The 72,089-nt window shown below is 37.9% G+C and overlaps 4 annotated features.

Moving 5' to 3' along the window:
• Positions 24,331-25,174: an enhancer, noted in NCBI's record as "OCT4-NANOG hESC enhancer chr5:165515192-165516035 (GRCh37/hg19 assembly coordinates)". NCBI's record gives its function as "activates a minimal SCP1, AML or CMV promoter by ChIP-STARR-seq in naive H9 embryonic stem cells {active_cell/tissue: H9 hESC(naive)}" and the evidence as "EXISTENCE:reporter gene assay evidence [ECO:0000049][PMID:30033119]".
• Positions 38,496-39,261: an enhancer, noted in NCBI's record as "OCT4-NANOG-H3K27ac-H3K4me1 hESC enhancer chr5:165501105-165501870 (GRCh37/hg19 assembly coordinates)". NCBI's record gives its function as "activates a minimal SCP1, AML or CMV promoter by ChIP-STARR-seq in naive H9 embryonic stem cells {active_cell/tissue: H9 hESC(naive)}" and the evidence as "EXISTENCE:reporter gene assay evidence [ECO:0000049][PMID:30033119]".
• Positions 39,262-40,027: an enhancer, noted in NCBI's record as "NANOG-H3K27ac hESC enhancer chr5:165500339-165501104 (GRCh37/hg19 assembly coordinates)". NCBI's record gives its function as "activates a minimal SCP1, AML or CMV promoter by ChIP-STARR-seq in primed H9 embryonic stem cells {active_cell/tissue: H9 hESC(primed)}" and the evidence as "EXISTENCE:reporter gene assay evidence [ECO:0000049][PMID:30033119]".
• Positions 40,028-40,793: an enhancer, noted in NCBI's record as "H3K27ac hESC enhancer chr5:165499573-165500338 (GRCh37/hg19 assembly coordinates)". NCBI's record gives its function as "activates a minimal SCP1, AML or CMV promoter by ChIP-STARR-seq in primed H9 embryonic stem cells {active_cell/tissue: H9 hESC(primed)}" and the evidence as "EXISTENCE:reporter gene assay evidence [ECO:0000049][PMID:30033119]".

The following is a 72,089-nucleotide window of genomic DNA, read 5'->3' as shown; positions in this document are numbered from 1 at the left end:
TCAAGATTCTCCTTCCACAGGCACACTGAAGACGCATCAGTTAAATTAAAATTTGACCCAAAAATATTTCAGCATAAAATGTCATTGCATGGCTTTCCTCTGTTCATAAAATGGAATAATTTAAAGAGTAGTTTCTGTTTTGGTTTACAGATGTGATTTATTTTTCCTTAATTAGAATAGAAAAATAAAAGTACCTTTAATGATAGCTTACTCAAGAAATATACGTGATGATAGGAAAGAAACCAACTATCTATTTTAATTAATGTGTCAGTACTAATGAGTAATCTAGAGGAAGTTTCAATTCTTTTCATTATAGCCATGTCAAGGTTGTAAACTTTTAAGGCTCAACCGTCTCTACAATAATTTGATAATAGTTCAAATATTTGTCACCAAAACATGTGGAATATTCTAATGTACTAGATTTCATATGAGTTTACAAGAACCCTGTTTATTTTTATATTTTTATTTGTAGAAATTTCATACAAATTTTATTTGTAGAAATTATAAATATTCATTCCTTCTGAATCAATCCTTCCTTCCGTCTTTCCTTCCTTCTGTCTTGATGAGGGTAGTGAGTGGGTAATAATTCCTTATTGACTCTCCATTATGCCTAAAATAAGTGTAGAAAATCTGAGATTCCAATTCAATCTGCAGAAAGATGCAGAAATCTGTTTATGTGCTGTTCCCCACTCATCGCTCTTGTTAACTATATTCTTTCCTTTCTCTGACTGTCCCCTTTCTTTCTTTATTATAGTGGTAAACATGGGCATCAAAGAGTGATCTTTTACTCATTCTTCTATTAATTTATTCATTAATGTATGCAATTTATTTATTAATTCATTTATTCATTACATCATGTTCCAGGCACAATCAAAGGTTAAACATAAAATCCTAAATAGAAATGTGCTTGTTTGTGTTTTAAGTACCCTACCTGAGTCTTCCAATTAGAGGTAGCATCTGCTTTTTGATTTCAGGTTTGTTTGTAGCCAGCCAGGATAATCTGTTTAAAATGTACAAAGGGATGAACTAGAAAGAACAATTAAATATGTTCATTGCTAATGAATTATTTTCATGCTGGGTGAGCTCATAAAAAAGTAATGAGAGTTACACAATGGAGTGATCTTAGGCACTATCCAATTCCCCAATTCAGGTTTACCCACTGGCTGAAAATGAATCCAGATGGATTCATCACTATAAAGTCTACCAGTTAGCATTTGCCACTTAGGAGAGATTTTTACTGTCAAGTATAATGAGTTATTACTAATGGCAGGTAGTTCCTGGCAACACCTAGTAGCATTTATCTAGAATAAGAAAGGTATAAATGAGTTCTTTGACAATCTGTACTGGCAGTAGGAAAAGATAAAGGAGAAGGCAGAAGGGATAGACCACCTGAAGGTATGGGGAGATGCAATGTACTAGTTTGAAGGTTCAAGAAGGCACATTTTATTTCATACATTTGCTTTGAATCACCCAGTACAGAAAGAGTTTTCTGTACAGGTAAAGATGGAGAAATGTGTTTCTTGGTTAAAAAAAATTAATAAACCTTTCCAGGAACTTTCCAGAATATCTAGTTAAAGACATTTTCTCACTGCCAATTTCACAGCTCCATTTCACAATTGAGCCTTTGATTTATATCCTTTTAAATTTTATACTGAAAATACAGAGATCTGCAACTTTTAAAAGCTTGAAGATGACCAATACACTACAGCAAATTGTGTCTTCTGTGGCCTCTTATGTTGACTTCTTCAATAGAGTACAATCTCCTTAAGACTGTTCTTTATTCATATTTGCTTCCCAAGGATCCAAGTGTCCTATGAGTTTATCAATTGTGAGTGGATTATTCAATTGTCAATCACTTTTCCATTCCTTATAGTAATTTAGTAACCAGTTACTGTATTAATAAAGTAATCATGTAATCACCCAACAGGTTCACCTTGCCCACCGCCTACACAGAGCTGATTTATCAAGACAGGGAAATTGCAATAAAGAAAGAGTAAATCATGGAGAGCCAGCTGTGCGGGAGACTGGAGTTTTATTGTTACCCAAATCAGTCTCCCTGAGTATCCCGGAAGCAGTGATTTTAAGGATAACTTGGTGGGTGGGAGGAATCCAGTGGGCCAGAAGTGCTGATTGGTCAGAGATGAAATCATAGGGAGTTGAAGCTGTCTTATTGTGCTGAGTCAGTTCCCCAGTGGGGGCCACAAGATCAGATAAGCCAGTTTATCCATCTGGTGCCAACTGATCTATCAAGTGCAGGGTCTGGAAAATATCTCAGGCACTGATCTTAGAAGAAGTTTAGGGAGGGTCAGAATCTTGTAGCCTCCAGTTGCATGACCCCTAAACAATAATTTCTAATCTTGTGGCTAATGTAGTCCTACAAAGGCAATCCAGTCCCCAGGCAAGAAGGAGTTCTGCTTTGGGAAGGGGCTATTATTGTCTTTGTTTTAAAGTATAAACCATAAACAAATTTTCTCCAACAGTTAGTTTAGCCTACACCCAGGAATGAACAAGGACAGCTTGGAGGTTAGAAGCAAGATGGAGTCAGTTAAGTCAGATCTCTTTCACTGTCTCAGTCATAATTTTGCAATGGTGGTTCCAATCTTATGGGCTAAGTTTAGTCTTTCAAAGAATTACTTAGGAGTCCCATTTATTGATTGTGTGTAGAGTTCTCATGTCATGATTTCCCAAAGTAGCTTTATGTTTCTGACATTAAAGAAATCCTAGAGAATATTTTAAGACCTAGTCACTGTCACGACTTATGGAATATGAATGGTTAAGTTTCTTTACACAAGGCTTTACTACCTACCTCCTGCTTATGTCTTTGTGTAGCATCTTTGATATGGGGCTGTGGAGGCATGATGTAATAATAATCAGGAAAATATGGTGTGATGGTTAAATTGATATGTCAAATTGACTGGGTCATGGAGTGTCCACACAGTAGTTAAACACTATTCTCGGTGCATCTATGAGAGTGTTGCTGGCTGAGATTAACAATTGAATGGATAGGCTGAGTTCAAGCACAATATAGGTGGGCCTCTCTCCCTAATGTGGGTGGGCCCCTCTCCAATTAATTGAAGGCCTGATGAGAACAAAAAAGCTGACCTGCCTATGATAAGGGGGAACCACCCCTATCAGACTGTCTTCTAGCTGGCACGTCAGTTCTTTTCCTGCCTTTGGACTCAAGCTGGATTATCAATCCTTCCTGGGTCTCAAACCTATCAGTCTTCAGACTCAAACTACATCATTGATGCTCCTAGTTCTCCAGCTTGCCCATTGCAGATGTGGAGACTTGCCAGCCTCCATAATCACATGAGCCAATTCCTTCTTTTACATACTCTATATGTATATAATATATAGGATGTCATTGTATATATTATATAATGTATGTTAGACATGGTAATATATACATTTACACATATGCAGGCATACCTTGTTTTACTGCATTTTGCTTTATTGTGCTTCATAGAAACTGCATTTATTACAAATTAAAGATTTGTGGCAATCCTTCACTGAACAAATGTATCCTTCCAAAAGTATGTGCTCACTGTGTCCCTGTGTCACATTTTGATAATTCTTACAATACTTCAACTTTTCCATTATTGCTATATCTGTTATGCTGGTCAGTTATCTTTGATGTTATTATTGTAATTGTTTCAGTACACTACAATTAATGCACACATAACACAGTGAACTCAGTTGATAAAAGTTGTGTTTATTTTGACTGCTCTACCAATCAGCCATTCCCTCATCTCTCACAATTTCCTTGAGCCTCCCTCTTCCCTGAGACATAAAAATATTATAATTAGGCCAGTTAGTAATCCTACAATGGTTTCTAAGTGTTCAAGTAAAAGGATCCATAGCACATCTCACAATTTAACCCAAAAGCTAGAAATGATTAATCTTATAGAGGATGCCATGTTGAAATCTGAGACAGGCTGAAAGCTACATCCCTTGTACCAGTTAACTAAGTTGTAAAAGCAAAGGAAAAGTTCTTGGAGGAAATTTAAATTCCTATTCCAGTGAACACACAAATGATAAGAAAGCAAAATGGCCTTATTGCTGAAATGGAGAAAGTTTGAGTGATCTGGATAGAAGATCAAACCAACTGCAACATTCCCTAAGTCAAAACCTAATCCAAAGGTAGGCCTTAACTCTCTTCCATTCTATGAAGGGTGAGAGAAGTGAGGAAATGGCAGAAAAAAGTTTAAAGCAAGCAAAGGATGGTTCATGCAGTTTAATGAAAGAAGCCATCTCCATAAACTAAAATTACAAAGTGAAGCAGCAAGGGCTGATGGAGAAGCTTCAGCAAGCTATCCAGAGGAACTAGCTAAGATAATTGATGAAGGTGGCTACAGGAATCCAGGAATCAACAGGCTTTCAGTGTAGACAAAACAGCCTTCTGTTGGAAGAAGATGCCATGTAGGACTTTCATAGGTAGAAGGGAGAAGTCAATGCCTGGCTTCAAAGCTTCACAAGAGAAAAGGAGAGCTGACTTTCTTGTTAGGGGCTCATACAACTTTGACTTTAAATTGAAGCAGTGCTCATTTACCATTCGGAAAGTCTCAGAGCCTTTAAAATGATGATAAATGTACTCTGTCTATGCTCTATAAATGCAAAAACAAAGCCGGGATGAGAGCACATCTCTTTACAGAATGGTTTACTGAACATTATAAGCATAATGTTGAGAACTACTGCGCAAAAAAAAAAAAAGATTTCTTTCAAAACATTATTGCTCAGTGACAATATATCTAGCCACCCAAGAGCTCTGATTGAGGTGTACAAAGAGATTAATGTTGTTTCCATGTCTATGAACACAACATGCATTCTGTAGCCTATGGATCAAGAAGGAATTTTGACCTTCAAGTCTTATTATTTAAGAAATACATTTTGTAAGGTTATAGCTGTCATAGAAAATGCTTTTTCTCATGGATCTGGGCAAAGAAAATTGAGATCCTTCTGAAAAGGATTTAGCATTCTAGATGTTATTAAAAACACTGTGATTCATGAGAAGAGAACAAAATATCAACATTAACAGGAATTAGAAATAAGTTGATTCCCACACTCATGGATGACTTTGAGGAATTCAAGACTTCATCAGACAAAGTTACTGCAGATTTGGTAGAAATAGCAAAAGAACTAGAATTAGAAGTGGAGTCTGAAGATGGGACTGAACTCCTGTAATGTCATGATGAAACTTTAATGAATAAAGCAATGTTTCTTATGGCTTTGCAAAGAAAGTGGTTTCCTGAGATGGAATCTACTCCTAGTAAAGATGCTGTAAACATTGTTGAAATGACAATAAAGAGTTTAAACCATTCTATAAACTTAGATGAAAAAGGAGTGTCAGGGTTCAAGAGGATTGACTCCAATTTTGAAAGAAGTTCTGCTGTGGGTAAAATGCTATCAAACAGCATGGCATGCTTCAGAGAAATCTTTTGTGAAAAGAAGAGAGAATTGATGTGGCAAACCTCATTGTTCTTTTAAAGAATTGACACAGTCATCCCAACTTTTAGCAACCCCCATCCTGATCAGTAAGTAGCCATCAACATTGAGTCAAGACACCCTCCATCATCAAAAAGATTACAACTTGCTGAAGGCTCACATGATATTGCATGTTAGTAATAACGTTTATTAAAAATTTAAATTATATGCATTTCTTTAAACATAGTGTTATTGCAAACTTAGTAGAGCATAATGTAACAACACTTTTTCTTTTCTTTTCTTTTTTTTTTTTTTTTGAGACGGAATCTCACTCTGTCACCCAGGCTGAAGTGCATTGGTGCGATCTCAGCTCACTGCAAGCTCCACCTCCCGGGTTCACCCCATTCTCCTGCCTCAGCCTCCTGAGTAGCTGGGACTACAGGCGCCCACCACCATGCCCGACTAACTTTTCTGTATTTTTAATAAAGATGGGGTTTTGCCGTGTTAGCCAGGATGGTCTCGATCTTCTGATCTCGTGATCCGCCCGCCTTGTCCTCCCAAAGTGCTGGGATTACAGGCGTGAGCCACCGCACTGCACCTGGCCTTAACATCACTTTCATATGTGCCGGGAAACCAAAAAATGTGTGAAACTCTGTTTATCGCTCCCTTTACTGCAATATTTGCTTTACTGGGATGATATGAAACCAAAAGTGCAATATCTTTGACGTATGGCTGATGTATATGATATATATATATACATATTTTATATAAATATATATAAAATCTCCTATTGATTGCTCTTTCTCTAGAGAACATTAATACACATGATAACTTCTAGGAATAAATGAATTTGATAAAAAATATATTTCCATTGAATTGTCTAAATACCTGTACACACATACATTAACTAATTTTTTAATAAATCACAAAGTCTGGCACATAGAGCCTAATAAATGTTGGTTAAATGAATGAATGACCCAGTAATTATGTTAATAATGTGTATTGTTGTAAATATGTTGTATTAATTATATTAATTATGCATATAAGGAAGTATACATAATGTTAACTAGACATATAAGAAAACCGTGTGTTCAAATTGTTGGAAAAGTGATCTTCCTGAAATTGAACAAATAAATGATTTCTGTCTTGAAACTTCATTTGTTTTTCTCCCTAACACATCTTTTTTGAAAAGTCTTTCATTAACTTGCAGTGTGGTTTTTGTGGTTTTAGCAAATCATGTACGCAGCGTCTCAGTCTCCTTATTCATAAAATTAACAAGTTGAAGATTTTTCAATGCCTTCCAAAGATTTCAGTTAGAATCTTTGTTGTATAATATTCAGTGAATATAATATTGAAGGGGGGAGAACAAGGAAAGATAAAATAAATTTATTAATGATTATTACTTCCAATTTTTACTTTTTAGATGTCTGTTGGAAGTCTTAGCTCATTCTGAGAGTTGATTTGGAATGGATACATTGAATATCCTACATGTCTTTTGAAAACTGAAAGGCAAAAAATAAAATATCTAGTGATTTCATTCAGTATCACTATTTTTCAATTGTATATTTCTAGCGTCAATTTCACATTTCACTTCTACATTTTAACTGTGTATATTTTCCCTTCTTTTTTTTTTCTTTTTTCTTTTTTCTTTTTTTTTTTTTTTTGAGATGGAGTCTCACTCACTCTGTCACCCAGGCTGGATGGAGTGCAGTGGCATGATCTCAGCTCACTGCAACCTCTGTCTTCCAGGTTCAAGTGATCCTCCTGCCTCAGCCTCCCAAGTAGCTGGGATTACAGGTGCCCGCCACCATGCCGGGCTAATTTTTGTAATTTAGTAGAGACAGCGTTTTACCATGTTGGCCAGGTTGGTCTCAAACTCCTGGGCTCAAGCGATCCACCTCCCTTAGTGGATCCCAAAGTGCTGGGATTACAGTCATGAGCCACCGTGCCTGGCCATAACTGTGAATATTTTCTTTCTTTTTATTTTTTAATACCTCTAGATCAATTTATTTTCTTAGTTTTATGTTGTAGTTAATGTTATAACAGCTCTTAATAAAACAAGCTACCAAGTTTAGAAAGATTATTCTATACTTTTTTTTCTAATTTCATGCTAGTATTTTGGATTAGCAAATTAAGAGGTACATTTTTTAATATTAAAACAAATTTTCCCTCTTTTCCATTTTCTTTGCATAAGAACCTTAAACGAGAGGCATTTAAAATTGTCTTCCAAACTTCCACTGAATGCAATTCAATTTTATAGTGTATATGTCTTTTATAACACGAGTTCATTAAAAAGTAATATGTAAAATTAACATATCTTTCTCTCTCAGTTCCCTTTCTTTTTTACTTTCTCATGAAACTATAATAAGGAGGGGAGAAAGAAAGAGAAATGGAGAGAGTATAGTGAAAAAAGAGAAAGGATTCAAAGATTTTTCCATGTCTATAAAGCTATCTCTTTCTCTGTACGCACATGACATACAAACACATATGCACACTTTATAGCTAACAAAAATAGAACAGATTCTGAAAAATACTAAAGAACACCTCTTTATACTAAGAATACTAATATTAATAGAAAGTTTGGCTTGTTCTAATTGAGTAAATTAACTGTAACACAATCACAAAAATAAAGAAATATACACAAAATATTTAAAGACAACAGTAGAATACCTTACGGGAAAACAGTAAATATTAGGTTGGTGCAAAAGCAATCGAGGTCTTTGCCATTACTTTTAATGCACCAACCTAACACTTCAATAGTAAAATGGGTACAAGAAAAATAAATGACACACAAAATATAAAAATGAATATAGTATAAGAAATAGATCTGAATACAAACATTGAGAGGATCATAAATTGGTGAGGCTGTGAAAGTTGGATCAACATTTTGCTGTATAATATGCCCATGTTTATCAAACTAAAAATGTAAATGACCTAGATGTTACAATTTTTATCTACAGGAAATTAGTCTAAAGGGTTAAAAATAAAGTGGAGTTATGCATGAAGATGTAATTTTGTTATATAAGTGTCAGAACATTATTGATGATAGCAAAATAGATATAATTTAAAATACCCAAATATTATGTTTTTTTAAAAAATAAAACGCCAAATATTGCACAGTCAACTAAAAACCTTACTTTATAAAAAAATATTTAACAACATAGGGGCTTGAATAACCTATGTATTTAAACATAAATATAGGCTTTGAATATAAAATTTAAAATCATAATCTTCAAAAAGGCAATCTAATATTTATATACACACAAATTTATGTGGGTAAATAAAAAAGCTAGAGATATTTCACGTCACATAATACTGACATTGATAAGATTATGAATATTTTTTCTTCCATCAGGTATCAGTTTTTTCTTCATTAAAATCTATGATTATTTATCAAGAGAGTGCCTTATTTAAGAAAAAAGGTATTATTATAGACATTTAAAAATGTTCTCTCTCAGTTTAATATCCTTCATTTTTCACTATGTACAGTGGAACAGGTTAGTCTTTTACATTCTAGAAAATTTCATACTCTTCATTATACAATGATTTGGACATCTGAGAGTCTTCAGGATTTTACTAACAACACAGCCTAATTGTTTACCAACTATCTCATTGGAACCAGATTGCATGGTAACTGGTTACTAATAATACTGTCTGACTTTTCCATAAGAAACTAACTTTGTAAAGGTGCTTATGAGAGAAAATACAATCTATGCCATTAAAAAAATCACTTAGCCAATTTAATTTTAGATAATGATTACCTATAAGATAAAAGGTGTAAAAGAGTAGTTATAGAACATACCGTGTTTTAACATTTTCGTCCCATGAGAGCTTAATACACTAAAAAAGAAAAAGAAAATCACAAATAAGCTTTTGGATTGCAATTTTATTTAAAGTCACTTAGATGGCATCTTTAGATGGTTCCATTTTACAAAACAATGATCCTATCCAAATGGTAGTGAAACAAGATTGTCTAACTTTTACTAGGATGTTGTCAAACAGGGATAAAAGTCTTGAGGCAAAAAAGAAAGCTGGAAAAGATCCTGGCATTAAAACAATCTGGTAAATACGTAGAGAAAAAAATTTTAGTTCATGCTTTCCTCTAATTAGTACACTGTCTCTAGCAGTTAGAGAATGAAGAAAATGTATTTGCTATATTGGTGATTCTCAAACTAATACTTACTGAAGAATATTGTCTAATAGTCATTTATAGGAGAAAAAGTAAAATTTTGAGGGGTGGAGGGAATTTGGTTACTTCTAGGCTGCCTTTTGCAAGGGTAAACATGAGGGGTAAAACTAAAGTATGTCTGTGTCATATTTCTCAAGCAAAACATAGGTAGCTTTGTAGCTATTTTTGTTTTCAGCTCAAATAATTTAGAAGTTAACTGGGCATCATGGCAAGATGGCTGAATAGGAACAGCTCCAGTCTATAGCTCCCAGCATGAGCGACGCAGAAGACAGGTGATTTCTGCATTTCCAACTGAGGTACTGGGTTTATCTCACTGGGGCTTGTCTGATAGTGGATGCAGCCCACCGAGTGTGAGCCAAAGCAGGGCAGCACATTGCCTCACCTGGGAACCACAAGGGGTTGGGGAATTCCCTTTCCTAGCCAAGAGAAGCCGTGACAGACAGTACCTGGAAAATCGGGACATTCCCACCCTAGGACTGCGCTTTTCCAATGGTCTTAGCAAACGGGACACCAGGAGATTATATCCTCTGCCTGGCTCAGAGGGACCCACGCCCACAGAGCCTTGCTCACTGCTAGCACAGCAGTCTGAGATCAAACCGCAAGGTGGCAGCAACGCTGGGAGAGGGGCATCCGTCATTGCCGAGGCTTGAGTAGATAAACAAAGAGGCTGGGAAGCTTGAACTGAGTGGAGCCCACTGCAGCTCAAGGAGGTCTGCCTGCCTCTGCAGAGGTGGAGTCCACCTCTGGGGGCAGGGCATAGCTGAGCAAAAGGCAGTAGAAACTTCTGCAGACTTAAACGTCCCTGTCTGACAGCTTTGAAGAGAGTAGTGGTTCTCCCGGCACAGAGTTTGAGATCTGAGTCTGTCTAGACTGCCTCCTCAAGTAGGTCCCTAACCCCCAAGTAGCCTAACTGGGAGACACATCCCAGTAGGGGTCGACTGACATCTCATACAGGTGGGTGCCCCCTGAGACGAAGCTTCCGGAGGAAGGATCAGGCAGCAATATTTGCTGTTCTGCAATATTTGCTGTTCTGCAGCCTCTGCTGGTGATACCCAGGCAAACAGGGTCTGGAGTGGACCTCCAGCAAACTCCAACAGACCTGCATCTGAGGGTCCCGACTGTTAGAAGGAAAACTAACGAGAAGAAAGGACATCCACACCAAAACCCCATTTGTACGTCACCATCATCAAAGACCAAAGGTAGATAAAACCACAAAGATGGGGAGAAACCAGAGCAGAACAGCTGAAAATTCTAAAAATCAGAGCACCTCTTCTCCTCCAAAGGAATGCAGCTCCTCACCAGCAACGGAACAAAGCTGGACGGAGAATGACTTTGACAAGTTGAGAGAAGAAGGCTTCAGACGATTGGTAATAACAAACTTCTCCAAACTAAAAGAGGATACTTGAACCCATCGTAAAAAAGCTAAAAACCTTGGAAAAAGGCTAGATGAATGGCTGACTAGAATAAACAGCATAGAGAAGCCCTTAAATGACCTGATGGAGCTGAAAACCATGACACGAGAACTACGTGACCCATGCACAAGCTTCAGTAGCCAATTCGATCAAGTGGAAGAAAGGGTATCAGTGATTGAAGATCAAATGAATGAAATGAAGCGAGAAGAGAAGTTGAGAGCAAAAAGAATAAAAAGAAATGAACAAAGCCTGCAAGAAATATGGTACTATGTGAAAAGACCAAATCTACGTCTGATTGGTGTACCTGAAAGTGATGGGGAGAATGGAACCAAGTTGGAAAACATTCTGCAGGATATTATCCAGGAGAACTTCCCCAACCTAGCAAGGAAGGCCAACATTCAAATTCAGGAAATACAGAGAACGTCACAACGATACTTCTCGAGAAGAGCAAATCCAAGACACATAATTGTCAGATTCACCAAAGTTGAAATGAAGGAAAAAATGATAAGGGCAGCCAGAGAGAAAGGTCCAGTTACCCACAAAGGGAAGCCCATCAGAATAACAGTGGATCTCTCGGGAGAAAGTCTACAAGCCAGAAGAGAGTGGGGGCCAATATTCAACATCCTTAAAGAAAAGAATTTTCAACCCAGAATTTCATATCCAGCCAAACTAAGCTTCATAAGTGAAGGAGACATAAAATCCTTTACAGATAAGCAAATGCTGAGAGATTTTGTCACCACCAGGCCTGCCCTAAAAGAGCTCCTGAAGGAAGCGCTAAACATGGAAAGGAACAACAGGTACCAGCCACTGCAAAAACATGCCAAATTGTAAAGACCATCAACACTATGAAGAAACTGCATCAACTAGTGAGCAAAATAAACAGCTAACGTCATAATGGCAGGATCAAATTCACACATAACAATATTAACCTTAAATGTAAATGGGCTAAATGCTCCAATTAAAAGACACAGACTGGCAAATTGGATAAAGAGTCAAGACCCATCAGTGTTCTGTATTCAGGAAACCCATCTCACGTGCAGAGACACACATAGGCTCAAAATAAAGGGAGGGAGGAAGATCTACCAAGAGAATGGAAAACAAAAAAAAGCAGGGGTTGCAATCCTAGTCTCGGATAAAAGAGACTTTAAAACAACAAAGATCAAAAGAGACAAAGAAGACCATTACATAATGGTAAAGTGATCAATTCAACAAGAAAAGCTAACTATCCTAAATATATATGCACCCAATACAGGAGCACCCAGATTCATAAAGCAAGTCCTTAGTGATCTACAAATTGACTTAGACTCCCACACAATAATAATGGGAGACTTATAACACCCCACTGTCAACATTAGACAGATCAACGAGACAGAAAGTTAACAAGGATATTCAGGAATTGAACTCAGCTCTGCAGCAAGCAGACCTAATAGACATCTACAGAACTCTCCACCCCCAATCAACAGAATATACATTCTTCTCAGCACCACATCACACTTATTCCAAAATTGACCACGTAGTTGGAACTAAAGCACTCCTCTGCAAATGTAAAAGAACAGAAATTATAACAAACTGTCTCTCAGACCACAGTGCAATCAAACTAGAACTCAGGATTAAGAAACTCACTCAAAGCCGCTCAACTACATGGAAACTGAACAACCTGCTCCTGAATGACTACTGGGTACATAAAGAAATGAAGGCAGAAATAAAGATGTTCTTTGAAACCAATGAGAACAAAGACACAACATATCAGAATCTCTGGGACACATTTAAAGCAGTGTGTAGAGGGAAATTTATAGCACTAAATGCCCACAGGAGAAAGCAGGAAAGATCAAAATTGACACCCTAGCATCACAATTAAAAGAACTAGAGAAGCAAGAGCAAACATATTCAAAAGCTAGCAGAAGGCAAGAAATAACTAAGATCAGAGCAGAACTGAAGGAGATAGACAAAAAAACCCTTCAAAAAATCAATGAATCCAGGAGCTGGTTTTTTGAAAAGATCAACAAAATTGATAGACTGCTAGCAAGACTAATAAAGAAGAAAAGAGAGAAGAATCAAATAGACGCCTTAAAAAATGATAAAGGGGATATCACCACTGATCCCACAGAAATACAGACTACCATCAGAGAATACTATAAACATCTCTATGCAAATAAACTAGAAAATCTAGAAGAAATGGATAAATTCCTGGACACATACACCCTCCCAAGACTAAACCAGGAAGAAGTTGATTCCCTAAATAGACCAATAACAGGCTCTGAAATTGAGGCAATAATTAATAGCCTACCAACCAAAAAAAGTCCAGGACCAGAAAGATTCACAGCCGAATCCTACCAGAGGTACAAGGAGGAGCTGGTACCATTCCTTCTGAAACTATTCCAATCAGTAGAAAAAGAGGGAATCCTCCCTAACTCATTTTATGAGGCCAGCATCATCCTGATATCAAAGCCTGGCAGAGACACAACAACAAAAAAGAGAATTTTAGACCAATATCCCTGATGAACATCAATGCAAAAATCCTCAATAAGCTGGAAACCATCATTCTGAGCAAACTATCGCAAGGACAGAAAACCAAACACCGCATGTTCTCACTCATAGGTGGGAACTGAACAATGAGAACATTTGGACACAGGGTTGGGAACATCACACACCGCGGCCTGTCATGGGGTGGGGGGAGCGGGGAGGGATAGCATGAGGAGATACACCTAATGTAAATGATGAGTTAATGGGTGCAGCACACCAACATGGCACATGTATACATATGTAACAAACCTGCACGTTGTGCACATGTACCCTAGAACTTAAAGTATAATAAAAAATTAAAAATTAAAATTAAAAAATTTAAAAAATAAAACTCCAGTATAATCATTTAAACAAAAAAAAGACACACACAAAAAATTGGGCTTCGTGAAGTGATAGTCACAGAGCAACACACACACATGCACACACACACGCACACACACATATGCACACATACACACCACACAAAATCAGCCTAAAGACTGGCAGAGTTTGGAAACATAGAGATATATTTCCCTGTCATAGAATCCAGATGTGCTCTTTAAATAAAAGATCAAGAGACAAGAAAGCTAGCAAACATAGCTCCAATAAGAAAACTTTATAGAAAAATCCAAGTCTTCCAGAAAATCTTATGTCACACATTTTCATTATTCCTATAGAAGTACAAAATGGTTTTATTTATTTTGAAGCAACATTGACACTCTTGCAATTTTGAAGAATACATTTGAAGGGCTGAAAAAAATGTTAATTTCCCCCCCAAAATATAACTAATATAAAGTTCTTTCCCCATCAACTCAAGTGAGATTATCTCCTCTGAACTGAGTACATACGTGGACTCAGTTAACATTCCAGGGTGTGTAAGAGAAATGTAAGATATCCCCTCTCTGTTTCTTAGATATTTTGCTTAAGAGGTGGAACTGACACCAAATGATAAGATAATGGTACAGGCAAAATAAAATCAATGGCCAAATTATGCGGTACAGAGCAAAAGCACTTTGCTTCTACAAATTGCTTTGAAAACATCATAAAGATAGCAGAGGGGAAAAGGAGGCAGGGATAAGGATGGAGGTGTGCAAGGAACTTTGCTTACATGCAGACATGGAGATTGCTTTCTATAAGGATCCCATAAAAACTATCATTTCCTTCATTGTAACACCTTTGTTTCCTTTGAGACAGAGACGTTTTTGAGCATTTAAGGACAGAGAGGAGAAGAAATGCAGGACATTTAAAAAATTATTTGAGTGAGAATTTATTTTAAAGATGATTCTCAGGAAATTCCTGGCTTGTCCAGGTGCCTTGGGGTCTGTTCCAGAGCCACTTTTCGCTTTTCAAATGCTGTTTAGGAGCAAGTACCCACATGCCACCAGGCACTCCTCCTGTTGACAGTTTTGACCTTTATTAATTCAGGTCTGCTCAATCTCCACTACGGATCTGTCAATGCTGACACCTTGTCACACTCTGATTTTGCAGAGAGAATGCTGAAAGAGTTCACAGGCCATCACACTGGTTGATTTGATACCAGAGAGAAAATAATAATAATAAAAAAATCCAGGACAAACTTCATGCCCTTTCTATATTTAAACACAGACTAAATTGAAGTTGCACTGAGGATTACTCGTGTGTCCCCAAGAGTTCTCAAGATGAATACCAGACTTACTATGGGAATAGTTATACTATTCATATGCTTATATAAATTGGTTTTCATGAGTAAATTTCCTGGTTTGCCCTTTTCGACTGAAATATGTCCCTTGATGCGGGAAAACGCAATAAAGCAATGCAGTGTGTTTTTTAATCTTTGGAAAGTTGAAAAGGTTACATGCTGTGTGTGAGTTTTCTATTCTCAGAATATGCATACACATTCCATGAAACAAAACAACAACAACAAAAAAATAAGTATAATTTAATAGATCCCTGTGTCTTTTTTTATCCCTACACTGTTGCTTTCTGGCAAAGAACGCGTAAAAGTAACTTTGCAGGCCGGGCGCGGTGGCTCACGCCTGTAATCCCAGCACTTTGGGAGGCCGAGGCGGGCGGATCACGAGGTCAGGAGATCGAGACCATCCCGGCTAAAACGGTGAAACCCCGTCTCTACTAAAAATACAAAAAATTAGCCGGGCGTAGTGGCGGGCGCCTGTAGTCCCAGCTACTTGGGAGGCTGAGGCAGGAGAATGGCGTGAACCCGGGAGGCGGAGCTTGCAGTGAGCCGACATCCCGCCACTGCACTCCAGCCTGGGCGACAGAGCGAGACTCCGTCTCAAAAAAAAAAAAAAAAAAAAAAAAAGTAACTTTGCAGAGAAGCAGCAGTTTGTTTTTGTAAATTTCAATTGGCAATCACGACCTTAAGTCTTTTCTATGCAGAAAAACTAAAAATAAGAGGTGCGCACCTTTGAGATTAAGTTATTACATTACAGCATTCGGGCTCAGTGCCGTTTACCCAATGAAGTAAACTGCAACTTGCTGACATTTACTTAAAATTTAGGTATTTTGCTTCACCATTTCTCTACCCCATTAGCCACAATATTATTGTAAAATAAACATCTCTTAGTAATTATACTATCATTAGGGTAAGTATTCTTACTTATTTTATAGTAATGTTAATGTTTAATTTGAATCATCTACTGATTTTTGTCACTTTCCTTAAAAGTAGCCAACATAGGTGAACAGGCCAAAGAATATATAGATTTCCTCTGCATAGGGCAAACTGATTTCAGAAGGGTTACATCATTAAATTTGGGAATTAGAAAGAGCCTTGAAAAAATTCCCTCATTCAACAGATGTAAATGTCAGAGACATTATCTAAGTCATGCAGGTTGCACAGCAGGCAAGAAGCAGGACCAAATTCCAGAGGTCTGGAGACTTCGTGTTTACTTTCTAAGCAACTGCTTGCAATATTAATCCCGAATTAATTACAGATGCAGAAAAATAAATAAATAAAAAAGAAAAGAAGAAAAGAAACCAAAACCTCATGCACTTTGAGTTCACTAATAAAATGTTTAAAAATATTTCCAACAGTCATTGAATTAATCTTGCTTTACAATAAAATTTAGAAATAACTTATTTTCATTTTAACGACTTATTTATAACTTATTTGTTAGAAATAAGTTTAGTTGGCCAGGCATGGTGGCTCACGCCTGTAATCCCAGCACTTTGGGAGGCCAAGGCGGGCGGATCATGAAGTCAGGAGTTCAAGACCAGCCTGACCAACATGGTGAAACCCCGTCTCTACTAAAAATACAAAAATTAGCTGGACCTGGTGGTGTGTGCCTGTAATCCCAGCTACTCAGGAGGCTGAGGCAGGAGAATCACTTGAACCCGGGAGGCGGAGGTTGCAGTGAGCCATGATTGCGCCATTGCACTCCAGCCTAGGCGACAGAGCTAGACTCCATCTCAAAAAAACAAAACACAAACAAATAAAAACAACAACAAAAAAGAAATAAGTTTAGTTATTTACAACTTATTTAAATTTGAAATAAGTTTACTTATTTAAAAAACTAAATAAAGGGGCCAGGTACAGTGGCTCATGCCTATAATCCCAACACTTTGGGAGGCTGAGTTGCTAAGGTGGGCAGATCACATAAGCTCAGCAGTTCGAGACCAGCCTGTCCAACATGGTGGAACCCCGTCTCTACTAAAAATACAAAAGAATTAGCCAGGTGTGGTGGCACATGTCCATAATCCCAGCTACCAGCTACTCGGGTGGCTGAGGCAGAATCGCTTGAACCCAGGAGGTATAGGTTGCAGTGAGCCGAAATTGCCCATTGCATTCCAGCCTAGGTGACAAGAGTGAAACTCCATCTCCAAAAAAAAAGAAGAGGCAGAAACTAAATACATATTTTTGAAATGAAAATAAAAGGCTTCACATTTTAAAGCTGAGGGATGGAGATAGGAAATGGTCACTACTACATTTTTAACAACCTTTTTCCCCCTTCACCTCTACATATAGGAAAAAGAAAACTGGGCAAAGGGGAAGGTCAGTGGATGATCACAGACATATGCTGATGAAGGGTGTACCATGTGCCAGGCCTACACTAGGAAGAACTTTACATCTTATCTTTCACTCATTCTTGGTTCCTTGACCCAGGCTGAAATTACTTACATAACATGTATGAGCAAAAGAGGCCTAATATATACATTCTACTTCACAGGCAAAAACATGACTGTAAATGCAGTCTGCCCTAAAAAATAAATAATTGTATACGTATTAGGAGTGCCCTTAAAAACTAGGGATTCCAATTTTTTTTTTTCATTGTATTTCACACACAGGGCTCTGAAAACAAAAGTACTGATGTGCGTTTTGGTAGTAATTTATATGAGAAAATAGGTGATCTGAGAATGCACATGCTAGGTTGCATAAAATCATATTGTGTATTCCCAAATGTCTTTGATGTAAATAAAAATTACATATATGGCATATGTATTCTTTCGCTTGAAGAATCCCACAACCTTCCTATGGGATTCTTTCAGTGGAACACATTGTCCCAAATTTTTCACCATAAATATATATGTATATTTCAGGGGCAGGGTTATTACAAGAAAACAGGGAAAAATTGCCAGGAAAGGTGTCCATTTTCAAGTATTCTCAATCTATTAGCAGTCCAATATTTACAAGCATATATTTGAGCTGTTAATCTCAAATCATTATCATTTTTTCGCTAAAGCAATCTTCTAAATATGTAAGTTTGGCAGATGATTTCTTATGTAAATATTAAAGACAATTATTTATTTGAGATTATTTGATTTAACATAATTATTTATTCACGTGCAGACGGGTGACTTTGGAGGTTCGTTCCCACCCAAAGCTCATGTTGAATTGTAATTCCCAGTGTTGGAGGTGGGGCCTGATGGGAGGTGTTTGGATCATGAGGGTGAATCCCTCGTGAACAGCTTGGGCCATCCCCTTGGTGATAAGTGAGCTCCCACTCTAAGTTCACACAAGATCTGGCTGTTTAAAAGTGTTTGGCGCCTCCCCTGACTCTTTCTTGCCCCTGCTTTGGTCATGTGATGTTCCTGTTCCCTCTTCACCTTTTGTGAGGATTGTCAGCTTCCTGAGGCCTCCCTAGAGGCCAAGCAGATGCCAACACCATGCTCCCTGTACAGCCTGCAGAACCATGAGCCAATTAAACCTATTTTCTTTATAAATTACACAGCCTTAGGTATCTCTTTATGCAATGCAAGAATGGCCTAATACAGAAAATTGGCACTAAGAAGTAGGGTATTGCTATAAAGGTACCTGAAAATGTGGAAGCAGCTTTGGAATTGGGTAACAGACAGAGGTTGAAAGAATTTAGAGGGCTTAGAAGACAGGAAGATGAGCAAAAGTTCGGAACTTCTCGGAGACTGGTTAAATAGTTGTGACCAAAATGCTTTTACGAACAATGAAGTCCAGGCTGATGAGGTCTCAGATGGAAATGAGGATGTTATTGGAAACTGGGGCTAAGATCACATGTGTTGTGCCTTAGCGAAGAGTTTGGCTGCATTCTGTTCATACCCCGGGGATCTGTGGATGTTTAAACTTCAGAGTGATGATTTAGGTTATCTAAAAGAAATTTCTAAGAAGCAAAGGGTTCAAGAAGTGACTTGGCTGCTTCCAACAACCTACACTCATATGTGCAAGCAAATGACCTAAAATTTGGAACACATATTTAAAACGGAAGTAGAGCACAAAAGTTTGGAAAATTTGCAGCCTGGCCATGTGGCAGAGGAATAAACCAACACAATGAGAAAAAGACCTTGCAGGTATTTTAGAGAACTTCATGGCAGCTCCTCCCATCATAGACCTAGAGGTCTAGAGAAACACATAATTTCACAGCCAGGACCAGGGCCCTGCTGAGCTGCGCAGCCTCAAGATACTGCTTCCAACATCCTAGCTGCTCAAGCTCCAGCTGGGGCTCAAAGGGACCCAGGGACAGCTCAAGCTGCCACTTTAAAGAAGTCAAGTCATAAGCCTTGGCAGCTTCCACATAGCATTAAACCTGTGGGCACACAGAGTGTAACAGTGGAGGCCTGCCAGGCTCTGCAAAGATTTCAGAGGATGTATCAGAGAGCCTGGGTGCTCAGGCAGAAGCATGATGCAGGGGCACACTCCTCACAGAAAACCTCTACTAGGACAGAGTCAGAGGGGAAACGTGGGGTTGAAGCCCAACACAGAGTCCCCACTCTGGCACTGCCTTTAGGAGCTATTGGAAGAGGGCCACCATCCTCCAGACCCCAGAATGGCAGATCCACCAGCAGCTTGTACCCTCAGTATGAAAAAGTGGCAGATACTCAACGTCAACCCATGAGAGCAGCTGCTGAAACCTGCGAAGCCACAGAAAGAGAGCTGCCCAAGGCTTGGGAGGCTACCCCTTGCAGCAGTGTGCCCTGAATGCAGGATATGGAGTCAAAGGAGATTTTTTTTTTTTTTTCAAGACAGAGCCTTGCTCTGTCATCCATGCTGGAGTACAGTGGCACGATCTTGGCTCACTGCAACCTCCACTTCCTGATTTCAAGCAATTCTCCTGCCTCAGCCTCCCTAGCAGCTGGGATTACAGGCATGTCCTACCACACCTGGCTAATTTTTGTATTTTTGGTAGAGACGGGGTTTCACCATGTTGGTCAGGCTGGTCTCAAACTCCTGACCTTGTGCTCCACCTGCCTTGGCCTCCCAAAGTGCTGGCATTACAGGCATGAGCCATTGCACCCAGCCCTCAAAGGAGATTATTTTGTAGCTTTAAGATTTAATGACTTCCCTGCTGGGTTTTGAACTTGCATGTGACTAGTAGCCCCCTTCTTTTGGCCAATTTCTCTCTTTTAGAATGACAGTGTTTACTAAATGCCTATACCCTCATTATAACATTGTATTTTGGAAGTAAATAACATTGTAGCATTGTATTTTGGAAGTATTTTGTTTTTAATTATACAGGCTCATAGGTGGAAGGGTCGTACCTTGTCTCAGATGAGACTTCGGCCTTTTGAGTTAATGATGAAACAAGTCAGGACTTTGAGGGACTGTTGGGAAGGCACGATTGTATTTTGCAATGTGAGAATGGCATGAGATTTGGGAAGAGCCAGGATGGAATAACATAGTTGGGATATTTATCCCTGCCCAAATCTCATGTTGGATTTTAATTCCCAATGCTGAAGGTGGGACCTAATGGGATGTGTTTGGGTCATGGGGCCACATGCTTCATGGCTTAGTGCTGTGTTTGTGATAGTGAGTGAGTTCTTGTGAAATCTGATTGTTTGAAAGCGTCTGGGTTCGGGTACGGTGGCTCGCGCCTGTAATCTCAGCACTTTGGGGGGCCAGGGTGGGTGGATCACTTGAGGTCAGAAGTTCGAGACCAGCCTGGCCAACATGGTGAAGCCCTGTCTCTAGTAAAAATATAAAAATAGCTGGGCCTGGTGGTGGGTGTCCGTAATCCCAGCTGCTTGGGAGGCTGAGGCAGGAGAATCACCTGAACCTGGGAGGTCGAGGTGCAGTGAGCCGAGATCATGCCACTGAACTCCAGCCTGGGCAACAGAGTGAGACTTTGTCTCAAATAATTAATTTAAAAAAAAAAGTGTTTGGCACCTCCCCAACCCTGTATTGCTCCTGCTTTCACCATTTGAAGTGCCTGCTCCCACTTTGCCTTCCACCATAAGTAAATATTCCCTGAGGCCTGCTCAGAAGCTGAGCAGATGCTGGTACCATGCTTGCATAGCCTGCAGAACCATGAGCCAACTAAACCTCTTTCCTTTATAAATTACCCAATCTCAGGCATTTCTTTATAGCAACACAGGAGAAGACAATGCACAGATGAACATACTTCCTGATTTTACTGGATTAGTCAAATCCAGTAAAATCCTCACGCACATGAGTTTGCAAAATAAGATGCAGTAAGTTGTATTGACCAATCCCTTCTAGTACCTTAACCATCAGAAAGCTGAGATAAGTGTTGTATTTGAAGGGATGTTTACTGTTTTAAGGTATGTTAAAACTGTGTGTTGTATCTATTGTTTTCATCAAAGATTTTATAGTTTTAGTTGATCATTAATGCAGTTATGATGTACAATAACATGATACACTGACATCATCACACCTGGGAACTTCACTTCAGTGCATCTATTCTCTGAAAAGTCTATTCAAGTTAAGGACTGTGGCATATGTCTGCTATATGAATCACTTAATGTAGGGCATCCAACATGTGTTCCAAAATAGTCCCACTCGATGTTCCACGACAAGGAGCACAATATGATTTACCTAAATGTGTGAAATATTCCTGTGGGAGACTCATAATGCATAGTCACATAGTTAAGACTCTTAGATGTTCTAGAATAAGAAACGTTTACCTACGTCTAAATATTTTTCTTAAACTTATTGGAACCTAAAATCTTCTCCTTTTTCTAAGAACTAGAAGATCATGGAACGTATTTTGGGAAACTCTACCTTGGCACAATATAGCATTAGCTAGATAACAAACCCTCATAGACTTTGTGGCCAAACATCCATACCATTTGAGATTATCACACTTAAAAATACTTTCTCCCTCTTTATGCCTGTAAGGTGCTGAATTTTAGAGTTAAGAAACATATCAGAACTAAAAATAAAATAAGATTCCTAAAAAATTTAGTGAGGAGGCCTTCAAACAGGTATTAAGTACATTCATAACTCTTCACATTGTGTGATTCTTAAACCTGTGCGGTGTTTCAGAGACTTCTGACCACTGTTGACAAATAACAAAAGAAGGAAGCTAAAAACAAACCTGATCCTTAGGCCTATTATAGTTTCTCATAGTTATTTTTTATCTTTTAATTATTGTGTGCAATAGGGTAAAAAGAGAGAGTTTTCTTTAAGTAATTCATGAAACTGTCCATATATCATCAAAGTCATCATTCCTGCCCTCAGTTCCACATTGTGCCCTTTAGCATGCAGCTGAACATGACATTAATAATAATGTCTAATTAACGGATACCTATCCATTTCACGAAAGAAAGGTGTGTGGCACGTTTCCAGAATCATAGGAGTGCCCTTTTAGAACACTGGAAACTAATCTCAATTTTTCAATGCCAAAGTCAAAGATGTTGGCAGCGGTACCATGCTGTGCTCAGTTGAAATTTCACATATGAAATTTCTCACCAAATCAGAAACAAGGAAGAATCATTTGGAGAATCCATACAAATTAAAGAAACTCCCCTAATCTCTGAATTCTTGGAAGTCATTAAAAATATTTTATTTTACATTAAATAAAAGTTACTGTCAAAATTTCACCCAGTTTTCTTCACACATCTTCAGGGTAGGATAATCAGTTATTAATATGGTTCACTGGGGAAGATAAGAAAAATAATGAAGTCACATGAAGGCAACTGACATGGCTGAGGAGATGAAATTTACAAAACGAGGTGTGCAGCCATTTTGTCACAAAACTTTATGAGACAACCTATGCTTCAGATTAAAACAGAGGCTTTCTCTTCTTTTTCTTTAAAGGAACTAGTTCTGTTCCTCTTACAACAGCAAAAAAAGAACAAAAAAATTATATTTTTATTAATTCTAAATAAAACTTGAATTTCAACAACAAAAAATTTAACATTCAATTTTCCCTTCTTCTTCTTCTTCTTCTTTTTTTTTTTTTTTTTTTTTTTAAGACAGAGTCTTGCTCTGTTGCCGAGGCTGGAGTGCAGTGGCACGATCTCAGCTCACTGAAACCTCTCCACCTCCCAAGTTCAAGTGGTTCTCCTGCCACAGCCTCCTGAGTAGCTGGGATTACAGGCACACACCACCACACCTGGTTAATTTTTGTATTTTTGATAGAGATGGGGTTTCACCATATTGGCCAGCCTGGTCTTGAACTCCTGACCTCAGGTGATCCACCCACTTCAGCCTCCCAAAGTGATGGGATTACAGGTGTGAGCCAACGCATCTAGCCTAATTGTGTATTTTAAAGTGTTTCTGTTTCATGCTTTAATGGTGATGAATTTTAAGGACAGTTTCTCATGACATAGACAAACTGTTTTGTTTCAGTAGTTAGGAATAGCAAGTCCCATAGAATATCTAAAAAACGTGGTACAATCCCTTTATTTTAATAGGTGGCAAAAGTAGGTCCAGAGATGTAATGTGACTGACACAAACTGGTGTAACTTTTTTAAAAAAAATGCAGTATTGAGACAAATAACTTGTTTTGAACTGAAAAAGTGTGGACATGTAATTTTGAGATAAAGTACATATATAAATGTCATAGACTTTTTCATAGACAGAAGCACTAGTAATCATCATTACTTAAATTGCATATAAGTAACCTGGGCCCCAGTGATGACTGGCTCCAAGTTGCCCAGATGGTTAATTCCAGAGATTTACAGGGACCACCAAGTTTTCTAACTTCCCATATATAACTGTTCTATTATATGTAAATTTTTATTGATTCTGGACAACTAACAGCCACTATGTAAACTACAAATTATAATTTATTTTTGAAACTTACATTATACACAACACTTCTTATACATAAAGAAGAAAGCATAGTGTAATGTAAATAACACAGATTTCATAGGGAGAATTAGCAGAGGTGGTAGTAGTAGTAGTGGTAGTAATAGTAGCAGCTATGTATTCAGCCTCAGTTTGCACTTCTATGAATTAGGATGATAACACTGTAGCAGAGAGTTCCCTAAGGATTTAATAAGAAAACAGACATAATATATTTTTGGTACAATCTAAATACAAAGGCTACAGAGAAGTCAGTAATCTCTATTTGACTATTCAGTGGGAATTGTAAGGTGATACAGTATTCGAGTCAACAATGTTCAGGTCAAAGGATGTTTACTAAACACCTTACAAAGCATACTATTCTGCTGTTTTAAAACAAATAAACCTCTGACACTGCTCCTTTTTGTTAGTTTCCTATTTGTACAATTTTCAAATATGGAGGAAAAAAGCTCCCAATTAAACTTGAGTTTTGTGATTTACTGGACTTTATGCAACCAAGAGTGAGAAACTACTAAGCTGGTATGGCCAGTGCTACAAGTGTCCTGTTAGCTACTGTCCCTAGGATTTTTAAAAATATTTATGGATATAAACTCGAGTGGGAGTGGGGATGGGGATGGGGATGGGTGGGGGTTGGTGGGGGGGAGAGAGAAAGTGACAGTTGAAAGCAGCTAAGTGGTTTCTAACTCTCAAGTGTCAGATACTTAAATCCTGTATTTCTTTAGACAAAATGCTCCTTTGTTCTTGGAAAGTCATCTCACTGAGCCTTTTAGTTATGCAAATGTAAAGCAAATACTCTTTGGAAATGGAGATGTGGTTCTAAAGAGTGAAAACTATTTCATGAGAAGAAATGGAAAAGTTGTCTACTCGGGTTGCTGTAGGAGAAAACGCCTTCTAATCTAATCTAATCTAATCTAATGAGATTGCCTGGCCTCCTTGAGTGAGTCCCAGTGACTGTGGTTAAAAGAGTGGACACTCAAAGGGGATGAAAACTCTTTTCACAAGGCAGTATGCAATATTCTGGCCTCACGTGAGCATGGCGTTAGGGCCCAGGAAATGAAGTGTGGCCCAGAGTCACTGTCTCTTTCCAAAACCCAGCCTCATTCTTGTACAACTTGTACAACAATAATAATCATTATTATTTTGTTGTATTTTGAATTATTTTTGTAATTTCAAGAATCATATTTCAAGTTTCTAAGTTATTACGATTTTTTTTCAAATCTTTCTGCTCTTCCTTTTTAACCTGTTTTTGGTTTCTCATTTTTGTGATCCCATCTTTTATTTATTTAAATAGTCATAGGTGAGCATTTTATATTTTGTACCTTATCACTGTGAGATCTGAAGTACTTGGGGAACTAAATCTTTCATTTAGTGTTTCTGCTGACTGTCACTCCTGGCACTCATTTCTTGGTATATTTGGGAATATTGAATGGAAGTTCATATTTGTTCTTATCTGTGCAAAATCTGAAAGCTTAAATTGATGGAATTTTTTTTTCAGATGTTCTCTTTCATTGAGTTGTTTTGTTCATGAGACAAGGCTCACGACTGACTTGGTCTACTCTAGTCCCATTCTGGCTTCATCCTGAAAATCTATGACTGGTAGGCCCAAGGCTTAGTATGCACCCAGTCGGGGACACTATGGGTACTCACTGCTCACAGTCTTTGTTTTAGCTTGCTTTGGGGGGTTTCTGTTCTGTTTTGAAAATTTCTGTTCTTCTGTCCTTTGTCTGTCAGAGATTTCCCTCATGTTCTTGATTCCAGCAATACAATAATGCTATTATTTTATGATGTCCTTCAGATTTTTTTTTTTTTTTTTGGAGGACCTCTCAGCATACCTGCTCTGCCATATTACTAGAAGAGGGAATCTGTATTTTTTTCATTGATAAAATGATCGTCTAGACTCCCTTCCAGTGAGATGTGAACATATTTACAAACAGCCAATGATAAATGAATATAATTGATATGTGCACCTTCCGGGTCACTTCCTTGAAGACAAGTTGCTTGCCTTGAACTTCTCACCCACCTAGCTCCCAGCGCCCTTCCTCCTGCCTGAAAAACAGTAACAAAGGAAGCCCCAGCTGTCCATATGGTAAAGGAAGCCATATATCAAGGAGGACAGAACCTACTGTTCCACCTGTGTTCCCAAATGACCTCGTGGAACAGAAACCCTTTCTTAGCCTGAATGTCATGTGAAACAAACAAATAAACAAAAACAAACTCCTGTGTTGTCTGAATCTCAGCATTCTGTGACCTTCTAGACAAAACAACATATATCCTAACATGTGCATTTCATTTTCAGGGGTAACACGATTAGATACCCTAAAAACAACAGGCAAGAAAAATGTCGAATTTTACAAACAAATTATCTAATCTTGTAACTGAAGATTGCAGTTGAAATTAAAATAAAGAAACTAGTACCTAGGGGAAGAAAAAAGAACACAGAGAGAAGGGGGGTATAAAGAGTTTAAAAGTGACAGAAAACTGAAAAAAGTCTATCTTATCTTATGCCAGAGGGGGAAAAAGTTGTAATTACCCAGTAAGATAAAAGCTGTTGAATTTGTAGCAATGGAAATATTAAGACAAATTAAATCCCAAGCTTATCTCTGCTCAGTGCTATCAATATTTTATACTAAACATCTGTTCCTTGTATCTCATCTCAGAAATGCTTCTACACTTTATCAGCGCAAGCACAGCTTTTCAAAGCAAATTAAGCTAAACCATTTTCACTTAATCACCAATTGATCACAACACGAAGAATGCCACATATTGATCTCTAAGAGCCCCATTTTTCCCAATTCAGAAAAGCATATTGGAGGAAACACTTGATTTGCAATCAGAGTAAACTGGTTAGGCTTACACTTCTGACATATTTTAAGTAGGAAGTATTTCAGCGATTAAAAGGATAAAACAACATGTATTTTCAACGAGAGGCAAAAAATAGGCAGTTCCCTGCCTTTAGTGTAGAGTCTTAGAGCTACAGGAGACGTTAGAGATCCTCTAAGCTTTATGAATTTTCACTGAGGAATGCCAAAGAGAAGATGGCATTTTTATTTTGGGGGCCACTAGGATGTTAATATCTGGGTTCATTTGAGAATTAGCAGCACAGAAGCAATCTTTCTTCCAAAATTTTGATCAAGGGCCATTACTCCAAGGTAGGGGAGCCTCACGTGAATTTATTGCCAATCTCTGATCTAGTTCAGGAGCTGCCTATTCAAATGCCTGCAGGACCTAGGCAGTTAATGTAAGTGAGTAGGAGGCATACTGTTTCCATGTTCTATGGGTCGGTGCACGACAACTCCAGATGATTGTTGTTGTCTGGTACACATATGGACCCTTTGTTCCCACACGTTACTTTTCAAGATGTAGGGGCCGTTGGAAAACTCTCCTTTGCCCTCTGAAGGTTTGCTGAAAGTAGCTGACAAAAGGCAGATTAATAGGAGAAAAGACACACAAATTTATTTGATCATAGTTTTACCTAACACAGAAGCCTTCAGAATGAAGACTCAAAGATACAGAGGGAGATGCCCCTTTTGATGCTTAGATTCAACAAAGGATGGACACTCATTTGGATACCCATGTAGAAATATAATTGGACGAAAAGGGCATGATCCAATGCTAATGAACTGGGTGGGGAAACACATCAAGGCCTGTCTGGTTAGATTCTTCTGTCTGCTTAGATTCTTCTCTCTAGTTAGATTCTTCTCTCTAGTTAGATTCTTCTAGGCCCCTCTGTGCAGCATTCCTTCTTTCTGGGTGTGAGGCAAGACCCTCTCTGGAATGGGGTAGGGGGGGTCTCATGACCTGCAGTCAAACAATGTAGGTCAGATAATTTCCTTATGGCCAGTTTTATAGAGAAAGGCACATGGAAAGGCCCACATCCCAGGAAACCCCTCAGATCTGGGCAAACTGGAACAATGAATCACCCTATTCTAGATCCACTGATCAGGGTTTGTTGTTGTTGTTGTTTTGTTTTTATTTTTTACCACATTGTGGACCACACCTTTCTTTTTTCCTATCATAAGAACACATAATGGGTTTGTGACCCTCAAGTTTATGTGGGGATGGGGAGGCCAAGGTCCCTGTGGTAGCTTCTGACCACATCAGCTGTGGCACTGCTCCCCAAGCCAGAGATAGGACTAAAGGGGTACAAACAACCAGATGGATTGAATGATTATCTCTGGCATGAAAATCTAGCTTGTGTGACCTCTTATCCAATATCATCCTTAAAAGTCACATGTGATGTGATTGCATATGGTCATTCTGGTTTTATATTTTCTGGATTGTTTAACCTATCTAAAAAAGATAACCTGAAACAAAATCAAACTTTATGGTAATTTTTGTTTTGCACACAAGTTGTTTGTTCACTAAAATTCCTACATTTAGCAAGTTAGTGTGACAGATCTCATTTCAGAAGTCATACAAATTTTAGCCATTTCCAGAGCATGGAGGAGGACCTCAAGGGGAGAGGGAGAGAGAGAGAGAGAGCGAGCAAGAGCACAAGCAAGCCTTTGGAACTGTGAGGTTACAGATCTACTACTCATTTTACTCCAAGACCCAGGGAATCTATCTGTGCTCAGAGTTCCAACCAACTTCAAAGGGAGACTGGTGATCACAGAAGCTCGATGAAATAATGGAACAAGAATAAAATTGGCCCTGTGTGAACTAGATTGCAAAGGCAGGAACCTAGCTTCATTTACCTGAGAAGCTAATGTTTAAATTAAAATCTTTATATGCCCTCTGTAGTTTTCTAGGCATGTAGATTTCCTACCAATGACTAGCCCAGAGAAACTGACAAAGAAATTATGGTGGGATAAAACAAAAGGGACTAGTTTTTCCTTTACACTTTTCAAATGAAAAATGACTTCCCTTACATATGTACTTATCTTTTTTTTTTTTTCCAGAGCCAGCATAGAAGTGACAATTAGAGGATGATTCTTTTTTTTCTTTGGCCCTGAAGGGATCTAGCAAGAGACTTTAGTATTTTTCTCTTTGTAAAATAAAGCCTGGCTTTGAAGCCAGAATCTCTGAAATGAGGCATTGCAAATGTCCTTTGATGAATCAGTCTGTGTGAAGGAGAAAGGAAGAAGGGAGCAGCAGATTGATTGCAGCTAATGTACCTCTCCTGCCATGCCCTTTTAATCTTCCTCAAATGGCCGCGGATAATCAAGAGGTCAATCATGAATCCATCACGGGTCCTTGTCTCAGGGCAGTTTCCAAATTGTTGAAGCTCTCACTCAAATAAGCCATTTAAAGCAGTTAGCCAGACTGGGGTGAGAGTGGGGCATGGGGGTGCTGGAGAAAACATCAACTTCAGGGGTCCAACTGAAGGGAGAGAACATTTCCCCTGAGAAACACTTCTGCAGGATGTGCAGGAACAACTTTACCATCAACTTCCTTCATTTATAACCGAATAAATGAAAACCTTACATTTTGAAAAAGGGGGCAGGCATGCAAAATATTCGGGGTAAAGTGAAAAAAAAATGCACAGAAGAAGACAAGAAGAGAATAAAAAACTCAACTGCAGTTAAAAAACCAGGGAGTTACAAGGTGTAACCTCTGTCGGCTGACACTCCAGTGGCAGTTCTGCGAGTTCTGCTAAATATCCCCTTAGGGATTTCATGCCTCTGGGCGCCCTCTGCCTAAAAGAGAGAGAAAAAAATGAGTTTAGGGGCTGAGAAAGAATTGCTTACATTAGGAAGCCATAATATCTGTGACGTTTACTCAGCGAATGGCTGCCCGCTTGCTGCCCTTAGTAGAAGCACTTGGCAGCTTCGATCTTGCTAGTCCAGAAAGAAATAGCCCTTTCCCTTCCTCCAAGAACATCCTCGACATCAGTTGGCAGCCCCTTTTAAATTTTGGATGAGGTGTCAAATGAAATTTGACAGCTAACTGATAGGTTCAAATTCTCACAGGGCAATCTATCCCTGAGGACACAGAAAAACTAATTCACTGCCAGGCTAGCAAATTTTCAGCGATCCCTATCATTCCACATGCAGTTTGATGTGCAACCAACTGCCTTTTTTTGGTGGAACACTACTTCTTATTAGATAGGCCCCTCTGTGACAAAAGGCAATGATTTTAGAAGACACATGTCGCCACCCCCTACCCCACCCAAAGTTCTCAGAGGTTCCAAAATTTATTTATTTACTGGCAAAATGGAGAATTGCCTCTATTGGTGAAATAATTGACCCCAAAGGTGTTTGTGAAAAAAATGTTAATTTTAATGTCGTTTGTGTCATCCTATAGTCTGTCAAATAATCTTAAACATTCAAAACCATTTAGAAGAAATTTGTTAGTCATTTTCTTTTTTTTAATTAGCATCCTATCTTATTTCTAACCCTGATTACTCTAGCTTTCTCTCATAGATGTGTTCATATTCTCCTAGCTATAAGATTGACCCTGTCCCAATTCTGAAATCAACGGAAACTTAAAGCTAGAAATATTTAAGCAGCCTTAATCTCAACCCCTTCTTAAATGTGGCGGAAGGGCACTGTTACTTGCGGGTTTTTGTTCAATTTACGCTAGCTCACCCTTATTAGACCTGTAGAAATTGGCAAATCACTGAATCATTTGATGTCCTTTTTCTCATTTGTGAAATGAGGATCATAGTAGTACCTAATACAAAAGTATTGAAAGGATTGAATAAAATAGTATCTGACACATAGAAAGGACTCAATAATTGATAGTTTAAGGGAAATAACTATCCGTCTAACAGTAGCCTAGGAAACTGTGCTGCATGATGGCATAATACAACCGGCATTCTCTAACTAAAGCTCTTCAAATATGACCTGGGAAGCAATTAGGTGTTATCAAATAGGTCACTATGTTTCACCACTGTCCTCCAATACCAACTCAGGCCCTTGCCCTTTCTCTGAAATGCTACCAGGAAATGTAGACCTGAGTTCATTGTCTGAGCTGCTCCTATGTTCGAAAGACTGAATTTGTGCTCTGGTCCCTATTTCCAAGTCTCATTTCCTCCAGTCTGTCTGTAAAAGATTGCAGCACTGTTTAAGCAGTGTCAGTCTTATGGAAGAGGGAAGATGGAATGAGCCATGTATTTGCCATCTCAGTTTATAATGAAAGGAGAACAAAACCAGGAGAATTGGAGCTCAGTTTTCTTATTAAATAAAATACTGTTCACTTCTCTGTGCCATAAGTGTCTCAGCTGTGAATAAAGTAGAGTATATTTTCTCAAAGGCCCCTTCTATCTGCATCATCTATAAAATGGGTCAAATTAGCCGTGAACCCTAGTAAAATTTCAAAACAAAGTAACTTGGATGAAAGGTAAGAGTCTTGCCGGGCGTGGAAGCTCACACCTGTAATCCCAGCAGTTTGGGAGGAGAAAGCAAGTGGATCACCTGAGGTCAGGAGTTCGAGACCAGCTTGACCAACATGGTGAAACCTCGTCTCTACAAAAAAATACAAAATTAGCTGGGCGTGGTGGCTCATGCCTGTAATCCCAGCTACTGGGGAGGCTGAGGCAGGAGAATTGCTTGAACCTGGGAGGCTGAGGTTGCAGTGAATTGAGATCACGCCATTGCACTCCAGCTTGGGCAACAAGAGCAAAACTCCATCTCAAAAAAAGAGAGAGAGAGAGAGAGAGAAAACAAGGGGAACTTAAGGGGTCATAACCACAGAAAACATAAACTAGTATATAAAGAAGTAAAAAATAGCCATACTGAGAAAAATAAATGCTAGCCAATTTACTGAATGGACAATATAAATACCTTAGTGTTTGTAATACAAAAAAATGAAACAAAAGATACATGTCACAATGCAGAGTCCCAGCACTAAGAGAGGGTTTATTTAAAGATTACACAAATATTTATTGTTCTCTTGCTATTTGTCAGTTGATTTCTTAGACCCTTTAAGATACATCAGTGAACAAACCAGATGAAGAGATCTGACACTGAGGAATTTATATTCTAGGACAAAAAATAGTAGATAAATAATAAACAGGTAAAGTACTTGGTACTTTAAAGGTAATAAACATTATTTAAAAAATAGGTAATAAACTATAGAAATAAATGGAGATAAGTTGGTCAGATGAAGCAAACAGGGTGGTGAAGACAGGTGGTCATGAGGAAGGTTACATTTGCAGAAATATCTGAAATACGTGAGGGAATTTACCATGTAGCTATTGGAGTGAGGCTCCTCCAGGGAGTGGGGAACATTCATGGGGCAAGCTCTGAGGAAGGAGAATCCCCATTGTTGGTGGGCTGGGGTGCATGAAAGGTGAGGTCAGAAAGTGAAGGCGCCAGCTAGGCACGGTGGCTCACGCCTGTGATCCCAGCACTTTGGGAGGCCAAGGCAGGCGGATCATGAGGTCAGGAGATCGGCACCATCCTGGCTAACATGGTGAAACCCCGTCTCTACTAAGCATACAAAAAACTAGCCGGGCATAGTGGCGAGCGCCTGTAGTCCCAGCTACTTGGGAGGCTGAGGCAGGAGAATAGCATAAACCTGGGGGGCAGAGCTTGCAGTGAGTCAAGATCGTGCCACTCACTCCAGCCTGGACGACAGAGCGAGACTCTGTCTCAGAAAAAGAAAAAAAAAGAAAAAAAAAAAAAAAGGAAAGAAAGTGAAGGAGCATTAAGGCTATTCTAGGAATGGAGGCATTTAAACAAAGTGGGAAACCATGGCAGGGTGTTAAGCAGAGAAATGACACATAATCAGACTGAAATTTCAATGCATTTTCTCAGAAAAGAGTTTGGGTGAGGGCAGCAGACAAAGACAGATGCAAGGGGACCAGCTAGGAGGCTTTTGCAATAATTTAGATTAAAGATGGTGGGGGTAGTGGCTAGGCTTGGAGTAGTATCCCTGGAGGTGATTAAAAATGATTGAATTCTAGATATATTTTGGAGGCAGAGGCAGGAAGGTTTCCTGAAGAATTGGATATGAGTATTTGAGTAAAAGAGGAGTCAGAGAATAGGGAAAGCAGGAGAGGAGGAGTTCAGGGAGATCTGAAGTTCAGTTTGGGGAGTGTGGACACTGCATTGTACCTGACACACTCAAATGCGGATGTCCAGTGGGCAGCTGGTTATATGAGTCTGAGGTTCAAGAGCAATGTCTGTGTTGGAGAAATACATTTGGAAATTGTCATCTACTGATGGTATTTAAAGTCTTTAAACTGGATGGGATCATGAAGGATGAATGCTAAATATAGAAAAGAAGATGGTCATGACTCACTTCAATTTCAAGGGAATGAAGAGATAATGAGAGACTAGCAAAGGAGAGAGAGAATGATTCGTAAAGGTAGAAAAACCCAAAGGAGTGTGGTTTTAGTCATCACACTGGATGAGATCACAAAGAATGGAGAGAAATTCAGAAAGGAAGACTTATGTTAACCTTGACAAGTGCAATGTTGGTGGAGTGGTGTGGCGAAAGTCTTACTGGAGTGAGTTTAAGAAAGAATGTGAGGAGAGGATTGGAGAATGTGGGTAGGAGCAACATTACAAAGAGTTTTGTTGCAAATGAGAAGCAAAGAACCAGAGGTATAACAAAACTGTGATATCAAGAAAATATTCCATTGTTTTAATGTATGAGAAATAATACCACTTGTGGGTTGATGAGAATGATCTAGTAGTAGGAACATCAAGAGAATTGTGCAAGGATGTCCTTAAGAATCCAAAAAGTAGTAGGATATAACATGCAAGACAGGGGCTGGCTTTAGATAATGCTATAGGAATAGACAACAAGCCAGAATAACAGGGCGCAAATGCTAGTAGGTGAGTATATGAGGTGCAGGGAGTACGTAGAGATTTCCTTCCAGTGGATTGAATTTTCTCAGTGAGGTAAGAAGTAGTATCATCAGCTGGGGACAAGTCTAAAGAAGGAATGTTGGAGGATTCAAGAGAGGAGAAGCTATGAAATCATTAACTAGGAAAATGGAAAAATATTTAGACTAGAAAATTAAAGTATGACTGCTTGGTACCATTAGAGCCTCAGTTGAGGTTTTTGTTCATGAAACTACAATGAGACCAGGCAGACTGGTTGTGTGTTCTTCTCTATTGCATTCAAGCTTCACAGGTACCGGTGTAGAACAGGCAGACAGCTTTTGTAGGGTTGTGGTTTTACCAATTGAGTATAATAAAGAAAAGTGAAAGTCAAAATATTAGTAAGGAGGTATTTATAATAACTGACCACAGAATTAATATATGTAGGGAAAACAGTAAGGATAATAAATGAAGAGCTACAGTAAAAACTTGATAAGATCAATTGACTGGGGATGTGAATGTCATTAAAGGAGGCTGAGTCCTAGAGGGAGTCAGAAATATTGAAGGCAGAAATGGTGCATATAATTGATATTGAAGGGTTGCAGTTATTGGTATTGATTATGTATGATTAGAACATTCTCTCAAGGTCTGACCTTGGGAGTGAGTTCCTGAGGTGAGGTGGAGATAAAAAAATCTTCAGAGAAGATGAATTTAAAAAATGAGGATCTAAGTTGTTAGAAGGAACATCTGCCACCAAGAATAAAAACTGGAGTAGTGTTGGAGAGAATGACAGTAAATCCTGTGGTAAAATCATCTTAAAATGAGAAGAAATGACCTGGGGTCCAGTGGTTGACAGTAACTATAAGGAATACTGATGATGTAATCTGATAGCTTGAATTTCAAAGCTGGAATTTTTAGGGAAATGTAAAGAAGGATAATCTGAATTGAGTATTGAGAACAAGAAGGGCACCTGTCTCATGTGTAGTACAGGAAAATGCAGGCAGGGAGAGTGCAACCCACTAGGGTAAGTAGCATCCTCAGGGGAGGGCCGGGTAATAAAAAGAGGTAATGGGACCATCAAAAACAGAACAAAAAACCTTGTTGGTAGAATTTGAATATTCTAACTCAGATTTAGAACGTATTAGAACAATTGTGCCTTCTGTGTTATTTTCCTTTATATGAATTCATAGTTCATTGATGGATTGATTTCACTCAATGAATTTAAATAACAGAGCAATATTGTCAGATACTAGAGTTATTGTAATCCTTAACTCTCAATGACACACCAAGAGAAAAATTAATAAACCTCAGGTAAAATAGGTGCACCATTTAAAATGGGTCTTCTGTTTTGATTCTCTCTTCTTTGAGCAGATGAGAAAATGCAATGAATGGTGTTCTTGTTGTGTGGAAGAAGTAACTGTATACTGTTATTTTCAACTTCGATCAATCATTTCCAGCTCATTTCCTATTTTCCTTTTAAAAAACCTACCACACCAAGAATTTCAATAGCAGCATGTAAAATAATTTGGGCAGCTGACAGGCAATTCAATTCCCTGGCGGATTTTTAGACAATCGGACACCCAGGAAAAACTTGTAAATTTGTTTTATTCATGGTCAATTTGCTATGGCACATTTTTCTCTACCAGCTCAACTCAACTTCTTACTCAAAAGAGAAGTGGAGCATCGCTAGGTAGGAGCACAACTGGGTTAGGTGGTTAACCAGGCACAGATCATCATTTCTGCAAACAAGCCCTCTCTCTTTGCCTCCTGCATTCTTAAACGAGTCACATTCGGGTCTCTGTTCATCCATTACCAAGTTCCTGCCGGACTCTTCTGGCAGGAGACACAAACATAATTCCTCTCTTGGTAACTCTTAGAGCGAGTGTACTCTGAGGCAACTACCAGAAGAGTAAGAGAACAGTGGATCCATGGGCTAGGAGCTAGAGAGCTGAGGTGGAACCAAGTAGAAGTCCTTTGATCAAGTAACAATGTATGGGCTACGATAAATACAGCACAAGGAATGACTAGATTTACCGTAAGAGATACCTAAACTCTATCAAACAAGAGGAAGCTAAACATGACCTTTTCTATTGTTTAGGGGTGTCTTATAAGAGCCCAAAAGCCAGCAACAATAGGTACCAGAAGAAGGGGCTATGGTTAAAGTAGACTGTCGTTCTACCAATGGTAGAAGAAAGGACAGATGTGGACTCTGAGTAAGGGAGCTAATTTTACTGTCTTAAAAGAGATTCTGCCCAAGGAAAGCGCTGGGAGGGCAAAGCGACCTCAACGCGGGCACTAAAAGTCAGTGGCATAGGGAAAGTTGTAAGAAGCCAAATAGAGGATAATGACTGAGCCAACAGCACACGATTAGAGATCTCCAGTGGGGTGTTTCCAGGGACAGTGGTACCACATCTCCCCAGGGAAAAGAATAAAAGAGAATTTTCCTTTGAACATCTGCCTCGCTCAGAGGCATCAATGCCAGATTACAACTCTGCCACCTGCCAAATGGATCTGGGTAAGTGAACGTCCTGCCCTATCTATGTTAGGAGGAATGTTATTTAGCTGGTTATTACTGTATAGAAATAAAAGCCTGTTGTCATATTTTCCAATTTAAAAAAAAAAAAGAAAACAATCTAAGTCTTTATTTTATAAATGTTTATTACTCATTAAAAGTATAATTTTTCATTGGCTGCATAGTAAATTAAACATCCCAACAGACCAGATAGAGCCCATGGTACAATATTTTGAACCCTCTGATGTTGGCTGTAGTACAACCAGTAAGGTCTAGTATAGCTATATCTCAGCTATGATCTTTATTAAGAAATTTGCTGTGGTTTAAGCTTTTTTTTTTTTCCTTCTTTCCTAAACCTTTTCCTCTTTGTAATGGTAGAAATGTTGTTTAGTAATGTCTAAAAATCTCCAGAAATAGGCTGTTTAGTAATCTCTAGATACTTTTTCTTTAAATTATTATTTTGAAATTAAATTTTAAAAAATTAAAATTTTGTTTTTGAGAAATAATTGTATATATTTATGGGGTACGATGTCATGGTTTGATACATGTTTATATTGTGGAATGATTAATTAATTTATAAATCCATCACCTCACATACTTATCATTTTTAAATATATATCTTTTTAGGCCTTTATTTAGTCATTTGCTCAGTCAGGTCTTCCCAGACTATTTAACGTCCAGATATTCTATGATCTGGATGTCAGCAAGTGACTGATTATCAATTCTATCTATTAATCTATCTGTATGTCTGTGTATCTATATATCAAGGACATTATTATTTTTTAAGCACCTTATTTCTATCCTTGCATTCTGTCTTTTTTTTTTTTTTTTTTTTTTTTTTTGAGATGAAGTCTGGCTCTGTTGCCCAGGCTGGAGTGCAGTGGTGTGATCTCAGCTCACTGCAAACTCTGCCTCCCAGGTTCATGTGATTCTCCTGCCTCACCCTCCTGAGGAGCTAGGATTACAGGCGTGCACCACCATACCCGGCTAATTTTTCTATTTTCATAGAGACGGGGTTTCACCACATTGGCCAGGCTGGTCTCGAACTCCTGACCTTAAGCGATTCACCCACCTCGGCTTCCCAAAGTATTGGGATTACAGGCGTGAGCCACCAAAATATTGGGATTACAGGCGTGAGCCACCAAGCCCGGCCTTGCTTTCTGTCTTGATTTCACTTCTGTTTCTTTTCAAAGATGCAAACAGTAAGTATACAATTAAAAAATACAGAGGTGAGTAGAAATAAATATTTTAAAAATCTCATTATCACTGTGGTTATGATCTCACTGGTAATGGTTTGATTTCACTGGCAATTTGTTTGAAGAGTTTCTCTATCTCTCTCTGCCTCTGTCTTTCTCTCCCATCCTTCCTTCTTCCCTCCTCCCCCTTTCAGAGTACGAATAAATAAATAAATAATAAATAAATAAGCCCTCCATGGAGGAGGAAAATAACATTTCTATTGCCTTTTCTCAGCCTCCTTCCCCTTTTACATGCTTAGATAAAAACACAAATACTCTGATGTTGATTCCATCATAAGAATTTGACCTGAAGCATGTACAATAAATATAAATTTGAAACTTTCCCTCCTCCTTTAAATGTGGAAACTAGGATGGAAGACTCTTTTGTGTAGAAAAACATCTTATTTGAATATGCATGGGTAAATCCTAAGATTTAGCTGGAATAGGAGAGGTTGAAACACAGAAAGGGCAATTTGCTTTGCATAATAATGTAATGTGAATTTTCCACTTTCCCCAGGAGGCTTGAGAAGGAGGATGTTGGGAGATGGGAGTGGCTTGAGATTCAAAGAAGCTAGAGAGTAAAGGCGATCTTTACTGGGTGGGTGCTGAGTCATCCTAATGGTGTGAGATGTTCCCTCACACTATTAGTGTGACATGAGTGTGTAACTTCAAAAGCACAGACTTCCAACTTACAAATGTAAGTTACTGTCTACTGTATGCTGTAATTCCCTGCCTTTATCTGCAAGTCTCCCATGAGGCTTACATAGCCCAGCATTGTGTGTGATTGCTGCTCTGGAGAACAGTAAACAGGAGGCTTCCTTCCTGTTCTGAGAGAAGAAAACCAAAATGAGCAACAACAGCCTGCAGGGAAAGTAAAACAACTGGGGAAGTTCAGGAGCAGCAGTTGGAAGCTACAGTGATAAGTTATCATCAAGAGAATGTGGCTGGGTGTGGTGGCTCACACCTGTAATTCCAGCACACTGGGAGGCTAAGGTGGGAGGATTGCTTGAACCCGGGACAGCCTGGGGAATATAGCCAGACGCCCGCCTCTATAATAGAAAGAAAAAGAAAAGCAAAGAAGAGAAGAGGAGAGGGGAGGGGAGGGGAGGGGAAGGGAAAGAAAGGAAAAGAAAAGAGGAAAAGAAAAGAAAAGAAAAGAACATATGACCCAAAAGGTCTTAACGTTTCTTTCAGCTTAACTAAGTTTTACATAGGTTTCTTTCTGACTCCAGGGCTCTGACCTCCCTTTTCTTAGATAATTTACTTCAGAAAACAACTTTCAGTTGAAAATTCTTTCTCTCCCCTTTTGAGATGTAAATCTTCTTTCAGACTCTTACCAGGTGTACAACCCAGGATTGTCTTTCTGAAGACCTGGGATCTCTCCCTTTGAAATGTAAACATCAAGAAAGGCAGAACCATCTCCTATTCTCTGTGGGAGAGTAGGAGCCTAACTTCAATACATTTCAATTAGCAAACACAGAAGGCCTAATCACATCGACTAGCCTCCTGCCTAATCTCCTCCAATACTTTTCCATTAGCTCACCCCAGCATTTAAAAACTCTTCCACTTTTTGTTTCAAATGGCATTGAGTTCAATCTCCCCTATTGCAATAGTCTTGAATAATCTTCCCTGCTGTTTTAAAGAAATGCCTGGTGCAATTTCTCTTGGCTATCCCACATCTCAGGAATCACTGGAAAACTGGGGAGGAGATCTTTGGACTGGGCACAGCCATGCAGTATGGTAGATCTGGGTTGGGAGTACCTGCCTAGAATCTTTTTTTTTTTTTTTTTTTTTTTTTTAAGGAACTACCCCTCCCTACTCTCCATAGCTTTGTGGGAACTGCCAATCAATGTGCCTCCCCTCTCTATTCCCCCGCCAAGTGGTGGACAAACGATCGGGGCTGAGCTGGACCTGTGAAACTCTCAAGGGTAAGTGCATCTTTAATCGAATGGCTCAGGACAGAAAATGTTGAAGTGAATTCATCCCAGTGTCAGCAGCTTAAAGACACTATTCATTAGCGTCTGCATGCCAGAGTCCAGGAGCTCTTTTCACTCCAACTCTGCTATGAACTGTAGTTCTTGAGTTGTTTCATCGGTTTTGCTGAGCTACTAAGCCACCCTACAGCCTTCCCTTATCACCTCTATTTTTTTTTTTACATGATCCATTACTCGCTTTTTCCTACTTGCAATAAAAGAATGATAACTGGTATGTGTAAAATGGGAACTAAGCTCATTTTCATATGTATATATAATAAACGACAGAAAACCCTGGCAGTACATCGGTCCCATCCCACCCATACTATCCTATTTAATCCTCTTTCTCCTTCCTCCCCTCTTTCCTGTTTTTCTGTTTTCTTTCAATCCATTGTCTATGCATGTGTCTATGTTGGTTGATGCATACAGATTTTAATTACATATATATTTTATATATAGATATATAATTAAACACATGCACACATATATGTGTGTGTGTGTATGTTTTTTTTTTTTTTAATTTTTTTCTTTTGATACAGAGTCTTGCTCTGTCACCCAGGCTGGAGTGCTGTTGTGCGATCTTGGCTCACTGCAACCTCCGCCTCCCGGGTTCAAGCAATTCTTCTGCCTCAGCTTCCCAAGTAGCTTGGATTACAGGCATGCACCACCACGCCCAGCTAATTTTGCATTTTTAGTAGAGACGGGGTTTCGCCATGTTGGCCAGGCTTGTCTTGAACTTCTAACCTCAGGTAATCCACCTGCCTCGGCTTCCCAAAGTGCTGGAAATTACAGGCGTGAGCCACCACGCGTGGCCCAGATTCTAATTATATTTTTAATGTAGCTTTCTTAGTTTAGTTCTTACTTTGTTACCCTTTCTTTTTCTTCTTTTATTCATTTCTCTGTTTCTTGAGACCAATTCTGGCCACATCTTTGGCCCATCAGTTTGGTTCTTACTTTGTTATCCTTTCTTTTTCTTCTTTTATTGATTTCTCTGTGTCTTGAGACCAATTCTGGCCACATCTTTGGCCCACCAGTGACTTGTAAACATGTCTGCAACCAGTTGCATGAGTTTTGCTTCTCACAGCTCCAGGGAATGCAGGCTGCTACATGGAGCCCTGAGGTGCTGCCTGTGAAACCCACTTGCTTGCTGAGAGCTGTTCAGGGGCTGTGAAGCCACTGATCTCTTCCAGTTCTATCACTGAGGCTATGATGAGCATTCTCATTCTTTTTTTCTCCTCTGTGCTGTTTTCCAACCCTTATACAAATCTCTGATTTGCATTCAAGGAAGGCTTCATAATTTCATAGTCTTGGATCAATATACAAATACAAGAGTCAAAACATTTACATATAGATGGTAACAGGGAGGAAAGTAAGGCCTGGATGTGTTTTCAAATCTGTCTACTCTGCATTAGAAAATGCAAGAAATAAACAAAAAAGAAAGCACATGACTTAAAGTTAATCAGACCTCTGTTAGGATCTTGGCTCTGATGTTCAAAAGCACGTCAACATTTGTTTCTATTGTTGTTTCTGTTGTTTTAATACCATTGAATTTTCTCAGTTTCCAAATCTGTAACACGAAGCTTATAATTTCTGCTTCGGGGTTTGTGTGAAACTATGTAAATGAACCTCTTTAGTGCCTAATAAAAAATGCACACTAAATAAATAGCAGTGATGATAATGTCATTGATTAATTACTGTTATTTTTGTTATTGTGATGAAAGTGATCCCTAACCATAATACATTACATTGGTGGGAGAAAATCCATTATCAGTAAATATCATTGCACTAGGTATGAGCATTAGTAACAAAAGTAAAAGCTTTTGCAAAGGAAAGGGGTAAATTTCTCTTAATAAAGCCGGGTCCACAATGGACAACAAAAGAGTTATCACAGGAACCCTGTTGGGAAAACACAAAAACTTGGAGGGCACAGAAACCTTTTGTTTCTCTAAATGTAGAGCGATTTCCTGCCAGATGGGGTTTAGTAAGTGCTTACAACTCCAATATAAATAGACAAAAAGACTTAAAATCGGTAAACACAATCTAGATATAAATAGTACAACCTCATCTTTTATGTCACTTAAGTAATTAAAACGCTTCTCATTGAATAATGAAGTTATTTAAGGAGAAACATCAGAAAAGCATCCAGCCGGCAGATCTAACTGCTTTTGCCTCGAGTGACATGTTCCCAGCAGTGGGTTATATTATGCCTTCATAAAACGTGTTCTGTCATTTTTTTCAGTGCTGTTATTTTTGGCGGATAGTAAGAAAAAAGTATCTATCTATGGTGTATGAAAGCTCTGGATATAAATAAGGAAGGGAGTGATTCCTGACGCAGGTGAAGCCCTCCAACAACTTGAAGCAAAACCTGTCCAACCTAGAGGAGTGAAAGCAGCACTCATTTGTAGAAATCTACAAGTGCAGGGATTTTAACCCTGGAACATGGGTTTCACCTTATCACATACGTTTTTAACAGAAATTGCAACTAGATTAAGGGCATGATCATAGAGTGGGATTTTTGCCCTAGGTTAGCATTTTTACACAATATTTTAATAGGTGCCTTCTAAAGGAGCTTCCATGATGAACTAAGTTTGAAAAACACTAGGTTAGCAAATTTAAGTAGATTTCACCTCATTTTCCATCCAGCCTCCCCACTGCCCAATGGTAGAGCTATTGCTGTCTACTGTCTGTCTGTTTTCTCTTTCTGTCTTAATAGTTGGACCTAGACTCAAGTTATACTACATCTCTCAGTCTCCGTTGCAGTTAGGGGTGGCTGTAGGACTGATTTCTTCCCAGTGGAATGTAACTTAATGTGAGATATGTTAATTAATATTAACATTAATTAACGCATGCCCCGCTCCGTCTTCCTGCATCACAATTCTTTAGTCAATCATTGTTTATAGTTGAAGTTTTTGCCTTGTTCTTTCAGAATAAACTCCTAACTACTCTCACCTCCTCCGACCTGCCAAATAATACCCACATGCTTGCAAAATAGTTGGTCTGTCACAAGTGTTTTCTTGGCCCCTGAAACTTCCCCTGAGGATGCCTTCATAAGCTCTCAGACTTCCTGCTGACTGCATGAAAATACCTTAGGTTTATCCAGGAAGCCATCTTTTGAAAATGACAGAACTGCTGTCATTTTGGGTTCTAGAATTATTCCATAGAGAAACAACTTTATTTATTAACTTAAAACGGCCATCTAGAATCACTTTGCCAGAGTCCCAACCCTCTCTCCTCCACTCTGCACACGATTTTTCAAAATCTGAAAAATTCAATGGTGAATAATGAGGTTTTAGATTTCAAAAGTGGATCTTTGAAGTCTCTATTAAGGAAAACACAGGTGTGACAAAACAACAATTTTAATCTGCAAGCTTGTGGGTATCATTTGGCAGGTTGGAGGAGGTGAGGGTAGATGGGGGTCCATTCTGAAAGAACAAGGGAAAAACTTGAACTGTAAACAATGACTGACTACAGAGTTGTGATACAGAGCCTGGCACATAGCTCACGCATGTAATCCTAACACTTTGGGAGGCCAAAACTGGTAGATTGCTTGAGCTCAGGAGTTTGAGACCAGCCTGGGCAACATGGTGAAACTCTGTCTCTACAAAAAATACAAAAATTACCCAGGCATGGTGGCTCACACCTGTACTTCCAGCTACTTGTAGGGCTGAGGTAGGAGGATCCCTTGAGCCAAGGAGTTGGAGGTTGCAGTGAGCCGAGATCACGCCACTGCATCCAGCCTGGGTGACAGAGTGAGACCCTGTCTTAAAAAAAAAAAAAAAAAAAAAAAAAAAGAGTTGTGATGCAGGAAGACAGAGCAGGGCATGAGGAGAGAGAGGTCATTACAGCCACCTAGCCTGGGAGAGACCACAGTGAGTTGGCTTTGAGAGATGGGCTGGTCTCTGTTTGAATGGGACTCCCTCCACAGTCACCAATAGGGAACTATAGAGAAACCTATCAATGATCAGAGTGAGTCCTTTGCCATTCAAAACACCACTCCCATTTTGCCTGTGCCCAGGGGCATGCCTGTTGCCCTTCCCTTTGCTCATCCTCTGGGAGCACTCCCCTCCATAGCCATCTCCACTGTTCCCTAGGATCTTCTTGGGGAGTAATTTTGCCAATTCTTTCTTAGCCCTTTTGTCTGCATTATGATTGTAAAATATTCAGAAATCTTGCAAGCCACTTGTTAAACATAAGTAGCCTGTAATCAGTCATGGTGGAATATTTACACCATGAACACTGGCAAAGCTGGCATTACCCGTGCCTGTGAGCTCCATGATATAGGTAGTAGAGACATGGCCTGGGGAGCCCATGGAAAAGAGGGAAAAACCCTCATCACTGCATTTAGATAGTATAAAACTGAACATAAACAGTTGATATCTCCCACACTATTAATGTCACCTACACATCACCAATGATTATTCATTGAGTACTATAATATATTAAGTTCTGGGATTGTGAATATATTCTAACAAAAAATAAATGTTACCTATAGATGCTTTTCACCACTTAAATCCCTTGGGAGGAAATATTTTGAGACTTATAATTTCAAATAAAATGAAAACACAATAATAAACTAAAATAATCTATTTCTAATAATTATGATACTTGGCTAAAAATATGAAGAATATACTTACATAGACGGGAGGCAAAAAATAATCTGATCTCCATAGTGCATAATTGCCCTACCATGAAATCAGGATTTTCTTTCCCTCTGTCTTTGAAACTATTCAAGCAAAAGACCATTAATTGCCTGATGATCCTGCAAAACATGTTTACCTCAGGAAAACTGTTGGGCAATATGGAAACCACAGGAGTGGATTAGGCTGCCCACGCAAACGCTCTATGTCATCTTCAATTTAAGGTTTGATGAATCAGAGCTGAAAAATGTGATCCCCCTACCTGTTTCTATGAAAAAGTTAAGTAGCAAAAAGTCTCTAAACATTATTTCTCTAGTTTCTTATTAATAACATGACACTACTGTAAATTTTAGAAGCTGTGCTCCCCACGACCTCTCAAAGGTCGTTTGTAACTACATCTCCTATGAGCTATGAACCCTTGCCTTTCACAGAATAAAGTTGATCTGCTGACAGTAATGAGACAAATATGTATTAGCTTCATGCCTCAGAAACTGTAGTGCCCCTAGTGAATCCTTGACATTTACTGTGTGCAATTTCCCTTGGTGTAAAACGCAGTTTAAAAAACAACTAGAACGCATGAACATGCTGGCAATAGCTATGTCAGCCAAGAACTGACTCATTTAAACGAAGTTATAACCTATTCCTTGAGTACTGACTAGGGTGTGTGAATAAAATAGCAGTAGATACTTGGATGAGATGTTTAATGCAAAATCATGCTTTAACCGCAGTTTCTTTTTATTTAAATCAGGACTTCATCATTTAAAAAAATTCTAGCTTTTAGGAATGTGATTTTCTTACACATCAGGATTTAATAAGCTAAATCTGATACTATCACTCTTCAACACTTAGAAGAAAATCTAAAATCCAAACCCTTTCAGCACTCTGTGATTTAACTGTTGTGTACCTCATCCAAGTTATTTTCCCACCACTGTCCATGGCCATGTCATACTCTGGTCTTCTGGCTCTCTGGCTCTGAGATGCCAAGCCCAGCCAGCCTCCAGAGTTTGGCATTTGACGGTCCTTATCTTGCAATGTTCCTTCTCACCATTAATAGGTTGCATACCTGGACCCTTTTCCTCCTTGCTGGCATAGCTCAAATTTCTCCTTCTCAGAAAGACTTTCCTTGGCCACTCAACAAATTTGGTCATGGTCACTCACTCTTTCTCACATTACTCTGTTTTTATATTCCTCATATCATGGTATTTTTTTTGCCTCCCTTTATTACAATAGAAAATGAGCTCCAGACAGTAGTAGCCCTTGTCTGTCGCTGGGTGATTAAAAAGTTGTACCAATCTTTATATTTTGAGAATGTTCTGTTTTCTACTGAGCATGGGTATTTGGAAATACTTTGAAAAGTACTTGCAAAATCTTTGCAATGGATCATAGAATCTATAAAAAATTGAATCCAGAAAGATTATCTACTCCAACTGCCTTGTTTTAAAGTTGAAAATGTGGAATTGAAATAGTAAACATTTCAAACCTGTCTCTGACATATTGGAATCTATTATGAAGACTTAGCTTTAAACAGGCCTTAACAAAAAGTTTCAGAAGTTTTGTCTGAAATTATCAAAATGTTTGAAAATTAGACATAACTTATTTTTTGAAATTCTGATGAAAATTTGAATCTTTCTTGTAGAGCAAAAACCTTTTGCTTAAGTACAAAAATTTCCCACAGTCTTAGGGGTCTCATGTATGATTCTCTAAATTGTTTCCATTCTCATTTTCAAAGGTCTACATGAAAAACTTATTCATTCATTTATTCAGTCTTACCTTAATGCTTATGAACCACTTTAATAGGCAAAACAGGGAATAAGAACTCAAGAACACAAAAAGTTTTCCAACAAACGGAACTAAAAAGAATGACATGTAAGTAATTGTTAAACAACAAACGTCGCAGAGATGTCACAAAAACCATCACCTCCGAATGGCTTACTGTGTCATAAAGTTTGATAGGTGGATTTCTAATTCTCACATTTTCCCTGGAAACTAGGAATGTTTATTTTTATTTTATAGGCAAATACCCCCGAGGATTAGTGATGTTAAAAACAAACAAACAAAAAAACTTTGTCCAAAGTCACACAGTTCATTATTGAAAAGCTGGGAATCTGACTCCAAAGATCATAATTTTCAACTTTATTCCATGTGCACAGAAGCCTATGGAACATTTAGGAATGGATGAGTTTAGTGTATGGAGCCCCACACAGTCCACAATTTTTGGCCAGGTTCTCTGAATGCCTTTCTGGCTTATGAGCTATAATGTGTGCAGGCTAACTTAGGTGCATGTCATTGCTCTAGGCAGAAACTATGTGAACTAGGCGTTCATACAGCTCAAATTGGCATGTGTCTTTCATTATTTAAAACAAAAACTGAATTATTAAGAATAAGTTTTACAGAATAAATACAAGTATAATGTATTCAAAATGGTAAAAATCAAAATGCAGAGGAATAGGGATGATAAAAAGTCATGTTCGGTGATAAAAGGTTTTGGACAGAAATCACTAGGAGTTCCACCGTGGTTTAGATGAATGGAGAGAGATGAATTCAGACAAATGCAATCCTGAGGGCTTTACTAGGAACAAGGCTGGTCAGCCACCGTATACAATGATACGTACTGGAAGAGTTCCATTTTGAAGCTTCAGGGAATTCTTCTGAATGGGTGGTTGTCATGCCTACTAGTTGTTATTTATTTTAAAAACTGCCCTGACTAGCACCTTAAAGGGGGAATTCAAAAGGAATAAGACAGGTTTTAAGCACAGATGTTTTAGGTATCATGTCAGCTACTTCCTATATTGAGTCTCTTACTATCTACCTACAAGGTAGTGGTCCTTATTTAGATTTTATAGATTTGGAGAAGAGGCTGAGAATTGAAATTCTTTGCCTAAGATTAAGCAACAAGTATTTGTATAGGTCACTTCTTGTTGTTATGTAGCTACCCAGCATTCATTCTTCTTTCTTCTGGTATATATTCCTTTATCAAGGAAATATAGTATATAACACTATTGACTTTGAGATTCATATTCTTCAGAATTTCCTCCATGGTGTGTATAACACTAGATTTCCATGGTAAACCATCTCTTTCAAAAATGTGAGTCCATACTCCACTCTAGGCTTGAGGGATGTCCAAACAAGTGTATTTTTTCTCTGGACATAGTAAAACCTTTGTAAAGGATCATGACCCCAGTCAAGAAAATTCAGAATCCAAAGGGAACTTTCATCTGAAAGATTGGGAAGAGACACGTTCTTCTTTGCTGGGAAGAGAGTTTTGAGGATGTAAGTCTGATACTACTGGAAGCCAACCTAAGAGGAGCGTCTGTTTCGAAATATACTAGGAAACAGAACACATGGATAGAGAACAAATATTTTAGATCTTATGTTCATATGTACCTGAAGTCATAAGCCTTTCTCTGAATTTTTCAATTCCACTGACCAGTACAATCACTTAATTGCTTAAGCCACATGGATTGGGAATTTCTATTACACACAGAAGCATCTTTGGAAAACTTTGGAGGCATTTTTTGTTGTTAGTACAATATGAGGGTTTTACTAGCATGACACAGGAAAGGATCAGGGATTCTTAATGTTCTGTAAAGTTGTAGAAAAATTCTACAAAGGGAAAAACTGTTCTGCCGCAAATGCCAATATTGCCCCTTAGAGAAACACTGGTTGCTGAGAAGTGTGTTACTTGGAGGAAATCTTGCACATAGCCTGCATATAAATGAAAACATATGTATAAAGTTTAGGAGATAATAAGGATACCAATAAGATCTCAGGGGGGCTTATATATGGCAGTAGGAAAGTACAGCTAGAAAAGCTCTGCTGTTGACAGTATGTAAAAGATATGCATTTGCAGTTTATCTCAAGGTAATGGGGAACCATGGAAGGTTGTAGAGGAGGGGGATAATGTGATAAAAAGCAGTGTTATGACTAATTTAGGAAAAGTATATTGGGCAAATTACAAAGTAGAAAGAAAGGAGGCAGAAAAACTGAGTTGGCTTAAGACCTACTCAGTAGGTCTTTATAGAAGAAAGAACATACTGACTCTGTTTTTGTTGTTGCTTCCTCAGCATATTAAGATTAGCTATAAAATAAGAGTACAATAAGAAATCAGCCTTTGTGGCAATGTGTGCGTGTATGTGTGTGTGTACGTGTGATGGCTAAAGTCCAAATAGAGGCTATGACCAAAAACAGAAAAAGAAATACTACCATCATGATATGAAGTGTGTTTCTGGTTCTTCTGTACATGAGAGCCATTTTCTTCGCCTAGGCAAGATCATTTTTTTATTTGATTAGAACCACACAGCTGTGAAATGACTGAATATGAATTGGATAACCTCACACATCAGACATTAATCCAAGTTTGAACTTTAAGAAGAACATACTTTATACAAATTATGTAGAATGAGGCAAACTACAGTATATTTAGTAAGCATACATTTGTAAAAATATGTATTTCCATTTCTGCCAGTACAGAAAATAAATTGCTTAGTTTTTCCTAATTGTTAAAGTGATAGAACACATATCTGTGATATTTATTGACTCTGAGATTCATATTCTTCAGACTTTCCTCCATGGTGTATGCTTTGTTTTTGATAATCAGTATTTTATCTACCAGAAAATGTGTTAATTGTCAGCAACAGGCCTACCATGTAATTGAAACACAAAACTGGAAGATGACATTTTCTCTTGTTTCTGGGAAGTTCAATTATTGAAACTGTAATATTACACCAGATAGTTAACTAATCATATTGATACTTCTAATTCACTATTTTTGTCTTCACCTTCCTTGCCCCAAAATTGATACATTGAAACCTGAAACCCAATTGTGGCTGTATTTGGAGATGCCGCCTCTAAGGGAGTAATTAAGATTAAAAAGAGGTCAGAAGAGTGGGGCCCTGATCCAATAGGAATAGTGTCTGTATAAAAAGAGACATGACAGAACATACACGTGTTCTGTCTCTCCCTCTCTGTGTGCACACAATCGGGGTGGCCAAGTCAGGATACAATGAGAAGGCAGCCAGGGAGAGGGCCCTCACCAGGAACCAAATGGGCTGACAACTTGAGCTGGAACTTTTCGTCCCTTCATAACCATGAGAAAATAGATATTTGTTGTTTAAGCCACCCAGCCTATCCTGTTTTGGCATTTGATTATGGCATCCTGAACAGACTAATACAATCATCTTACAAAAAATGAGGTGAATTAAAGAAAAAAGATCAGGAAAGAGCAAAGAAACAAAGTGACTTCTGTGGTCAGTTCTTAAAATAAGTTGCATACGGAGATAAATTATTCATTCTGTGATCAAGAAAATATGGAACAAATAAAGAATTATTACCAATATTGAACACTAGGTAAGAAAACTGTTCTTACTAGAGAAGGATTAATTTCCTATGAACTTTCTGCCTCTAATAAGAATGTATAACAGTTGTTATATATATAATATCTTGTAACAAGATATATTTTTATATTATTTTATTATATTATATCTTTATATTATTATTTTTCCTCCTACTGGTTTCCAAACTCTTTGGGGCCAATAACTCTATGTGTGTCTATATTTATATCCACAGCCACATCTATGTCTAATAAAGGCTTGATGACAGTCCCTGGTTTATATTTCGTGAATATATATTGATTGATTCATAGATTTAAAGGATAGCCTATCACATCATATTTTTATTATCCATTTTCTTGCCCATATCCCTAGCAGACTACAAATTCCTTGAGAGCAGAAACTGTGTTTTTTCATCATGTAGTAGGTATTCAATAAATAGCTACTGAGTGTAAATAAATGACATAATAAATCAAACTGAAAACAGGAAGCTGTGAGTTGAGTGTAAGAGACTTCTTTCTTGAATGGAAATTAATTGTGAAAATGTCTCTGCAGTGGGAAGCCACTGTCATCGGGGACTTTCACAGGAAGCTTGGAGAATGCTAAAAACTAACAAATGTGCTGGAGGAGCCTAAAAGCTGAGATTCTGTGTTGAGGAGGCTTTGAAACAGATAACTTCCTTCATATATTATAGAGTCATATACATTTAGAATAAAATAAATTAACACTGAAACGCAAAGAAAGTATACATACACACATACATACATACATTCATACATACATACACACACACACACACACACACACACGAAGCTTATTGCTTCTTTGTCAGCGTGTACATAGACAAGAAGCAATACAAAGAAGGAAGCTCATTGACCTTATTTTGAAGCATTTACAAAACATAATGATTTCTGTTTAATCTATTGAAAATACCTCAGAATGCTAAAGGAAAAGTTGTTTTACAGCTCAGGAGTCTATAAAGGTTCTGACAAATACTCTTTCCTTTTCAGTTGTCCAACATACCCAATGCCTGACCTTTGTCCACCTGGAAGCATCTGTTCCTTGACTGTTTTGATCAGAGTGTACCAACAAAGATAAACACAGCTAATTGCCTTCTCTACTGCAGTACAAGCTAGTTAAAGACAATAGTAACAGCAAAACCATGAGACACCTCAGACCCCACATCACCCAGTGCTTTAGAAAATTTTCAAGGGCAAATGTACTTGGCATTGAATTTAGGTTTGAATGGAAGCAACATCTCTCTCCTGAATGGTAGCTTTAAAGAATAATTAGAAAGCACTGTAATAAAAATTTTATTTTCTGAAATCCTACATCTGGTCGTGCAACATGATGTCAGTATAAGTGGAAAACAGTTTATTTTAAAGGAAAAAAGAAAAGAGAGTATAAAGAACTGAAATGAGAGATTTGAGTGAATGAAGGAGGGGAAAAGGAGGAAAGAAAGAAAACAGCAAAAATCAAGATTCTGTTAGAGTATGCCAAAGGTCAAATTATGTTTAATAACCTTTCTAATTTTATGAGGTATAAATATGATGATAGTTATGTCATGACATCATTTAGCCCTAGAATTGAAGGAGTGCTTGGTCATTTAGATAATGGAGCCGAGGATGGTAATAGGATGAAACAGATAGTGCAGGGTGACAGGTTAGTTCTTCTAGGATCATAGGCTTCTTCCTAGTGCTGCATAAAAGGGATTATTATATTGGCTTTCAGAAGTATCTTGACATTTCCATTAAAATCATGATTTTGACAGGTTTATGTATTCAGCCCTTTTCATTTGCATGGGATTGAAACTTGACATTAAAAATCCTCAGACCAAATGCATTTTAAACATCATGCATACTTTCATATTTATGTATGCACACAGTAAATGCAACATGTAAGCCTACACAATATATATCAAGTTTTAATAGGTCTTATACTTTATAGTATTTACTGAATTCCTCAATGCCTTGGAACGTGTTAAATAATCTACCTAAAAGATGAAAAATACTTGAAGAGTTTGAATGAATGTGGTCTGGATGAAAAGCTGTATTTTTGGTAGTAGCCAGGATACTGGCTGCTTAATAAGTTAAGTATTCTAGGCTTTCAGTACAACTCGTTTTATTTGGTGAAGGCTTTTATATCATTTTAATGTGCTATCACTATTTTTTCATACCTTTTGGCTTTTATTTTTCAAGGGCTGTGCAATTTCATTCAAAAGCATCACATTTTATTCATTGAAAGTCACCAGCATAGACTTCTTATTATCCCTTATTAAGTCAAATTGGGCTTTCTCTACTGTGTTCTATGCCCTTACTACTCAAAGAGTTTTCAAAGGACCAGCAACACTGGTACCACCTGGGAGCTTGTTGGAAATGCAGAGTCTCAGGCCCCACACCTGACCTACCCAAATCAGAGTTTTCCTTTTAGCAGGATACCTAGGTAATTCCCAGGCACATTAAAGTTTCAGGTGCTCTGGTCTAAACAATACTCAAAAGAAAAACAAGCAAAAACTCTGTAAAATATTCTTAGATTTTCTCTTTTTAAATTACCAATATATTTAGAAATAATCAAAGACCAAAACTTTCACTGGAAACTTGATGTCATGTGCAGATGTCTCAAAACCTTGAGAGTTTAGCATGCCATTTCTACTGCTGTTAAAGCTCTCTGTAGCAGGAGTGACAAACTGGTCCCTGAGCCAAATCGAGATCATAGCCTGTTTTTATATAGCCTGTGAGCTAAGAAAAACTTAAATACTCTTAAATGATTGAGAAAAGTCAAAGGAAGAGTATTTCATAACACATAAATATTATAACATTCAAATTTCAAAGTCCATAAATGAAGTTTTAGACAATTTATTATCTATGGCTATAATGTCACAGTTGAATAGTTATAACAGAGAACATATGTCTTGCAAAGACAAAAATATTTATCATTTGGCCCTTTAAGGAAAATAAAAGTGGAACCCCACTCTAAAATATAGATCTGTGTGTGTGTGACATGTGACAATACCGTTAAGTATGAACCCACTTTGTTCAATAAAATTATTCAGTGTTCTTTAGAAATTTGGACACTCGAGCTAGGTGAATAGAGAAATAAATACATAAATCTGAAATTACTTTTATTCTGCTTTGAGATCATTAAATGAAAAGTTTCATATCATAAATATCCATAACATATTACATTGTTAAGCTTTTAGATTAGTGCATGTCTTAGTCTGTTTTGGGCTATTATAACAACATATCTGAGAATAGCCCACTTAAAATAAACAGAACTGTATTGGCTCACAGTTCTAAAGGCTGGAAAGTTCAACTTCAAGATGCCAGCATCCAGCAGGGGCATTCTTGCTGCATCATCACATGGAGGAAGGCAAGAGGGTGAGAGAGTAAGAAGGGGTTGAACGCACCCTTTTACAACTGCAGCCATGATGGTGGAGCCCTCGCAGCCTAATCAACAATTAATGGTCTCACCTCTTAATATAATACTGTTACAAAAGCAATTAAATTTTAACATCCATTTTGGAGGAGACCAACATTCAAACCGCAGCATTATATAATTACTTCAGAATGATGTTTAACTGCTATAGCCACAATTTAGGAGGGTAATATGCTAGGAAGCCTTGTGGATGCAAAATTTACTTTATATCAACTTGAGTTTTCAAAATTAGGACAAAGCTCCTGTGAGTCATTCTTCAGAACCTCTGATGTTTCTTGTTTAGTGTGGCTCTTTAATTTTTTTTTTTTTTTTTTTTTTTCCAGAGTGGACATCTCCAAAATTGACCACATCTACAAAGATTTGACAAATCCATTCCAGGGCATGGTCAAAAAAATAAAATAGATAAAAACTGTTGGTGAGTAGCAAATATCTGTCACAGAGGCCCTGAGTTTTACTCTAAAGGAAGAAGGAAGAGCAGTAGTTCAGGCAGTTGTATGTAAAATACTGTAGCCGATTAGAAGACAGCAGTGATGGGACTTGAGAAAGATAGAACTAGTACTGCAACCTATGACTTAGGGAAAGGACAGAGGATCTCAAAAGTCTGTGAAGGCATTACTATAATATGGTAGAATATAATGATGGCCTTCATAATGATGGCTCTGAGTTATGGAGGAAAGAGATACTTAGAATAGTTAGTACTCTCTGTTTAACGTAATAATAATAATCACAAAACAATGTCATGGTTGACATTGCCACTGTGAATCTTTATAAGAATTGAAATCCACACTAGAAAAAGCAATGTGCAAAGCAACAAGACTTATTAAAAAAGGTTAATCAGGCCAAGTGCGTGGCTCATGTCTGTAATCCCAGCACTTTGAGAAGCCAAGGTGGGAAGATGCTTGAGCTCAGGAGTTCAAGACCAACCTGGGCAACATAGGGAGAGCCTGTCTCTAAAAAAAATTTTTTTTAAATTAGCTGGGCATGATGGCATGGACCTGTGGTCCCAGCTACTTGGGAGACTGAGGTGGGAGGGTGACTTGAGCCTGAGAGGCTGAGGTGGGAGGGTGACATGAGCCTGCGAGATTGAGGCTGCAGTGAGCTATGATCATACCACTGCACTCTTGCACTGGGTGACAGAGTAAGACCCTGTCTCAAAAAAAAAAAAAAAAAAAAAAAAAAGAGGTTAATCATGTTTTAAAAACAAGAAATGTACCCAGAAAGAGATTCCCAGTCACCTATGGGGTCTTTACATAGTTCTTCAATAATGCATAGTATATGTCTCACATTTAGTTAAATAAATTATCTTGAAAATGCGTAAACGTGTCTATTCCATTGCTTGCCTCCTAGAATAAAATATGTTGCATTGCATTCTAGCAACGAGCACCATTTTAGCATTCAGCTAGTGCTTCCTTCATGGGCTGTAACTTGGCTCATTCATCAGCCTCAAATGGGCTAATTTAAAATAGTCTGAGAAAGAAAAGGGGGAAAAAGCTAATTGTCTGCAAAGAGGTGTTAAGAATGAAATAAAAATACAGAAAATTAGGAGTTGAAGAGGTATCTTTTTCAGCTGTCGCAGCCTACTGTCTGAAGACGCGTACCAGTAATTTGTGAAGATGTGTGGGTATTGAATTGCTCTGCGCACAAAGCCAGTCTAGTGAGTGATAACTCCAGTACCAGCTTTGACTTGAGTGGATTAGGTGCTAAGTGGGTTTAACAAAATTACCCAGAGCATTACATCATATTCCTCCCACTTCTTGTGACAGAAGCTATTATTCCTGTGGGGCTCTGCTGAAAATGAAGTGGTCAGGAGTATGAAAGGGGTGAAAGGCTATCAGGATGAGAAGGATGGAGGAAAAGGGGATCCTTACGCTGGGCCATTGCATTTTGGAAAATGGGGTAGAATTTTGCTGAAATCTGAAGTGTGTGGCTTAAAATGATATCTTCCTTATATTTTTACTCTGGTGAAGATTTAGCAAGATTATCCCCCCAAAACTTGCTACTGGCATACTTATTTTTTTTGATAAATTGAGTACTACAAGTATTTGGGATAAATAAGAACCAATCAGAGTGATCCCTTTCTTTTCCCCTCCTTCTTCCCTTAGCTCCTTAGTCCCTCCTTCCCTCTCTTCCTTCTTCCTTTCCAGCTTCATTCTTTTCTTCCCTCTCTTTCTCCCTCCCTTCTTCACTCCCTTTTCCTCCCTCATAGTATTTGCTCTCAAGCACCATACCTAAGTAACTATAATAGGGAAAAAAGAAGGAAAGGCAGCAATGAACATTCTCTAAGACATGATAAAGAATAAACTGCCTTATACAAATATTTATATCAATCACTGATCCAATATATAAATATGATACTGCAAGAGACCAAAGTACTAAGTAATGATTGAATAACTATAAAACCAGCCATGTGGGAATGTTTCTCTTTGGACCAGACAATAAGGATAAGTTCCATAGAGAAGTAAAGATAGTTAAATATAAATAATATTTTAAAAGCTTAAAATATCTGTTATCTATAACGTGATGTAATATTATTAAAAAGTCACATCATCACCTCCTGCCTTAACCTTCCAAACAAGTAGCACTTAAATTTGAAGTTCTGTGGTACTTTGCTGATAAATTATTTTCTATTGTGCAACTTGGTCTAAGTCAGAGAGAACTCAGGGACCAAACTTTTATCACATGAGGTAATTTGATTCTAGATTTGGTTTCCACCACCTTAAACAAGCATAGTAGAACACAGTTACTGTGTTGCATTTTCTTCACCTAAGAACAGGGAGAGGACAAACGAATTCTAAAGTAGGAAACGGAGTGCTTCTAAAAGAAATTCTTCTTGCAGGGTATTATATGACAATTTCACTACCAGCCAGAAAATAGTATTTTTCACTAATTAAAATATCTACCCTCATGGCAGGTGATATGTTTTGTTACCGGTCACCTAATAAATATTTAGCTGTGCAGCTGATATATCCTTCTTGGGTTTTCATTTATCACCTGTCTAACTTTGTTACCTACTATTGTGACTTTCATGATTTTTATAACTGATAAGCTCATCACAACTTGTTAAAAGTCTCATTGAGGCCACATAAACAACGACTTTTCCCAAGCTATCATGGCATGTAAGCACATTTATAATATGATCACATTTTCTTTTTTTTTTTTTGGAGACAGAATCTCGCTTTGTTGCCCAGGCTGGAGTGTGGAGTGTAGTGGTGGCATGTAGGCTCACTGCAACCTCCGCCTCCCAGGTTCGAGCAATTCGTCTGCCTCAGCTTCCCAAGTAGCTGGGACTACAGGTGCACGCTGCCACGCCTGGCTACTTTTTTTGTGTTTTTAGTAGAGACAGGGTTTCACGGTGTCGCCCAGACTGGTTTTGAACTCCTGAGCTCAGGTGATCTGCCTGCCTCGTCCTCCCAAAGTGCTAGGATTATAGGCGTGAGCTACCGCGCCCGGCCCACATTTTCTTAAGTCTGCCATACATTTGAAATTCTTTTTCTCTTTGATTCATTCAGCTGGTGCTAGTCTCTCCAAAACATAGTGGTTTCTTTTTCACAGTGCAACTAAAAGAATGGTATTTTAAACATTGGGTTTGGATTTGAAAGAGCAGTCATAAAATCTTATTCTATAATCTATCAATTTTTTTTCTCTTTGTAGTTCTTAAAAAGTCTGAATACAGAAAGAATATCTCTTAATCTAATGCTCAGTAACAACTCAGACAGAGGCACAAGATCAGCCTGATGGATGTTTGAAGACATAAAAATTGTACTTTTTTCATATTTAATTCAGATATCATGCCTTGTATAGTCTTACGCTGAAGAAATACACACGAGTAAGTACATATTTTTACTATGATCAGGAGAAACTCATAAAGCTTTGATTTCCTTTGTAGTCACTGACTTAACAATTGTGATTTTGTTCCAACACATTGAACCTGACCCATAGTTTAAAAATTATTTGAATGGCTGAAATTCTTCTTTTTAAAATGAAAAGGGGAAAGATAACTAGTAAATAACCTTACTGGTAATACAAGTTTGGAAATATCCATGAGATAGCAGAGAAAGGTTAAAATGTCTTCTAGTATATTGACTCAGAACCTGGGAGGTGAGGTAAGGGCAGATGCCAGAACTCAAGCCTTCAGAGAAGAATTAACTATTTAGAGGGAATATTTAGTTTATTTACTTTGTTTTGTTATTCTAAGGCAGATTTTCGGGTTCGATTAAGGGAAAACTTATACTTTTATTTTCAATCTAAAAAATAAATCCCCGTCTTCTGTAATGACTGTCTTTCCATTGTATATTGTGTGTGTGTATGCATGTGTGCATGTTAGAGAGAGTTCAGGTAACACCGAGAGAAAATGTCATAATGAATGGAAGAATAAATGATTATTAGTGAGAATTTTGCAGCACTGTGTCAGGAACATGCCCCAAAATAGCTTGAGGTTGATGGGGAATACTTAAAGCTGCCAGTGGTTTAACTGTTACTGACAAAAATCCCCTAGGGCGAGGCAAGTGATGAGCAGCGTAAGAAGTCAGCAGAACATGGTTCTGGACAAATGCACAAGCCCTCGTCAAAAGTGGAAACTGCCCAAATGCATCCATGTGTGTCTCCAAGCCAGCACCCAGAGCCCCACCAAATTCCATCATCTTGTAGCACAGACAGCAATGTCTCTGACAAAAGAAGCATCCTTGATGAATCCTGACTTGGGATCATCACCAAACAGAACTCTTAGAGATTAGCTGCCTTATTTTCTAACATGCCTACTTAAGTCATGACTCCTAGGTTGAGTCTATTGTTTGTAAAGTGAAACCAGTGTAACACTTTCCTTGATGTTGTGAAAAGCACTGCATCTCTCTTTCTCTCTCTATCAATCATCTATCTATCTAATCTATCTATCCATCCATCCATTTTTTTGAGACAGGGTCTCGCTCCATCTTTCTGTTGCCCAGGCTGGAGTGTAGTGGCATGATCATAGCTCACTGCAACCACAAACTTCTGGGCTCAAACAACTCTCCTGCCTCAGCCTTCAGAGCAGCTAGGACTACAGGCACAAGCCACCATGTTCAGCCAGCACTAAATAAATTTTCACAATTATCATTATTGTGGGTTTTTTTTTTTTTGACAATTTCTGGCAAAGCATAGACAGTAGAGTCCACAATTTAATTACATTTATCAATCCCTCTGTTTCCTTGGGCTGATAATAATGCATTTTGAACCCCTTAATTCTTCACTTCTTCATGATAACTTCCCAGTCATGAAGAGAATGTATAAAATGTATTGTTGATAAATATTCCTAAACCTTTTAAGACTTATTTTATAGAAAAGTTTTCAGTGATATCAAAAACACTGAAAATAAAGAGTCATATAGTTGATTTGCTGAGCCCATAGCTACTACGATTTGCCTGGAATTAAGCATGGAGTAAAAGAATGAGCATCAAGTTAGGAAAATTCCAAACACTGAAAGCAAGTGTTGGAAATCTGTTATTAAGACACTTTTAATATGACAGTAAGATAGTAGTTAAGGCTGGGCACAGTGGCTCGTGCCTGTAATCCCAGCACTTTGGGAGGCTGAGGTGGGTGGATCACCGGAGGTCAGGAATTCGAGACCAACCTGGGTAACATGTCTCTTTAGTAGCGACCAGCCTGCCTCTACTAAAAATACAAAATTAGCGGGGCATGGTGGCACACACCCATAATTGCAGCTACTCTGGAGGCTGATGCACGAGAATCACTTGAACCTGGGAGGTGGACGTTGCAGTGAGCCAAGATCGTGCCACTGCACTTCAGCCTGGGCGACAGTGAGACTCCATGTGAAAAAAAAAAAAAAAAAAAAAAAGGCCGGGCGCAGTGGTTCACGCCTGTAATCCCAGCACTTTGGGAGGCCCAGGCGGGCAGATCACGAGGTCAGGAGATCGAAACCATCTTGGCTAACACGGTGAAAACCCGTCTCTACTAAAAATACAAAAAGTTAGCCGGGCTTGGTGGTGGGCGGCTGTAGTCCCAGCTACTCGGGAGGCTGAGGCAGGAGAATGGTGTGAACCCGGGAGGCGGAGCTTGCAGTGAGCCAAGATAGCGCCACTGCACTCCAGGCTGGGCGACAGAGCAAGACTCCGTCTCAAAAAAAAAAAAAAAAAAAAAAAAAAAAAAGAATAAGAATAAGATAGTAGTTAAGAAGGAAATTCTTTTACCTAATTGAAAAAATATTCCAGGGTGTTCTTTATGTGATGAAAATGCATGGCAAAGCAATGAGCAAAGCATGTTCAGAATTCTTTTCCTTCCAAAGGCATACATAGGAAGCAGAAAGGTTTAAAATTCTTTTTTCTAAAAAAGAAATGTATTTCTACTTATTCCTTTTTTTTTTTTTTTTTGTCCCAAGGAGCACAAGTTGGGGCCAAAGGAGGGGGTGATAGCATAAAAAAAATACCTACTAAGAGAACTGGAGTCAACTTTCCTGTGTTCACATTTTAGCGGGACTGCTTGTTATTTCTGTGACATTGGCAAACCACATCATCTCCTGAAGTCTCCATTTTCTCATGTATTGCATGTTGGGACACAATAGTGTATACCTTACTGATGGCTGGGGTTATTGTGAGGGGTAAATAACATGTCACCTGCCAATCAAGTTGAATACATGTCTGGCACATTACATTCATCAGTTATTCTGTTACTGTGTTGGCATAGAACAGTGTTTTCATTCTAGCTCCCACATTTATTAATGTCCTCACTGAGAGCTGTGGTGAAATAAGCCCAGGAAACGCTAAATTAGAAAATATAGGACCAATACATCGACTGTTAAGTCTTCTGAGATTTTTTTTTTTAATTTGAAGAATGTATCATAAACTTTGGGGAGAGAAAAATATGTAAAAATTTCCAATGTTATGGGAAATCTCTAAATGTATGCTTGTATGCCAACAGAACTAACACTAAAAATGTCATGCTTTTTATCTGGACCCATCCTGTTGGAGGCCCCAGGTTGAGTCACCCTTTTAGTAGCTATTTCAAGATGCTATCATCAGGGTTACCTCCAAAATTATAGTACTTGATCTTATTTTCCATTAATTCAAACATCTCTGGCTGTCCTCCATGACTGCAGAATAAATTTGGAACTCTTTAACATGGCACTTGATGACTTTGATAGTCTGACTTTAAACTTTCCTTCTCACTTCTTTTCTGATCATACTAACGTCTTGAAAACACCAGGTGTCCATGGTTTCTCATACTACTTTCTATAAGTCTATAATGGATCCAAACAATTTCTCCACTGCCAATGCCTACTCTCAAGAAACAGCTCATGTATCCACACCTTGGGAAGCTTTTCTTGGGAGAAATCCCACAGAGTTGTCCATCTCTCTTTATGCCTTATTTGATTTTTCTTCACATAACTTATGACTGTCTGATCTAATTTAATTTAATAAGTAGAAATACATTTCCCAGGGCCATTTTCTTCTAAGATAGAACCTCTGAACTTCTACAACTTTGTTTTACTTAGATTCGCAGTTTCACTATAGCCATTTGTTAAAGAGAATTAGTATTGTACCTTGTATCTGAATCCATTTTTTCCTACTTCTGGTGAGTTCAGAGAAGGAATGGAATATGTCACATTCATCTATTTATTTTCACTGACTAAAAGGATGTCTGTCCCCTAATAGGTGCTCAGAAAATTGATTTTGAAACACTAGGAATACTGGGAAAAAAAATCAAAGCCTAGCCCTACTACTGTGGTTTAGAAGCTGTATTTCCATATATGAGAGAGAGAAAGCTACTATTACTGCTCTATTAAAACACATATCTGTCTCAAGGCAGGTGTTTACAGTTGTGCTTGCCTGCAGGTAGTGAATGCAAATTGTATCAGTTCCTCCTAAACTCAAAATGTATTTCTTAGTTTCTTGTCAGCAGAATTGGGACATTTATTGGCTACTTGAATAATGGGGACATTCTTAGCTTATATCTATCAGGAAAATGTGAACACAACCTATATGTGGGCATTCATAAACAATTTTTTTTATTTAACAAATGTTACTGATTAAAATATTCTCAAGTTGCAGGAAAAGTATGCTATTCAACTTGAAGCAATAAGTTATTTTTCTTATTATAGTAAATCTAAGTTTTACCTAATAAACCTTGCAGCACAGAAGAAAATTGATTTTCTTTTCTGAAAAAGCAACTAGATTTAAACTGTTTTCAAACTGACAGCACCTTCCAGAGCTTCCACCATAATCAGGAAGAATATGAAGATTGTTTGACTTAAGTGGAAGGGAAAAAATGAATTCTATCTAAAAGTCAAATGTAAAAATATTGAATAGACAGTTGACATGAACGCTAGAATTTGACTTCTTCTTAGTTCAAAGTCTTCCTCTAAACAGAAATAGAAAGAGATTGCTAGCGATCACGTATGTCCAGAAATTTTGGTAAGTGAAAATAATCCAGTGAAGGGAGAAAAAGGAAGCTGATATTAGATGCCTTGTATATTTATAAAGAATTGAAAGTTCATTTATTGCTTCAAGAATTCTTCGTTCTAAAAGACAAGCCAATCTGACCTGTTGATGCGACGAAGGCTTCATACAGATGAAATTAAGTGTTCTGAGAGCCATCTTAGAGCAGTGCTTCCCAACCTTTTTCATGTCAGAAAAAACAGAGAAAATGATAATTTTGTAGGGCACCAGGAGATGAACTGATGGGTGTGCTCTTGGTTGAAGGGAATGACCCTTTCAGTGATTTTCCATTATTGTCCCTGCTATTTGGCCACAATGACTCTCTTTCCCATTCCAGCTTCTGTGCCTTTGTACTTGTGGTCCCTTCTGCTTAGAAGGATGTTTCTCCAAACTTCACCCAGGCTTGTACCCAACCTCATTCATACCTCTGCTAAAACTCCATCTCTTCAGAAATATTTTCTCTGAATCCCTTCTTTCTTTTTTTTTTTATTATATTTTTTGAGACAGAGTCTTGCTCTGTCACCCAGGCTGGACTGCAGTGGTGTGATCTCGGCTCACTGCAACCTCTGCCTCCGGGATTCAAGCGATTCTCCTGTCTCAGCCTCCTAAGTAGCTGGGATTACAGGTACGTGCCACAATACCTGGCTAATTTTGTATTTTTAGTAAAGTCAGGGTTTCACCATGTTGGTCAGGCTGGTCTTGAACTCCTGACCTCGTGATCCACCTACCTCGGCCTCCCAAAGTGCTGGGATTACAGGCGTGAGCCACCGTGCCACGCCTGAATCCCCTTTCTAAAAAATAGATTTGTCCATCTCTCTTTATGCCTTATTTGATTTTTCTTCACATAACTTGTGACTGTCTGATCTAATTTAATTTTGCTCATCTCATCCAAGTGTGTCATAGGAATAAAGATTTCTGCCTTACTTGTTTATCACTTTTCCCCAGCACTTAGCAGAGTGAGTACAAATATTTACTTGTTGGAAATATGAAGGAATAACTGTTTCTTAGATCATAAGGTTTGCTCGTTCCCTTCCTTGGAACAAATGTGGACATTTTTGTTATCTTATGCATACAGTGTCAGCTGTGTGACCAATTGTAGTAATACATAAAAGTATTTGAACTTAGACACAACCTAGGGAGATGGAGAATTCCCTTTGAATTTTTGCAACAACACTGGTTTAACACATTTCACTCCCAACCATCTGAGTGTAAATTTGCCGCTAGAGTATAGGCGGTTTCAGTTCTATTAATGGGAGTGTAGATTTTTTTTGGACACATTGTCTTACAGATAAGAACTTTAAACTCACTGAGTCATCAAAAGCAGGCTGAAACTAGGGATTGACTCTTGAATGAAGTAAATCGTTGAGATCCATCTGTGTGGATTTATATATCCCAAGGGCAATCCTCACTGCATGAGGTACAAGCCTGCTAAAACTCAAACAGAAAACTCTACTGCTTAGTGGCTTGAGTGTCAGAGGAAGGAACTCAGGGCTCCCAGAAAGGCTAGAAATGGAAAGAGATGGAATCCAGGGACAACCTCTCAGCCGAAGAAGCTCTCACTTTGAGTTTGAACTCCTATCAAATACTTGACTGACCTCTAAGCTGAATACGAATAGGAAATATTCCAGAAAATCCCTAAAAGGCAGAACGCTAGAAGGCTGAGAAATCTAGGCAGGTACTTCAATTGCTAGGGCAGAGACTGGAATCCATTTGGTTAGAAGGGCAGAAGATGCATGCTGGATTTTCCATTAAAACCATAGAAGAGTCAGGCACTTTGAAATGAAGGTGCAGATCGCATATTAAAGAAAGCAAGCAGGCATACTCTGCACAATGAACATGAGAAGGCTGGTGTAGCTACATTGTATAAGATATTCAAAGTCAAGATTATTATAAAAACCTATGAAAGTCATCCCATAATGATAAAAAAGGTAAATTCATCAGGGAAACAGCAATCATAAATTCTTACGCAGTAATAGCAGATTTGCAAAATACGTGAAGCAAAACTAGATAGAATTAAAGGTAGAAAGAGACAAATCTATGACCTATTTGGAGATTCTAATACTCTTCTCTCAATCTAAATAAATGATTAAGCAAATAGAAATCAATAAAGATATAGAAACACATACAACCTTATAAAATAGTTTGAACTAATTATCATGTACAGAATTTTACACTCAACAACTTCAGAAAGCAGAATTTTTTCAGGTGCACGTGGAAAGGTCATAAAGATGTGTCACAACATGAGTCATGTGTCAATAAATTTCAAAAGTTGAAATTTACTACCTCGACAGGGTTAATTTAGAAGTCAACAATGGTAAAGTATCTAGGCAATTAACCCAAATTTTGAAAACTTGTCAACATACTTTTATATAATTATAGCTAAAAAACCACAAAATAGTACAAAAAACATTTTAAAGAGAATACAAATTTAACACATATCAAAATGTGTGGGATGCAGCTAAAGTGTTGCTTAGAAGGAAATTTATAGATTTAAATTGTTATAATTTTAAAAATTTTTAAAATCTATTAACAAGATTTTCCTTTTAATAATCAAAGAAGAAAAGTTAAATCCAAATACGTGGAAAGAGAAATAACATGTCCATTCCTTTTACATGTTCTTTGCCAGTCTTTACTCCAGTTGATATTTAACATTTTAAGTGGAAGAAATGCATATATCTCCAAAAATAGGATACAGAATTAGTTTTATTAAAAAAATCAGAAAATGTCACAGCCATATTGTTCATTTATGAACCAAAGGCATTATATTTACATTTTTTTAGTAAAGTTAATAAAATGTGTTTCTTGTTTAAAATACATAACAAAGTATGATTAGGAATCAGGCTTATTCTTTTCTCAGGAGTATTGGCTATAACACTGGTATCAAATATTTCATTATGCAAAGACTTTTTTCATAAATGCATTTAATAATAATGAAACAAAATCACATGTTCGCTTTTAGTTTGAAAGAAAACAATTTAAGCTTGACAATACTGATGCTCTTCTCCTTTGAGAAACTGCAAGACAGGGTTCTGTATTTTTCGGCCTGGTGGGCATTTCCAAATTCTGCCTCGTAACCATGGACCCTACCAGAAATAGCAAACAGTTCTTTGATACTAGAGATATGTGTCATGGCTTCAGAGTAGGTAGGAAAAGAAAGAGATGAATGCTAAGATTATTAAACATTCTCATTCTCCATTTTGAATTCAAGAAAACATGAGTTAATAAGAGGGAGAAAATATTCTCCATGATTCTATTTCATATTTTCCTGGATGTCTAAGCCATTCTTACTCTACTTTGTCATTTTATAGTAATACCATGACAAGTTGCAAAGGTGGCAATAGGTGTCAGAAATTCAAAAGCCTAGTGGTCATGTAGGTAACATAAATGAGTGAAAGCATCCAAGTGTAAATAACAGGGAATGGTGATGATGGTGACCTGTAGAACACTCATTTTCTACAGGGACAGAGGCCACCCAACTTGGCGCAGTGTTCCCAGAACTTCTGCTTTTTTATAAGAAGCAGAATATACACATTTCTATGCACAATTTTTTAAACTAAAGATTCAAAAACATTTTAGATGGTGTTTAAGCTAAAAAGAGCCCATCTTGTGAGCCAAAGTTATCAGTGGGACATCAGTTTACAACCTGTGAAATAGAAGTCCATTTCTCTATTATCTTACTTCCAGTGCATTAAATGGGGGATTGCTTATCACTTTCTTTTTTAACCACACTAATAATGACGACAAAAGACAAAGACACACAAATAACTAATCATACAACTAATGACTAGATCTTTTACTCAAATCTTCTGGTTCCCAAGAGAGTTCCCTTTTCTCTAGGCAGCTAACCTTCCAAAAAATGGTAGCCAACAAAAAGCAAGTTCAGGTTACAGAGTAAAGACAGAAAGCAAAGTTTTTCCCATGTCAGGTATTTTGCCTTTGGGTTCCATCTACCACTAGTCTTTCAGTGTCACTCCTTCTACTTATTCATTCTGCCCCAAACTTCACAGTTCAGAAATAAAAATGGTATACGAGGTTGCCCTAAGAGATAAGGCCCTCATGGTTATTGGACATCATTTGCATTTCAAAATGGAATACCAGGGACAATACTTAACAAAACTGGGTTGTATAACGTTGAAATTTAAGGCATCCATCTATAGGCCAGCTGGAAAGCTGGAGTTGACCGAGAGGTTTATTGGACCACCAAGAATTATGAGTGCTGTGTGTCTTTGATGGTTGCCATTGATTACATTCCATAGTGGGATGGAGTGATACTGAGAAATTTGAGACAGAGAAATTTTAAGAATTCTCCTAAAGGCACCATGCTCTTTCCTGTGGTGCAACATTTAAAACTAGAAGAAAACAGAGTCAATTGCAGACAGTATTACATAATGACTCATTCTTGTGGCAATTCTGAAACATCGTGGTACTGTAACCTTAACAAATAATGTAGTAGTAGCTCACCTATTTTTAGTTGTTCTAATTAGGTGGGTTTTCAGAAAATTTGGAGTATGTCATATGCCAGGAAAACTTGGTACCTAGCACAATTCACTAATAACAGTGGCTACTATAAAGATATGGAATTCTGCATTTACTACCTAACAGAAAATTTTAGTTTATAATGTCAGGGAAATTTCAGTGAAATTTAAAATAACTATAATAAAACATGTCTATTTTATTTTCTCTTCTTATTTGTAGCTATATATGGGTCACTAGATTGTGAGGGTCCTTCTTCCAGTACATATGCTGACGTGACTAACCATATGGTGTATTATAGCTGTCCAGCAAAGCACATCTGTCTCTGGGCTATGATAAATAGCCTTAAATCCCTCAAATAATCTCTCTTTTCAAAGGCTTTTAACAAAAGGTATCATAAGGTTGAAATGTGTCTTGAAATAATTGGCAAAATCTCACATCATCAAGTGTAGGTATATTCTCACCAGGATTCCTCCATTTATACAGATACAATCCAAAATGAATGTGACTGGGATTTTCCAGCATTGCTTAGAAATAATAATGGAGAGACATCAACGTCATGACTGAGAAGCATACACACTTACCTAGACCATATATATTTACATAATTGTCCTATTATTGCTCAAGCAAATAAATGTAACCAAGTACAAGACTAGGAAGGGTATGGAGAGTGCTAACTCACTCCTAAAAAAAAATAATAATAAGATGCAACGTGTCAATATATGTTTTCAGCAATTTAATCACCTACAGAAGCCATAATTGCTGCAGTAATTATTTTTTGAAGCTGACATTCTTGGCTTGATGAAAATATACAGCCACCAAGGACAAGCGTTTTTTTCTTCTACCAAGGGGATTGAAAAAAAAAAAAAAGAAAAAAAGAAAACACACACACAAACAAAGACTTTCTACCAGGAGAAATGTGACCCAGGCCAACAGCCTCAGAAGCAATTATTTGTCTATAATAATAAAGAAAATTGTCAACACAGAGGGGGCATAATACTCTTCTGTAGCTCTCTGAAATTCTTAACCTTAGCAGGGACTAGACCTAGAGACAAAATAAGAAAGTAATATCCTCTAAAACCCAAAGAGATAACCACAAAATGTGTTATGTATGAGTGAATTATGGGTCATTTTCCTTCTCTTTGATTTGTCTGCTTTTAATTCAAATGTTGAAAGGCAACTCTTTTCAATAATTGTTTCTCTAAGTTTAATGCAAGTCAGCCCAACTTACGAATTAACTAGAAAACAAATTTCAGGTACCCATACTCTGTCTGATATTTTGCTAAGTCCTGAGAAATACAGAAATATAAAATATGTCTCTTAAGTAGTTTGAAATCTAATTGGAAAGACAGAAAGCAAAAGACAGCACAGGAAAAAACGTAACATAAGAGTAACAGCTGAATTGAATGGTGCCAGAAATTTATTGCATGGGATGTGCCAATTATCAAAACAAAGTGTTGGACTACATTGCTATTCACTGTTCTAACATTTATTTGTTTTTGTACTCTGTGTTTTGGCACTGGATATGGCTTTACTGTTGGGGTAAAGATCTATCTGAAAGCATTTGTGTGAATAGTAGATTAACTGGATTGCCTGGGGAATGACGGCAAGTAGATTTTCTTCTTAATTTTTTTCACAGATTGTTATTTAAATAGGGAGGAAAAGCTTTTTTCCTTCCACATGATGCTGTTGAAAATATTTCATGAATGATTTCACTGTTTTTCTTCATAAAAACAATTTTCAGAAATCACAAAATGTAAGAATTCTAGAAAAGTCTTATAGTCCTAAAAATCACACATTAATATTACCAATCGTATGGAGAAAATGGGGTTGGCCAGACCATTTAAAATATAACCAGGCCAGTAACAAAAATAATAATAAAATTTATTTAAAATATCTCACTTAAAAAATTAAACTTCTAAAATATTTAAAGAAATGATGTTCTGAATAAAGCAATTTACATTCAAAATAAAGTGTGATGTAGGTAATTTGATAAAAAGGGATGTAGAAAAATGTTGAAGATGCTAGGAATACACAAATATTGAGGAAAAGCTCATCTAAGCCAGTGTACATTGCCAAACTGTGCCAAGAGAAACTATAGGCCTGTGGACAGTATTCAATTCCTCTGTTCCTTATTTCATTCGGCTTTGCCAATATACTTTGCACTCAGCTGCTGTTACTTTGTGGTAAAAATCAATAACTTGCTGGAAAAATTGCAACTTCTACATTTAGATGACAGCATTCCCTATTTACCAATCATTTATGAGCTAATTTACATTACAGAAACACATTGTAGCAGAACAACTTCAATTGCTTAAAAAAACCTTTTATATCATTGATCACCTTTGGATTATTAAAGGGATATTTTCGCTTTACATAATGACATTAGGATATTAGTATTCACAAAAAAAATTGTCCTAATAGGCTTTCACAAACTACTGGAGAAAAAATATACTAAAATGGATACTTATGGCACAAGGTAAATGTTAACATTGAGATATAAACAAAATAAAACTTCTAGGCTCTTGAACATAATATTCTCTTTCTGGCTCAATGCCTTTGTCTATGATGCATTTACTCCCTGTGCCAGGCTAGTAATTTTTTAAATTGTTAATGGCAATGTTTAGAATTTATCCCCCAAAAGTTCATGTATTGGAAACTTAATTGCCATTTTAACAGTATTAAGGGGTGGGGCTTTTAAGAGATCATTGGACCATGAGAGTTCCACCCTCATGAGTGGATTAATGTTGTTATTGAGGGAGTAGGTTAATTATCATGGGGGTGAGCTTCTTGTAAGTTCAGCCTCCTTCTTCTCTGTCTCACACATGCACTTCCTCACCATGTGATGCCTTCTGCTGTGGGATGGCCCATGTCAGATGATGGTGCCATGTTCTTGGACTTTCCAGCCTCCACAACTATGAGCCAAATAGAATTCTGTTCTTTATAAATTATCCAGTCTGGATATTCTGCTATAGCAGCAGAAAATAAATTAAGATATATATATTTAAGGTGTATAACTTGATGACTTGATATATGTATATATCATATAAGAACAATGAAGAATCTCCTCCTCTATGAAGCTTACCTCAATTACTCATGGGAAGACTACTTGTGTCTTTGGCCAACCACTGTACCTTGTACATATCACTTTTGATGTATGTTAAAATGAGAACGATTACAATAAATCAAATACATATTTTGCTCACAAAATTTAGGTGCATAGTTGTAAGTGTTCAATAAGAATTTATTGAATAAACAAGGTTGCATGTATCTCTGCCTAGGAGATTTTGGGGTGGGAAAAAAAGTAAATAATTGTGTTGCTCTGTAGAATGAATTCAGGGGTTTAAGTATGTGCAAGTGATTATTACAGGTGGTTGGGACCATTAAAGCAAAAGCCACAGTGACATTAATTTTGGTAATATAAGTTGTAGTAAAGTTAAGCTTTGGGGGCCAAAATGCCTACAATACAAGTTATCAGTGTAATGGCTAAATTTCTATGGCAAAGGCAAAGGATTTTCTCATCAGATCAATTTTATGGCAGGATTCGTGGCACTGCTTTTAAAAGTTCAGTTTCAAATGAAGTCTCTTTTTTTTTCTAGAAATTCTTTGAAACAGGCTTATTTTAATAAACTGAGTAATCAGCCAGAGTGGACTTCTGCTGCTTGCAACTAAGAGACTTAAATAAGGGATCAGCATGGAGATTTTTATTAATAGTGTAGTTGTTTGAACAGTGGAAATTTATTTTATAGACATCAATTTATAGCATTTAAATAACTTAACCAAGACATATCATCCACTTCTTATTTGGTTTCCATAACATATACAGTTTAAGAGAACCCAAATTAACTGAATGGCTTACATGTGATGGTTTTTCCAGCATAATCTCTGTAATTAATTTTATGGAAACTATGAAAAACAAAGATCAGTTCACTACTTTGAACTGTCTTCCTATAACTATAATGAAAAAAATTGGGGTTGCAATAATTACAAAACATAAAATAACACAAATAAAACAATGCTCTTTCTACCTGAAATGTCCTTTCTGTTCTAATTTACCAGGCTTATCTCAGTCACCTTTCCAGATATCACTCGCATAATTACCAATTCTGGGGTGCCCTCTTAAGATCCATTGAAAGATAATTTTAAAAATACTCTTTTTTGGCCTTCATTATTCTATAATACTTGAACTAAAAATGACTTGCCCTGGCAATTGCTAATTTATACACCCAAGTTAAACTATTAGTTTCTAAAGAACATGATTTATTCATCTTTTTGTCTTGAGTACTTCTTAGAGTTCCTGGAACACTGTAGGAGCTCAATATGTTTTGAAGAAATTGAGTGAATAAATGAATGAATGAATGAAGCCAATATTTTGAAAGCAATAAACATAAGAAAATCAAACTGACATTGGAATATAACTACAAATTAAATTTAATTCAATGTGGAAATAAAAATAAATATCATATGACTGTTTGTACATACTGAAATGCTCTGACGATAAAACTAGGGTAGCTCAGAAGATAAAAAGTTGTGCAACAGATAAAAACAGAGTCAACAGTTTGAAACAGAAAGCATAGGGGAAAACTGCCAAAGATTTTAAGATGTAGGAGAAGATGAAACTTTTCATAAGACCTCAAACCAGCCTGTCCTAAGTTTGTCAAGTAATGGACTTGGTGAGAAACTTTCACACTTAAGAGAGTTGGAGGCCGGGTGCGTTGGTTCACGCCTGTAATCCCAGCACTTCGGGAGGCCCAGTTGGACGGATCACGAGGTCAGGAGATCAAGATCATCCTGGCTAACACGGTGAAACCTCGTCTCTACTAAAAATTCCAAAAACTGGCCGGGCGCGGTGGCTCACGCCTGTAATCCCAGCACTTTGGGAGGCCGAGGCGGGCGGATCACGAGGTCAGGAGATCGAGACCATCCTGGCTAAAACGGTGAAACCCCGTCTCTACTGAAAATACAAAAAATTAGCCGGGCGTAGTGGCGGGCGCCTGTAGTCCCAGCTACTTGGGAGGCTGAGGCAGGAGAATGGCGTGAACCCGGGAGGCGGAGCTTGCAGTGAGCCGAGATCCCGCCACTGCACTCCAGCCTGGGCGACAGAGAGAGACTCCGTCTCAAAAAAAAAAAAAAAAAAATTCCAAAAACTAGCCGGGCGTGGTGGCGGGCGCCTGTAGTGCCAGCTACTCGGGATGCTGAGGCAGGAGAACGGCGTGAACCCGGGAGGCGGAGCTTGCAGTGAGCCAAGATAGCGCCACTGCACTCCAGCCTGGGCGACAGAGCCAGACTCCGTCTCAAAACAAAAAAAAAGAGAGAGTTGGAAGCAAAACAGTGTTACTCTTTCCAACTACTTCATTTGCAAGATGAGGAGTCGGAGTTCAGGGAATTTAACTAACATTTATTATTGAGGAGTAGGGAAACCAAGCAGAGGATCGCAGTTAGAATTGGGGTAACCAGAGCTGGGTTCTCCATCACAAAACACTAAACAGTCTTTTGAGGCTATTCTCTGCAACTTGGCTTTTGTTGTTGTTGGGGTTTTGTTTTTGGTCCCTGCTACTCTGCAATCCTAAGGGGCAACGATTGCTGTGGAGAGCTGGCACAGTTAGCAACAGAACCCAGATTTATCATGTTCCCAGTCCAGTATTCCAACTTAGTATAGTGGTTAGAGTACTAGCTTTAAAGTGGCATCAGCTTGTGTTACATTTCTCCCATCACAACCTACAGTTGTGTGGTCATGGACAAATTCCTCAATAACTGTGAATCTTATAATTGGTAAAATGGGAGTAATAAAAGTGCTCTATTCCTACTGTTGTCATAAGGAGTAAATGGGAGTTTTCTGCCATGATAACGATTGTTCTTTCTCTCTCTCTCTCTCTCTCTCTCTCTCTCTCTGTTTTTTTCCAGCTACCTTCTTGCCATTGCTGTTAGATGGATGGTTTCAAGGAACACTATTACATGAGTATTCTTCATAAGTCTTTCTTATAATCTTCTTCACACATTCCTTTCCCTATCAGATTTGTGATCAGTCCTACCTCAAACTTAATCTCCTTCAAAACCTCAGCCAACTTTCAAGAAACGTATTAGAGAAAATTATCTCCTGAGGTCCCATTGTTCCCTTCCCAGGCAGGGCTTGTCAGAAGAAAACTTCTTTGTGCAAATATATAAACAGCTTTCTCCAGGCCAACAGAGCCCCAGATGTGGAAGTAGAGTGGGTTGGACTGCAGTCCCCACTGGCTACAATCAAACATGGCAGGCCAGATCTGTTCAGTATTAGTCCTGGATCCAAAACCTATACATCTAGATGTGTTTCAGAATTCAGAATTATTTAGATTTTGGAAAGGTAATTTGGCATGTATGTGTGTATATTTAATAATACACTGA

This window comes from Homo sapiens, chromosome 5, assembly GCF_000001405.40.
Source record: "Homo sapiens chromosome 5, GRCh38.p14 Primary Assembly".
NCBI classification, from domain to species: domain Eukaryota; kingdom Metazoa; phylum Chordata; class Mammalia; order Primates; family Hominidae; genus Homo; species Homo sapiens.
This window is presented reverse-complemented; position numbering and strand designations above follow the sequence as displayed.